This window comes from Arvicanthis niloticus, chromosome 18, assembly GCF_011762505.2.
Source record: "Arvicanthis niloticus isolate mArvNil1 chromosome 18, mArvNil1.pat.X, whole genome shotgun sequence".
Classification (NCBI taxonomy): domain Eukaryota; kingdom Metazoa; phylum Chordata; class Mammalia; order Rodentia; family Muridae; genus Arvicanthis; species Arvicanthis niloticus.
In genome coordinates this window covers 49,373,603-49,445,691 of record NC_047675.1, presented here as the reverse complement: position 1 = coordinate 49,445,691, position 72,089 = coordinate 49,373,603, and the positions used below count along the sequence as shown (strand labels likewise).

Sequence of the window (72,089 nt, the reverse complement as noted above, 5' to 3'; positions counted from 1 at the left end):
TAAATGGCCAAATCATCTGGACAGAAGCAAAGTGTTTTATAAAATACTCTTAAATATTTTAAGAGGAACCCAAGATAGAGTTGAAATGGAACTTTATCTTACTGAAACTGTAGTAGGGGTGGAGAGATGACTCAAGCTGTTGAAAGTGCTTTCTGCTCTTCCCAGGGGACCTCAGTTTGGTTCCCAGCACCCATGTCAGGTGGCTCACAACCGCCTGTAACTCCAGGGAGTCTGATGCCCACATCTGGTCTCCACAGGCATCTCCACTGACATCACACACACACACACACACACACACACACACACACAGAGAGAGAGAGAGAGAGAGAGAGAGAGAGAGAGAGAGAGACTCTCTTTAAATGGTAAGTGATTTCTCTTGAAAGTTGAGAAGACACACAGATCTGTTCAAAAGCCCTGGCCAGTGAAACAAGTCATCTAAAAAAAAATATAGAAATGTTTAGCAGTTACTTAGGGACCAATAAATCACTGTGATTCCCAAATTTGCACCCCTCCTCCCTGCCACACACACATTCCACATTAATCTATACATGATCAACTATGGGAATTAATTCATTGAATTATCAAGGCTTCCAGGTTCTCAGTTAAGGTACAAAAGACAGTGTTGTCCATGCAGCAGAATCCGTGAAACTCTCTTCCGTGACTTGAGTGTGGGGCCCTGGGTCTCCCACATCCCTTTTTCTGGAAAGTGAAGAGACAGCTGTGGATTGTAGCTCTTGTAGAAATGTGCTAGACTAAGAACCAACATTTCCCTCTAGGGCCATTGGATGAAACAGACTGAACTATCTCAGGCTTTGTGAAGTCCGGGTGATGAGAGACGTTTCACCCTTTCTAGAGAATCCAAATCCCAGTCTCAACGGGAGACTGCTATGGACCTGCAGGAACAGGATGTCACTGTGTAGCCCTGGCTGGCCTGGGACTTTCTATATAGAATAGGCTGGCCTCAAACTCACAAAGATCTGCTTGTCTCTGCCTCTGCAGTGATCAGATTAATAGCATTTAATCACCATAGTCAGCCTTTAATGGATAACTTTAGATTTCATACTGATGAAATTATTGTAAAATATGTATTTCTAAAGAACTATATTAAGGGGAATAGAATAAAATAAAAACCCATTGAAGCTACTAATTCTGATAATTATTAAAAGTATAAAAATGTATCTATTTAATGATTCAGTTGTAAAGTAGAATGGGTATTAGTTACTTGCTGGGAAGACTGGCTTTACTGGATTCTGACACAGAGGGAGACATAAAGTCCTTCTTAAAATTTTCCCAATTACAAGCTACAAATTCATTGTTTCTGAGCACAGAGGAAGGCGAGTCTCGGGAGAGCTCACAGAAGGTCTTTGTTTTGGCTGTGACGCTACATATTTGTGCGTGCGTGCGTGCAGCAATGGGGTTAAAGCATGTGCCGCCACACCTGGCTTTTAAATATGGTTCTAGGAACCTGAATTCAGGTCTCCAGGCATAAGGTCACTGACTAAGCCTTCACCTCAATCCACACGTTCAGTTTTAGTGAACGACCCGAACGTCGTTGCCTGTGATATTCTTTGAATGGTACTCGAGGAATCCCCCAGCTGTGGAAATGACCGCTCCTCGTTCCCGGGGTGGGGGTGGAATGGAGGGAGTTGACTATGTCTTCTTTCTTCCTCTCTCTGTCATAGTTCATACCACACTTTGCATACATACTAGTTTTACATGTTACATATCCTCACTAATTTCAATACGAGCAAACCACGTCTTCTTAGCTGAGAAGGAAGAGAGGACAACTGTTATTTTCATAGCAATTACTAAATGACGTTAAAAAGCAATCTTTCCTTTAATCACATTATTTTTATTATTTCGCGTGCGGTGTGTGGAGGTCACAGGACAGCTTTCGGCTGTCAGTTCTCTTCTTCCACAGAGTTCCCAGGATTGAACTCCGATTGTTAGGCTTGCGTGACAGGTTTGCTTGCGTGACAGGATCGAATGCCTAGCGGTTTTATTTGCTGAGCTATCTTGCTGGCCCCCCAAAGCAATTTTATTTAGCTTAAACAGCGGAGAGTAAATCGAACAAAAGATGTGTTATTAAAAAAAAACAAACCTACAAGTAATCTATTAAACATTCCTGAAATACTGAAAAATTGAATGCAGGGAAGAAACGCCTATATATTTATGGGACAGTTACTGCTTCCTCCAAAATGATCTGAACAGATTTAATGAACCACTCACTAATCAATATCCCACTGGGGTTTCTTATGGAATCTGACATGCTGATTCTACAATTTATACAGAAGTGTGAAAGGACAAGAATTGCTAAGAAAAAGGTAGAGATAAATGAGAGTGCCTTCACTAGGAGACAGAAGCAGCTGAGATTAAGACACTGTAGTAATGCAGCAAGAATACACAGATGAGAAATAGATTTTTAAGATATATAATGCTGAGTCTATTGGGTATCCAGAAAATAATAAAACTACAAATAATAAAATTAATAACGTTTAGGTATTTATTTTTATTATTATTTTATTTATGTGCATGTTGTTTGTGTGTCACGTGCACGTGAGTGCCTGCAGAAGCCAGAATATAGGAACCTGGAGCGGGAATCACAGGTCAATGTGGCCTGGCGTGGGTGTTAGGAATGGAACTTACATTCCTCTGTAAGAGCAGTACATGTTCCTAACCATTGAGCCATCTCCCCAGCCTCATTTTTAAAAAAAAAAGTTCTTCAGATGGTGTTCTGAGACTAGCGCTGAACTCCTGGGCTACAAAATCTTCTTGCCTCAGTCTTCTGTGACAGGGCTGGGGGAGCAGGAACTGGGGGCGGGGCCGGGGCGAGGGCTGGGGGCGGGGCTGGGGCGGGGCCAGGACCACAGGTGCACCACCTCTCCTAGAGCACGCTAAAATCTAGGCCTTTCTTACTGACAGAAAGCAGTGTCAGTGGATGGGAGATCAAATGTGAAGATGAAGACGCAGGCTCACAGGACGCACTGCCAGAGAACATCCCGTGTGGCCAGGGGAGCTCAGCAGATGCACATGCTAGGCCGTATTAAAATGTATACTTTCTATTCACCAGAACGCGCCACCGGAAGAATGAAAAGCTGCCTGCCTCAGTAACAAGGACACAAAGATCTCCTATAGATAGACATCAAAAGGACAGACAGCCTTGTGGCAGCCACGTGAGATCTGAACCGGCACTTGGGAAACCGCTAATGAACAACCATTGTGGAAATTCAGATCAGGGTCTCGGTGAGATGTCTCAGCAGCACTGAGCAGGGCTGGGAAGAGGAGTGCGGATCCAGCCAGCAAGGTGCGGGGACTCACCCAGCTACTGCTGCGGTGTCCTAGTGTCAGCCGGACTGGATGGCCAAGAGCCCGACTCATTCATTCCACAGTTCTGGTTCCAGATCTGTCTACTCTTCCTCGTGGTCACAACAAAAGACTTCCTGTTGGGCTGGGGAGATTGCTCAGCAGTTAAGAGCAAGGACTGCTCTTCAGGAGGTCATGAGTTCTAATCCCAGCAGGCACATGGTGGCTTACAATCTTCTGTAGCAAGAGGGGGAAGGGAAGGGCTTTCTATTCTTTTTTTTTTTTTTTTTTTTTTTGTAGTAGCTCAAACCCAGACAATGCTTGACTGTCCCTCTATGGTGGGACAGACAGATGAACTATGCAAAGTTCCCTTAGGGATCCCTTAGTAGTTGTGAACATACTGTAACACACAGACACAGGTGAGCAAAACATACCAGCCACAAGAGCTCATGCTGAGGGGCCTGCTCAGGCCTGTGGAAGTGAGCTGAAAGTGAGCTCTGAGGAAGAAGGAGCCCTGTGCAGGGTGTGGGGAGGGCCCCTGGCACGCACTGGTTTCTGTGAACATCGGTGTGATGACCCGAACGAACAGTGTGCTCACCGTGAAACTGCCCACGGCTACACGCTTGCGGTAGAGAATGTCACACTGTGCTAGCTGTGTGTCGTCACTGAAAAAGGTTCTTATCGTTTAAAAAGAGACCTGGGTCCGTGGACAAAGGCACTTGCTTTGCAAACCTGGCAGCCTGAATACCATCCTTAGACTCCATTTTGGAAGGAGAGAATCTATTTTGAAAGATTGTCTTCTGGGTGTCACATAGCGGCTATCACATGTAACCCCCCACATAGGCACACATCGTATACACGCAATAAAACATGTGAAAATATATTAAAGAAGTAAAGGAAGGTTCAGTTAGCACCACTCGATGTCTGTGGAGGGAAGGGCCGGGGCTCGCCATTCGTTTAACTTCAGACATCTCTGCTTGGACAGAGGGCAGTGCACACAGTTCTTAGCTCATTCACACAACGCGTCTCATGTGATTCTGGATCCGAGGTCCTGAAAGCTCCCGCCTTTCACCTACTCTGCAGTGTTGATGTCGCCCTGGTGCTGTCTTTCCTGCCTCCCACCTGCCCTAAGGTTGCTCTCCCTTGACCTCACAAGCCTGAGTATGTCTTCGGCATCCCTGCATCGCCAGAGAAGAAAGAGAAACAAACACCGTAATCCTTATAAACAGCCTTCAGAGGGCGGGGCCTAGAAATCTAAATATCTAAATCCACAGCCTTTTTAGAATGTAATATACATGCAAACACACACATGCTTACACACACACACACACACACACACACTCATGTACACACATCCCTCTTAGGCAGATTGACTGAAAATATTATGTGTTTTTTAGTATTCACATTTAACAAATTCTTTGTCTTAACCCCTCCCCCTCCCTCCCTTCTCACCACACACATGCAAAACACAATAGCTGTGTGAATGATTGTATTTAAAAGCAATGAATGTCTAGTCCCAGGATGGGCTGGTGATGTTTCTCTCCCTCCTGTGCTCTGTCCTCAGCAGCCATATGAAGGGGCTTATTTCAAGGCTGGGGTCCCCTACTGGCTGGCTGTCCCCTCTCTCCTCTTAGGACAAATTCCTCACCCAGGCTTGGCTCTGGGAAGGACAGTGACAGGAGAGCAGGGTGTACAGAGGCTATCTGGGCTGTTAGGGCTGGCTGTCTGAGGTAGAAGGCTAGAATGGGCCTCTGAGCCCGAAAGTTCCTGCTTATCCCTTCTCTCTTTCCCCTGAACCACTCTGGTCCTAAAACACTAAGCAGCCTGGTCCTGACACTCCAGGCAGCTGTGCTGGATGGCACTGGAGTTGTCTCATCTTTCCTTTCTGTTGGTTCACTGTGGCATTTGAAGGGTTCTACCAGAGACAGAGAGCCAGGGAACCTGAACACCCTGTGGAGATCGGGCAGGCGGAGGTGTGTTTCCCCTCTCCGAGCCCAGCTCATATTTAGAAAACCTGAAAAGGACAGACCCACATTCCTTTTAGGTGAGATAGCAAGTTCCACATGGCGAAAACAGTTTGAGATGAAATGTGTTAGAATGCTTTGGAAATGACGAAGCCTTTAGGAATGTGGGGATGAGGGGAGATAGTGTCCGCTCCAGGTACCGTCCGGGGCGTTTGAAAAATAGTAGACAGAAGCCTCCCCAGGGCCCAGGGAGAGTGAATGCCCCCCTTGCTCCCTTCATTTACTCATCGATAGTGAATGACTGAGCCTGCCCCCTCTGGTCAGGCCTGATCCCTACTCTGGCCTGGGCCTGCCCCAGCTGGACATCATTCCTGGCAGCCACAGCCTAACCATGGACCTCTGCTGTTTACTATCCTGGGTGGGCGGGGGCGCCAAACCATCTCTGTTATCTCCAAACAAGATCCACATGGTGGGGAGAGAACCAATTTCTCCAGGAAGTCCTCTGACTTCTGTATCTATGACTTAACACATACACACTCACACACACAGACACACACACGTGCATGTGCACATGTAAGCACCCACACACACATGCAAGCATACACACACACACACACAAAGTGAAAATGTAAAAAGATGACTTTTGGATGCCTTTGAGTTCTTCGTGTTGCCACTCGAGAGCATTCCTTTGGTCAGCAGTAGTAGAGACAGGAAGTTGGACCCAGACAAAAGCATGGATGGTCTCAGATGACAATGTAGTTGAGCCAGGCACAGAACTGGGAAGTCGTGGGCTGAGTGACCTCCTGGGGACTTCTGGGGATTTTCATCAGTTGAAGGGAAGAATACTCTCTCCCAATATGTGGTAGTCTCCTGTGTCTTCTACACCTTCCAATGTTTGTTGAGCATTTTAAAAACAGGCTTGTCAGGACTGGTGGTAAGGCTCAGTGGATAAAGGTGATTGCCGCCAAGCATAATGACCTGAGTTCAGTCCCCAGATCCCATGTGGCAGTCAGAGAGAATTCATTCTCTGAAGCTGTTCCCTGACCTCCACATGTGCACTAATGCATGCATCTGCCTGTGCGTGCCCACGTGCCCCCGCACACACATGTGTACACATACATGTAAACACACATTCACACACATGTGTGCACACACATGCACACACACATGTGCACTGATGCATGCATCTGCCTGTGCGTGCCCGCGCACCCCCGCACATACACATGTATACACACACATGAAAACACACATTCACACACACATGTGCACTAATGCATGCATCTGTGCATGCACACACATGTAAACACACGTGTGCACACACATGCACACACATGTGCACTGATGCATGCATGTGCCTGCATACACACTCACACACATGTGTACACATATGTACACACACATGTGTGCATACACATGCACACACACTTAATAATAATGATGACAAATAAATTGAAAACTTATAAAAAGTATAGGCTTTCTCTGCAAGTGTGAAATAGAATTGAGGCAACCGCCTCAGCAGGGAATGAGGGGCTGCTCCTGTATTCTCAAATCCGTTTAGTTTTTTTCCTAAAATCCACAGACTGATGTTCTCTTCCCATGGTCTAGGGACCCAGTCAACCTCTATGCCTCCCAGCTTTGTCTTTTATCCACCGCCTCTCTGGGAGCAGCGCGGGTGTTATCTGTGTCATGGGAGTCCAGAAGGTAAGACTCAGTTATGCATGGACAGAAAGTGGGTGAGGCTGCACCAGACAATGGTGATGGTCTGTCACCAATGTCCTCGGGGTTCCCTATCCTCCATAGGCTGGTCCCCTGTGGCCATGGTGAGCTGCTGCAATCCCCATCATCAGAGACGAAGAAAGGAGAATGATAAAAACCCATACACACAGCACAGGAGGACTCTGGGGGGAGATACAGGGAGTGAATAGGTGACAGTGTTCTAGCAACCTGTCCTGTTCCAGAGATGCCAAACGATGCCCAGAGAAAAGCTTTGCAGTGTTCTGTATCCCCAAACTGAGAGAAATGGCCTTTGTTAGTGAACAAACAACACTCAACAATGTTTAACTGTGGCCTCAGGATTATGACAGAGCCGCTGGTCTCCACGGCTCAGTGAAGCAGCTGTAGAAGATCACAGTGCAGTGTACCGCTTACACTGGTGGGGACGCTGCTGTGAGCAAACCTGCCTGCCGGGCACGGCACTCACTCACCGCTATGTTCGGTACCTTTTGTTGACAATCAGAGCCGACAGCTGCCGCTGGTTTACGCAATATTGTTTTTCCCATCATGAGCGCAAACTCCAAGCATATAAAAACAAGCTTACTGGAAAACAGATTGCCAGGTCACACCAGCAGCAGTCCCGGGCCTCTTCCCACGCCTCCTGCTGTATCCAGAGTCCTGGCCAATGAATGATCTACCTGCCTTGTTCAGGTGTGTGAGTCACTCCAGGGTAGTCACATGGTGATGAATAGCTCAGAGACTCTCAGTGTTGTTGAATGACACAAGACTGTAATTGATACCCAGTGTCACAGGACTAGAGTCATAAGTGGGGGAGAGCACGTGACGTCAGGAAGCCAGGAGGACAGGTGATCACCGAGGCCTGCTCTGACACCTGTCATGTGAGGTCACACCCCTTGCTCTCTGTCTGCCCAGTCTCTTCCTCCAGTGCCAAGTGTTGTGTGCTAGAGAGAGAGCCTTGGGAACTGTGTGGAAGCTCCAGGGAGCAGGGAAATGTCACCCATGACAAGGCAGAGACTTTTCCTTTAGAGATTTTTAGGTAACTTCTTTGACCCCCACCCCACCTGACACCACCATAGCCATAAAATCTGTTAAAGTTCTAGATTAAACACATGGAATGTCTCCTTCACAGAAGCCAACAGCAAGGAAATGGAACTTTGGGGAGAGTTGGCCTGGCTGCCGAGACCTCTGGCAGGCTGGGCACACCAGGGACCAGGGCCAGAAGTCAAGATCTGCACTGACCCAAGCAGGGGCACAGAGGTATCTTGCAGCTCAGTGTCACTGCAGCTCTTAAGAAGCTGTGGGCTGATGAGATGGCTCGGCAGTTAAGAGCACTGACTGATCTTCTGGAGGTCATGAGTTCAAATCCCACCAACCACATGGTGGCTCACAACCATCCGTAATGAGATCTGATGCTCTCTTCTGGTGTGTCTGAAGACAGCTACATAATATAATATAATAAATAAATAAATAAAAAAAAGAAGCTGTATCTGTCAGCCGACTCACCCATAAAAATATCACCAAGGCCTGGGGAACACAGGAAACCCAGAAGTGGGTGTGTCCTGAGTCGCTAGGCAGGTGAGACCTGGGGCCTAGGGAACTGGCCACAAACAGCTTTGTGGATCAATGGTGCCTTGGTACAGACTGAATAATGGACAACCCTGTAAAAGAGTGAAAATAACAAACCAAACAAGGCAACACACACACACACACACACACACACACACACACACACACACCATAGAAACAGCCAGCTCTATTATGCCTAGTTAAATATTGGAGTTGACAAAGATGACCGAGCAATGATTCTTGCTGTGTCTGAAGAAATAAGGCAGGCTGGGAAGTAAGGTAGCTTTTGGCACCAGGATCTATAAAAAGAGATTTAACATATTGAAAACAGAGTGACTTAGGATTTCTGCAGGTCTAAAAGTTAAAGTCCCTTTGGACACAGGAGAACTCACTGCAGATACAAGGGCCTGTTGTCAGCCATACAACTTTTAACCCCAAACACCTTTCTAAGACCACTGTGTAAGGCCTCCTTTGAAAGGAGAAAGTCATTCCTGTGCAGGGATCATGGCCCAGAGTCCATAGCTAGAGCATGGCCTGCCATAAGCATGAGTTCCCCTGGGCTCTGTGACACAGACCAGTGATACCACCCGAGTCTGTGCTGCAATGACCTTAACTCAGTATCTGAGCAGGAATCCCAGAACACAAATCATGCAGGGACTCTGGGATGTTGGGTGACTTGTCTCACAGCACTAAGCGACCTCCCTTTGGGGATCTCCGCAGATCAGAATGTCCAGTAGCTCTGAGGTCAGGAGTCTCAGCCTGATGGAATCCCTGCCATTCCCAGCTCATCACGCAATGACTTTAAACACAGAGTTCCCCAGAGCCTTTGAGGTTCGAGGGTCATTCAGAGTGATGTCTTCGGTGATGGAGATCCAATGTCTTCCTCTGACCAGGCACCAAGTATGAATATGGCACACATACACACACATAAATACACACACATGCACACACATATACATACATACACACACGTACACACATACATAAACACATACATACACACATACGTGCACATATACATGCATACACACATACATACACACATACGTGCACATATACATGCATACACACATACATACACACATACACACGTGCATACACACATGCATACATACATACATACACACATGCATGCATAAACATACATATATACACACATACACACATAAATACACACATACATGCATACATACAGACATGCAGGCACTTACACATACACACAAAATAAAAATAAATACATATTTTAAAAATAAATATTTTTAAGAGCTGCACACACTAGCTGCTTCCCACAGTCTTTGAGGAAATTCTAATGTGTGGGGTCCTTCACCCTTAATCTCATTTAACCTATGTAAAGGCAGAGGTTATTATTTGCTTGCATATCATTCACAGGCCTGGTGTCTTGCATCAAGTGGTTCCAGAAAATACCACAGAAATCCATAAAGGAAGAATATTCTGTATTTAAGAGAAGATGCTCACTGGAGCCCTCCTGGACTTATAATTGTGCTTGAAAGACGGCAGACGACACACTGACCCTTCAGCTCTGGGCAGAGTGTGCCGTCCCCACCTCATGCTCTCACAGGGCTGGGTGAGGTGGCCAGGTGAGTCCTGCTGACACAGCGCTTAGCCCTGACTGTGGTCGAGTGAGCGGGCTTCCTCAGCCTGCAGCTACTTTCTCTGTTCTCAGTGCTGCAATGCTGCCTTCCTTTGCCTGGGCAATCCTGTGAGCTTCAGAAATAAAAGGAATAAAGGCTGAGGAAAGAGCTAGAACCTTGTTAGAACAAGGTCACCTTTGTTTTCTTGTGACCAGCCTGAGGCCACTGTCCCACAGGAGATACTGGCTTTGGGAAGCTGGCCAGTAGAATGTCCTCACTTAAGACAGCAAGAACACAAGCATGGAGAAGTGGCTTATTATGGAATTAGCTGTATTCTCACAACGTGTTGATACATCATATACACACACACACACACACACACACACACACATATATATATATATATATACACATATACATATACTACATATACACATACACACATACACATACATATACTACATATACACATACATATACACATACATATACAACATATACATTATACATCAAATACATATACATCGTATACACATATACATACACATACATATACATTCCTAGGATTTAAGATGGGACAAAACTTAGAGACTGGGTTTTCCAAGTTAAATAAGTTAAAATAAAGCTCGTTGATTTGCCCGTCTCACCGTATGATGGGCGCCCTTACAGGACAGAGCAATGCAGACAGTCACATCAGAGGGATAATTCAGTGTCATAGGGAAAGCTGGCATCTTCCCACCAAATTGCTGTCAACCCTTCTGCGTTGCTGCAACAAGAAGCCTGAGGCTTGGTAGTTTATAGAGACAGAATGTGATGCCTGTAGTCTAGGATGCAAAAGCACTGGTAAATCTGTCTGCTGAAGGTCAATCTCTGGCTAACAGATGGCCTCTTCACCTGGGGGGGGGGTAGCAGCTCTCTGGGGTCTTTTATAAAGAGACTAACCCATCTACAAGGCTGCTTTCTGCTGCCCGTCACCCCAGTACCCCACCTCCTAACACTACTGCATGGAAATAGGATTCTGCTGTGAGTTTTGGCAGGACACAAGGATAGGAAAGCACACAAATCCAAGCTGGAAGAGCCATGTCCAGTCCTCTTAGCCTGGAGGCAGGGAGAACTCTCCCAGCCTTTTCCAGGCTCAGTTCTTGGTCCTTAGCTGTGATTGCTTCGGCTTGGGATGCTCCAGGGCCCTCCTGCAGACTGGTCTCAGATTCTCCACACACAGCCCAGGTGTCCCACCCTTGAGAAAAAAAGCCTCAGGAATTAAGAGACCCAGAAGATAGCCACAAACATCTTGAGGAGTCCGTTTCACCTGTTTCTGCATGTGGGGACCCCCTCTTGGGGTCTCCTTCTCAGCCTTAGCCTGGTTCCATCCTGTCCACAGTGATGAACAGTTTAATTTGATGAAAACCACATTCCCTCACTCCCTGGCTGACCACACTGATGAGAGAGGACAGGCTCCAAGTCCAGTCTTGATGGGAAAGTCCTTCAGCATGGAGGCCTCCTGGTGGGTGTCGGGTTGGAGAGGAACACCCTTTGACCACTGCTAGCAGGACTATACCTTGAAGAGCATCGAAGCTTGCACACTGTCAGGTGTCACCAGCCCATGACTTTCATTTCCCCCAGCTGTCACTGATGGTGCTGGTCATCAGGTGAGATTTGTAAGAGTCCTTCCATCTTTTACCCAGAGCCTGGTCCCCATGAACAGCGGGGACCTCCTGTGGAACAAAGTGTGCAGGTTCCAACAGACAGCATGTCCTTTGTAGAGTTTACGATTCACTTAGAGAGATCCTGTGTGAACTACATGCAGGGCAGTGTTGGCCAAGGTCTGGCATGAATGATAGCCCCAGGTAGCTGCCAGGTCCAATCATGGCACTGGCTGTCCTCTCTGCAGTGTGCAGTCTCTTAGATTTAGATTTTTCATGAGAAGATCTTGAGGTACATCCTTAGATGAGCCTAAATGCGTGGCATCCCACCATCATATGACGCTCCTACTGAATCTTTTTGTGTGTGAATTTTTTTTTTCAAGGACAATGACCAGAGAAGAAGAAAGACAAAAGATGCTTTACAAGGGGAGAGATCTTGGATGATGTGACATCTACTTGAAGCCTCACTCGTCTCCTGGTCAGCCCTGGACCCTCCTTGGCAGCATCTGGGCACACAGGGCACCAGATATGTACCGTCTCCTGCTTTCCTGAGTGGTGTTTCCACAGTGAGCAGTGCCCGGCTTTTCAGAGCTCTAGTTTCGCCTCTGTGCTGCCCCACTCCCTTCTCCCCAGGCAGAGGCAGAGAGACAAAGCTACTCCCCAGCACCAGGGCTGTGTTCATTCCCACCGTCCTTATCAGCAGCCGGGAGAAATGGCCTGCTGTTCTGTACCACCCAGTTCACAGATCCATCTGTACAGCTGTCTAAACAAAACTGGGAGGAAAACCCTCATTTGTTTTTAAGAGGACCAGGAGAGTTTAAACTGAGCCAAATGCTGACCTTAGCATTAAAGTTTGGGGCTAAGGTGACAGAGGGCCAGGCAGGCTGACATGCTGTTGCTGAGGTTCACTGAATGTTCTGGGTCTGTTGAGGCAACAGATCTCTCTCTCTCTCTCTCTCTCTCTCTCTCTCTCTCTCTCTCTCTCTCTCTCTTTCTCTCTCCCTTCCTTCCCTTCCATTTTCTCCTAACTTTGCATCCGCAGACCCAGATGTCTCATCTCAAAGCCAGCACTTGCAGAAGGACAGAGGGACAGAGGGACAGGGCTCCTTTTGCTGTTTTGGCTCTTTTGAAACCCCACAATGCCAGGTGGGGAGGGTACCATGCGACCCACCTCCAGAAAATGAGGCTCACCCACACCAGCATAAGAAGCTGGAGAGAGGCTCGCGACCTGTGCTCCACACCCCACAGTCTAGACCTTAGATGTTCGAAGCAAATTCCATTCAAGGGCACTAGGCGAGAATATCAAAACTAGTGCAGGCCCCTCTTTGAGGGTTGTGAGCCAGAGCTGTGTTTAGTTCTTCTCTTAAGGGCACACTTGGGGTTCACATGCAATTTGGCAGCTCCTTACTAACTGCAGCAGGTAGTCCAGTGGTTGGAGCAGTCTGCTCTCTTGGTTACAGATGACAGAGCTCTCTAGAGCTAACACAGTCACAAGGGTTATCCCAGGATAGCGGTGACTCTCAGAATCCCAGAAGAGGCAAAAGCCAGAAACCCTGCAGGAATTCTAATTCCATATCTCCTGACACAGGCTGCTCTGCTGGGACTTATGAAGGAGTAAAAGGGGGATTCATCTTTGAGACAGTGAGTCACCTTTCAAAAGGATGGCTAGCCTTAGTTAGCCACACGGTGCTCTAGTCTGAAGGCCTCACTGACCCTACCGGTTTGGGACCAGCTACCACTCAGATCATGCTCCCATGGTCTCCTTGGACTTTGTTGTCTCCAGATGACCACCCATGCCATGTGCCCAGACCACAGAGCATGGTACAATTCCTTGGCTCCTGAGACCCTCACCTGTCCCCAGCAGGCTTTGTGGCTCCGTTTTCCTCCCACAGGCTCTGGGGACCGCTGGTCCAACTGAGAGTCTTCTCAAACATCAAAAGCTCTGCCAGCCTTCCTGAAGCCGAAACTTGGGTTAAGAGAGTATCTCAGACTTGGGCAGGCGGGACAAGTGGGAAAGCTGAGGCAGACGTGGTGCCTTGCTGACGTGTTCCCACAGGCCTCGTTTGGTGGCTTGTGCTTTCCCACAGCTTCAGCGGGACCAGTCCCCCTTGTGATCACTCCCTTTACTGTCACAGAGGTAGGAAGCCTGTTGGTGTTCTGGCTCTTTATAGTCCCCATCAATGCTAAGGGGAGCCAGGTGGGAAGAGTGGCCTGTGTCACTTGCCTGGGAAGCTGTCCCAAGCCCTTCCTGGAGTCAGTCCTACCCTCCTATGGGTTCAGAGTTGGCCATCACCAGGCAGGATAAGACTCAAGGGGCAGCAGCTCTCTCAGCACATTCGAGTGCAGGTAACAAAGGAACTGGTCCAGTGTAGACTCCAGATTGCTGTTAGAGATGTCATTGCATCTGAGATGGGACCGCAAGATTTGCACTTTAACCCACTTCTCAAAGAAGCTCGACGGATTGTTCTGTCAGCCTCATTTGGGGCAGCAGATTTAGATTCAGTCTGCAGTATTCCAGCAAAGACCAGACCCCAGAGACGAGCAGCATGAAAAACTGTCTGGTTACCTGAAGGAATAATTGTGCCTTACTTCTTATATTCTGATGCCTTGACATCAGGGTCTTCCTGACAGTGGAGGAGGACAGCTCCTGTAATGTGACCAGTCCTAGACACAGTAAAAAACACCTCCTCCTATTCACCTGTATGTGCCAGCTGCTGCCCAGCTGTCCTTGTCAGCCAGCACAGGGACCAGACCAGCAGGAACCGCCCTGTGCCCCAGAGCCCTGAGCGTGTGCTGTTGCTCCTAAGTCTTCCCGGCAAGCTGAGAGAAACTCTGCGCAGGCTTCCCTTACTTTGTGCCTTCCTCAGAGGACAAATGTGTCAGCGTTTTAAACACGTTAGACCTCTAAGTGCTTGGAACAGAGCCTGGTTCCCAGAGAGGATTAGGTCAGTATCTATTATTATTCTCATTTCACTAATGGGGAGACAGAGGCAGAAACAGGATTAAGTCACTTGCCAGGATCCACAGCTCCTATTGAGCTGGATGGACGCCACCTTCTAGCTACAGAGCCTGGCATTTTATTTAACGCAGCAGAGAAAGGCACCACGGTTGTGTTTAATGACATGTATCATTAGGCTTCTCTTGACTTTCCTTGTGTAATACCCACCATAGCAGACACTCGTTAGAAAAACGAAGCAGGTTTTGTTTCAGTCAAGTGGCTTGGATCTAGACCAGAATGCTGCAGCTTCTCCTGTGCCCTGAGCAGTGAAGGGTGGCAAGGCTGGGGGAACGTGGGCAGTGGCCAGCATGACAGGTCCCACGCTGGTGTGCAAAGCCCCACTGAGAGAATGAACACTGACTTCAGCGGGGCGCTAGCTTCATTGTGCTGCACAGGGCCGACTGATCAGCTGGAGCCTGGAGCTTATAACCTCTGGCACAGAGCTCTGTGGTCTACACAGACAGAATGAAGAAGGCCTGGGCTCCCGAGGGACTTGACAGCATCTGGTGACTGATGAGAACCGAGAGGCCCGGAGGAGGGGGTGGGCGATCCCTCAGCGCCTCCCTCCCTTCTCTAAGAGCTGAGTTAATCAGAAATGGAATTTCTCTTTCCGCTAATTCTCCTCATAATTCAAGCTTAGCGGTGGGTTCATTTAAAGATGCAGCGTGCCTGTCACATCTCAGTTTTGAAGACGTCCACTCTCCCCGAAGATGCCATCCGTGTGGGCAGATATGGGAAAGTGTAGATCGCTAATGCCTAGCATCTGGCTCAGAGCAGCCTCTGTGGCAGCAACTCAGCCTCCAGCCTCACATTTGCTCGCTGTCATAGAGACATCCCAAGGACCGACTGGGTCCAGACTCTTGAGAGTCTTAGTCTGGAATCTGGCTATGTTGCAATTGCCCAGCTCAAGCAGAGAGACCTGGAGACCAGTGGTCATTCTGCTTCTCTTCAATAACATGAGAGCTACATACAATACACCGGCAACATGGGCCCCGTAATCGCTTGTCTTGTCTTCGAGACTGTGTTATATATTCTTCCCAAACTACTTGCACTATGTCATAAGAATGCTAAGATATTTTTAAGTATCCATAGATCTGTTAGTTAATGGATTCTAATTTGCTAAGCACAGAGACACAGATAATTCTGAGCCATGGCAGATAAGTTTGCTTCATGGCATGGCCCCAGATGCTCTGAAGGGGATCGATTTTGACTGTGTCTAGATATTTTTGTATATATATTTATTACTCTGTCCATCAGCTTTATTTCCAAACAGGAGTCCCTAAATGAAGAGTTAATCTGTATTAAATTATGTCATCCAGGGACAGTAAGTTGAGCATGCTCTTAAAATGGGTATAAACCAATGTTACTGTTACCCGCTCCCAACAGCAGTACCTGGTACAACTCTCTTCCCAAAAGACACGCACAGTCATACACATAACACACAGACAGACAGGCACACACACACATAGGCACACAGACAGATAAACACACAGACAGATATACATTTACATACAGACATACACATACAGACAGACAGACAGACACACATACACACATGCGCGCATGCACACACCCACGGACACACTCATGTGCTCGTGCACTGTAAACATTCAGGAGATCCAGAAGAGGCTCCTCCCTAAGCATTTAGGTTTTTTTTTGCAAGACCACCTACCAAGTACTGCTGAGACCTGCTGAGACCTGCTGAGACCTGCTGAGACCTGCTGAGACCTGTTGAGACCTGCTGAGACCTCACCCTGCAGCAACGCAAACATCTGACCAGATGTCAGTGTTTTCACCTTCTTCCTTCTCCTCTTTGGTCCTGCACCAAAAGCAGTTTGGGTTGGAGACAGCACAGGTGTGACAGTAACTTGGTGCCTTTTACTGCAAAGCAAGGTTTCAGCTCCTTTCTTCAGAGGATGCCAGTATTGAGGAGGGAGCAGCTGAACCACTGGAGGTCCATCGGAGGGAAGAGTCAGGGCCTTGGTGCCCATAAGCCACCTGGAGCCCAGATACATGATGGACAGAGGCCAGACACTGAAGCAGGCCGTGTGGTTGGCTTGCTTTTACCCACACATACAGTGCAGCTTGCCGTGGGGCTTCTCAAGGCCAAAATAATTCATCAAGAAACATTTACAAGGTGAGTCTTCAGTTGTTTCTGCTAGAAACATGGCCATAGGCTGGTCAGGTGAACTCCTCCGGCTGTCTCCAGCCAACTGTCTGGACCTTCAACCCTGAGGAAAGTAGAGCCCCATTACCCGTGTCTCTCACTTGGACCCTACGATGGCCTCAGCAGCCCCCTCACTTACAGCAGCTTCTCACTGGGCCTGTCACTCTCCCGTCAGAGCTCAGGGCTCTCTCAGGTTTGTTCCACAGCTCCTCTGCCTTTCAGGACTCACATTATTCTTCCTCAGGACCTTTAAATAGATATACTCTTTCCTTCTAGAAGGTTCTCTATCTTCCACACCCTGACCCCACCATTGTTCACTTCTCTGATCTCCCAGGTTTTAACTCCCAGCTTCAATTTGAAAAACTTCCACGGGTAGACCACAACACAAGCTGCCGTTCTCACACGCCTACACTACAAACTGTCCTCCAAAATGGAGGGTGGGGGCGGGGGAGACTCAGACATTGCTAGGTAACAGACTCCCAGAAATAAACAGACAATAATCCTATGTAGAAGAGAAACCTTTGGATCAATGAAAGCTGGACAAAGACTGGCAGCCGTGTGGAGAATCACAGGTCTCAGGTGCCGGTGAGTGCGAGGAGTTACAAAGCCCACCGGTACCCTAGTTTGTGACCCCACTGTTGCTTCCTGCATGACTGAGGAGATGAGGCGTGAAGAGATCACTGGCCTGTTTGTGGACACTTCATATGTAAACATGTAGTTCTGAGACATGGGTAACTAAACTGGGTAGACTGGAGATGTCACGGCAGCCAGGACTTTATGTGTAGTTGGCGTCGGGTTGGTATAAATTCACACAGTGCAGGGTTTTCATTTTAGGGTGTAAAATGTAATCCCCATGGAAACCTCAAAAATAGCTACAGACTATATGCCTATGGAAATGAGAAGAGCTGAAGAGGCTCAGCAGGAAAATACCAGCCTCACACCACTGTAATGTAGAGAAGGAGACACCAAGCCCAGCGGGGCAGAGAGACAGAGAGCAGAATGTCAGAAACCCCTGCATCCTTGTCAGAGGGCTTCAGACGTGAGTGGATCAAATCCTCCGATCAAACACTAGAGACTGGCAAAGTGGACAGGCAAACCAGGGTCCGAGGGCTTGCCGCCTACAAACGACTGAAGGTCTGCGGCCACAGAGAGCGGGAAAGCAAAGGACCAGGAAGGGGTGTTCCGAGCAAGGATGCACAGAATGCGCAGAGGGAGCCCTTCAGGAAGAGTCTTTTGAATCCAAATCTTGTTTGAAAAGGATTATAGGGCAATAAAGACATTTAAGCTAGTGAAAGGTTCAATCCAGAAAGTCGATGTAACAACTCGGGGCCCAGGAACCTAATGGTCAGTGTAATGAGAAAAGTAAAACCCTTCAGATTGAAGGAAGAGTCCTCCCTTCCATGGCAATGCTGCAGAAGCACGAGGAGACTTCTTTTTCTGTCTCTTTTCGTTTTTTTGAGATAGGGTTTTACTGCGTAGTGTTAACTGAAACCCTCACTCTGTAGACCAGGCTGGGCTCCATCCACCTGCTTCTGCCTCTGGAGTGCTGGCATTAAAGGCGTCCGCCACTACAGCCCAGAGACCTTAATATCAAACCCTCCACAAGTTTTGGAACAATTGACTAAGTAGGGAACTTGAATTGTGAAACCACAAATACCTAGCTAGACCTGGCAAAGCGTACCACCCAACAGTAGCATGAACTTGGATTTTGTATATACTTATAAAATCACGGCCCAGGGTTTTCATTTGGGGTGGAAAATGTAAACCCATGGGAGCCTCAAAAACAAACATGCTGGGCGGTGGTGGCGCACGCCTTTAATCCCAGCACTTGGGAGGCAGAGGCAGGCAGATTTCTGAGTTCGAGGTCTGGTCTACAGAGTGAGTTCCAGGACAGCCAGAGCTACACAGAGAAACCCTGTCTCAAAAAACAACCAACCAACCAAACAAACAAACAAACAAACAAAAGACCAAACCAACCTCAGACTACAATGCAGGAGGCTCTGCCCAGCAACACCAACAAGGGTCACAAGTGAAACTCCAAGTAGACTCTCAAAGATCCATATCCTAGCCAAGAGTCTTTTCTGCAATGAAGCTAGAAACAGCAACCAAAGGAAAAACTGGAAAGTTCACACATCTGTGAAAATTAAATCACACACTCACACAGTTAACAGCTCAAAGAGGAAACGTAGTAACACTAGGCGTCATTTGGAAAATGCAAATCAAATGCACAAAGAGCCTTCCGTATCTGGCATCCACCAGGATGGTGATTGTTAAAAGAACAAAGAACAGAGACAGAAACAAAGCAAGTTGCCTAGAGCTATGGTGTGGGGGATCCGAGCCTGGTGTTCCTGAGGGTGGTGTGCAGGAGAGACCTGGGCTCTGGTGGTGGTGATGGTGAGCTTTCACAGGTGGGGCTTGGGAGAAGGTGCTGAGGCATTACTCAGGAAGGGATGAAGCTCTCGGGAGGGTTGCTATGGAAACCTGAGCCTAAGCATCAGGTTGGTATCGATTTGAAGGTTATCGCATGATATTCATCTAGTTTCTCCTAGAAGGAGAAATGGAGAGACCCACCTGAGTGTGACCTTCCTCTGCATAGCTGCAGGGCAAAAGGTACAGCTGGACAAAGGTGGATATTCTGTCACCAGCCTTGGCATTGTGGAGGGTCCTATTGGAGTGTCCTTATAGGACACAGGGAACCTTGTTTGTTTAAATACCACTACACTGCTTGCTGGCTGTTTCATCTTGTACAAACAACTTGACTTTAAAGGGGCTTCTGTTTTCTGTCTCAAATATGAAGCGCATCTCTTTCTAACTTGGTGCTTGTGCTATCTTGCTGGCCTTGGGGTGCTGAAGAGGATATGCCGATGGCAGTCTGCACGTTTCACTGGCTAAGGCCCCAGACAGCCCATCAGACAACTCGGGCTCTAAATTTGTTTTGCACTCAGAATGAAGCTACATATGTCACACAGAGATGCACATGTTCACTGGAGAGCAGACTCTCTGCAGAGCCATAGAAACGAGAAACAGAGAGCGGCGGGTCTTCCGATTGCTTTTAAAATTATGAGTTGAAGGTGTGTGTTGCTGATGCTAGGTGTCTCATACTTTGGACCTTATTTTCTGATTGGTCTCCACCACCTTGAATGGAAATCTCCCACAGCAATCTCGTTAAGGCCTAGGTAAAATATTAAGTCCTAGATGGAATATTAAGGCCTAGGTAGAATGTTTTGAGACCTAGGTAACAGTTACCTGGCTAACTTGCCATTATCGTTCTGCTGGTACTAGAAAACTTCCTAGAGCTATAATTGACTATGTTCTGTGCCCCTGGAAACCAATCACGATAAAAGTCAATAGAACTGTTTTGTATAGTTAACCACATTAAGCTCGGACCTGAGTCAACCACACAACAGAGCCAACCACCCAGCAGTACTTCCTGCATCTGTGTATAAGCTTTTATGATATAAGCTGCCCCTGGGATGGACCCCAACATAAGAGAGACACCTGCCCCAATAAGAAACTATTTAGAATAAGACTTCTACTTTGAGTAATGGTTGAATAAAGTTTAAGTTCTCAAGACCACCCTGGGAACTGACATCGTGGTTGGCGAGCTAAGACATGCATGTTAGACAAGTCCCATCCTGGTAGACAAGTTAGAACATGAATATTAGACAAGGCAATTCCCCTGCCACAGTTGACTACCTCAACCAATGGGAACAAGGTAAGTGTGCAACAAAGGCGTGTTCCTAAGGAAATCCCCACATCCCTAAGTCACAATTGGTAGAAAAACCTGGCACAAATGTTTATGGATTTTGGGCTTAAAAACCCTGAAAGATCTTAACTTGGGGTCACAGTTCAGTTCCCAAATCTCGTCTGTGGTCCTGGTTGACCAGTCCTGGGGTGCATGCTCAGTAAACTATCCCTGTCTGACTGAGATCGGTGTTTGTGTGGTTTGTGAGGCGATTTCTGGACCCCACCTATACTGATCGGCTGGATACACATCCCTGGAGTCAGAAATCTTTTCACAACCATACCAGCTGAGAAGGACCCGGTGAGAAGATGTGTGCCAAGCCCCTGCTTCCTTCCACTCCCTGTGGGGGCACTGATGACTTGGGTTGTACCATGGAAGGTAACCCCCCAACTTGCCTCGCCCACTGAAGGTGACCATTCACCCAGGAGCTGGCACAGTATCTCCAAGGGAAGCAGGCTTCCTTCTGCCTGGAAGGCCATGAGGGAAAGGAGGAGGGGAGTGAGGAAAGGGGTCCTCCTCTCACCAAATATATAGCTAATGGAGCAGCAGAGCTCACAGGATTAGAGAGCCCTGAGCTTGAGCCTGGAGGTGGAGGCCTGCCAGATTCTGGCTACTGGGGGCTAAGGCAGGAGGGTTATAAGTCTAAAGCCTTCCTGGACTACAAAGTGAGTTCAAGGCTTACCTGAATAAGTTACTGAGACCTTACTTCAAAATAAAAAAGTAGAAAAAAAAATTAAAAAGAAGCAGGTGTGCGGCTCGGTGGTGAGTGCTTGTCCTGGGTTCAGTGCTCGGCTCTGCAAGAGAAAAAGACACTAAAAACACTTTTGAAGTTAAGGTATGACACAACTGTGTAATTTTGCACATAACTCAGATGCTGAGAAACGAACAGGGTGTGTTCAGTGTCCTCTGCTTTCATTCTTTCAAACAACCAATGCTGCTCTGAGGAAGAAAAACGGGAATAAGGTGAGCGTGAATTAACTCTCATTCTCAGGTAGAAGCAGTGGTGCACATTTGGATTAACCGTTTTTAGGATTTAAAATTCTTTCTTCCTTTCTTTTTTAATTCTTTTGAGGCAGCGTCTCACTCTGTAGTTTACCCTGACTTTCTGATCTTGCTGCATCTGCCTCCTAAATGCTTTGATTCTAGGCCTGCACCACCACAGCCAGGTAATTTTTCTTTCACTACAGGAAACACGTCCCCATGCGTTTTTGTTGTTGTTAAGATTACTCCTGAAGTGCAGTTATACATGTACACCCCGGCTTTGAGTGTGAACACATATGCACACATACATGCCATAGATGCTTAGAACATGCATCTAAGTTACATGCAATGTCCACTTGAACGTTTGGTTCATGCTTTATTTAAGTTTGTCACAATGTGTACTGTGTTGTCTTGGTCAAATGGTCAAATGCAACAAGAATGCAGTCCTGAAAAGATGACCCTGGTGTCAGTAAGTTTTGTTATTTACATTGGAACCTTACCTCAATCCTATGTAGGATGACACACATCTTCCTTACAGCCTGTGGGGCACAGGAAGCAGAGGCTCAGTGACAGCTCCCCATTGGCATTGCATTCTTCCCCTGCTTGCTGTGTCCAGGCCCACTGAGGAAGCATGATAAACCCCCATGGCTAACCAGACTCACATTTCTCGTATTGTGAAGTGCTCTTTAATGCACAGAGGGAACCCAAGAGGACTGAGTACACAGGAAGCTCTCTGTGCTGTTCCCCGTTGAATCAGGAACTCGTTTTGCCAGCTAAGCGGGGCACATGCTGGATCCTTGACATCTCTGGAAATCTGTGGGCTACCTGAACAGCACAGGGCGCTGCCATCCTTGCAGGCTGTTGACTAGAGAAAACAGATCTGCCAAGAGGATTGAGTGGCCTCAGGACCCAGAGGAACTGAAGCTCAGGCTACCTCCCTATGAAGAAGATGCACTGTGTGAGGTGGCTTCCTGATTCCACTGCCTCACTCCCGTGATCCAAGTGGCCAAGGCCTCCTTGTGTCTTATTAGAGGTCACCTGACCAAATAGTCTAAGGTGTGAGCTGAACCTGAGTAGCCGTGAGACAAGTACAGAATGATGCCTTATTGATAACGGTTTTCAAGAGGAACAGAACCAATAGACTGTATGCATACACTGTAAAAGGGGAGTTGCTAGATTGGTTTACATGGTACGTGCTGGGCAGGGCAACAGTGGCTTTCTTCACGCTAGAGAGCCTGAGAACCTGGTAGCTACTTAGTCCAAGGAGCCGGATGCCTCGGCAGACCTAACCTAGTGCTGAGGGTCTGGGGTCTGGGAAAGTCCCTGGAGAGCCACCGGTGTTGAGTCTGGATTGAAAGCTGAAGAGGATCCAGAGGCAGGAGTGCAGTGTAGACGGCGGTGGATCCAGAGGCAGGAGTGCAGTGTAGACGGCGGTGGATCCAGTAGCTACAGGCATGCTCAGATAACAAGGGAGCTTGCAGGTGTGTTCTCCCTCCAAGATCCTTTCCCCCAGCCTTCCGAAGTGCTTCCTCCATACAGGGAGAGTCTTTCTCTATTTCTAATCACTGTCCCACAAGTCAATCATCTGGAAACAACCACAGACACACACCAGTGAGCTTTACCAGTCCTAGGCATCTCTTAACACAGTCGAGTTGACCGCCGCCAGGACAAACCAGCACAGTCGCTGTCCTGGCTAATGTTCATAGTCAACGTGACAGGATCCAGAATCATCAAGGAGACAAATCTCTGGGCATGTCCTTGGGGGAGTGTCTGGGGCAGTGTCTCTCAACCTTCTTATGCTGAGACCCTTCAATATGGTTTTTTTGTTGTTGTTGTTGCTTCAAAACTGTAATTTTGTTACTGTTAAGAATCGTAATACAAATATCTTTTTCTCCCCAGTGGTCTGGGGGTCGCAACCCACAGGTTGAGAACCATTATTAGAGAGTAAGTTAATGGAGGTGAAGTGAACCATCCTAACTGTGGATGACAACCTTCTGTGGGCTGGGGTCCTGGACTGCATAAAAAGAAGAACATAAATCTCTCTCTCTCTCTCTCTCTCTCTCTCTCTCTCTCTCTCTCTGTCTCTCCTTCTTCACGCTTACACAGTATAACGTTCTGCCTTGTTGCCAATATCCCAGTGTCTATAGTGACCCACAGTAGCCCTCCCTTCCGTGTTCCCATAACCCCAATGGCCATAGTGAACCCCACTAACCCTCCCCTCCTGAGATTGCTTTTGTTGGGTATTTTTGTGGCAACAATGAGAAAAATAACTATCAAGTGTCTTCTATGAAAAGTTTTATTAGAGAGATATTAGTCCCTATGGCAGCAGAGACCAGGAGCTATGCGACAGGAGTGTCCACGGGACAGGAGAGCAGATCCTCTACCTGGCTCACACAGTCAGAATGCTCTGAGCACCCCGACTCCTGTCTCTGCCCCGACTGTCAGTTAAAAGCTTTGGAGTCTTTGTGTTACTGAGAGAAAACCCTTTAAAAAACATCTTTGGATGGCTCCATAGAAAGCCGGTCTCTCCTCCCAGAGGCTCAGACTTGAAGAGAGACTAAGGAGGGACTGAACCTTAGGCAGCGGGAAGAGCCTTATGTGACCAATCCCCCAGTAGTTAGAGAAGCTGCCTTCTTCTCCAGTTGTCTCCAGCCCCTGAGTACTGAGGGCTCTTTCCTTGAAGTCCCGTGGGACAGGGAGGTGCTGTGTGAGAGGCAGTGCTTTGCACCTGCGTGGCTCCAGCTCCTTTGTCTGTGGTGACCGTAAATAAGACAACACCCTTAGCGAGTCTCAGTCTCAGATCAGGGTGTGGTCGGGACTTCTGCTATCACAAGAATGGTTCTCACTCAGGACTGCTCTGCTGGTCCCACTGGTCTCTCCTAAACTTTGCCTCCTCGGAGACCTTAGCTCCTTTGCCCTTCACCAGCTTTAAGCAATCGTGGAGTTGCTTTCTTGCCTGCTTTAATCTGTCAAGCAGAAGAGACCTTTGCACTTGTGTCTTTGAACAAGAAACAAGAGTGGGGCTTCTACCCTGGCGAAGCTGAGCCTGGCTGAGCCGCTGAGCGTGGGAAGGGTTCACAGCGGCCCCATCTTCCTGCCAAAAATGATTTTCTCACCTTTGTATTTTCCCATCAGGATGAAAAGACTTTTTTTTTTTTTTAGAGGAATGAGGTCCCCCCCACACACACACACTTTAAAGTTCATTTGAACACAATGGTCTCTAAAATAGAAAGCAGGAGCCCACAGAAATAACTTTAGGGACAGATGCCATTCCGAGACAAAGGAAGTGACCCAGTTTCTCCCAAGTGTATTTGGCTAAGAGCAAGACACTGTTACGAGCTTGCTACCATTAGCGGCAAGCCTTTGCTGTAAATACCCTATAAACGTTTCTTTTCTATTCACATATACTAAGATGTTGGAGACCAGAGATTTGACTCCGTAATTGACAGCTGTTAGACCTGGTACCTCAGACTCCTTAAGCAGAGGTCAGTCTGCCAAGCAGCCAGCCTGGCTGCCAACAGGGCAGTCCAGTTGCTTTGAACATTGCAGGGATTCTTCATGGAAGCTACATCTGACCATAACTGCTTGTTGCAGATACCTAGCTCCAGTTCCAGATGGCACCACTGCAGACACGACCGTTTTGTAAAACAGCCGTACTGGCCACCATAGCCTCAGTGAGCTCCAGCAGCTTTTACAGGAGGCCTTGAGGAGAGAGTGTGTACCCTGAGGCCCAACAGATGCCATGTGATTGGTACAAACACAATCCCATAAAAGACCACCATGATTGGTGCAAATACCCTTGCCACACCCCTTTCTGACTACCTAAGCCCGCTGTTTGGCTCAATTTTCGGGAAGACACTCACCTGTCAGGAAGACACACACACACACACACACACACGCATGCACACACACACATGCACACACACACACATGCATGCGCGTGTGTTGTAGCATCAGTAGTGATGGAGAGAAATCTCATCATTCTAAGAAGCTTTGAAAGTCTTCCCAAGTGATGTCATCTCAATTTGATAGAACAGAGAAGTCTCAAGACTTGCAGAGTTGAGGGGAGTGGCAGCTGTGGCCAGCTTTGCAAGCCGAAGTCTGATGGACTATGACCTCCTGTCAGTGACTGTCAAATACAAGACACCCTACTCACTGCTGTCTACAGCAGATTCTGTGGTCACCTCTGTGGGTTCACCCAATCAAGAGGCAGTTCCATCTTCTCACTGAACATCAGCTGGTGTTCTCTGGTTCAATTCAGTCCTGACTCTGACCACCTGGAGATGGTTTGAGACCCACAGGTTGTACCCTCACCCTCAGACCACAGCACCTTGCACGCTAGCTGAAAGCTTCTGGCCTTGCCTGAGCTTCTGGTCGGCGGCTGTAAGTAGGGGGGGTTTCCACTCCCTCAACTTGGGTTTGATTGATTTGATAGAGAAGAACTCAGAGATACTCTTGCTTACGTTCATTTCTTTCTGGGGAAAAGGGGGAAGAGAAGAGCGGTGTGAAGAATATTGTTGAAAAGATGCTGAGGTCAAGAGAAAAGAGAAGCAGAATTCCAAGGGAGTCTCCCTCTCTTGTGGAAACTGCCACTGTCCAGCCCTCAGGAGGCACCAGGAACCTGTGTTTCAATGCTAATGGAAGTTCCATTGTGCAGTTGGGATGGGCAACACCCCCCCACCCCCCCGGGCTGGTGACTAATGGGGTAGGGCTGTAATCCAACTTACAGATCCATGATTGGTTCCCTTGGCAACCAGCTTGGCCAAAGCATTGATGGTAGTGTGTGTGTGTGTGTGTGTGTGTGTGTGTGTGTGTGTGTGTGTGTATGGGGGGGTGCTTCATCAAAACAAATGACATGCTTTCCATTCATCACTCAGGAAGTGACTAGGACTCAGAAACCCTGTGCCAGGACCTAAAATGTAGACCATACATAGTTTTTTAAAAAAAAACATTATTATACTTTAGAGTTGCAAAAAGCAACAATGTGTGTGCATGTGTAAGCATGCATGTGCGCACGCACACATGTAGACAAGTGCATGCATGTGTGTACATGCTTGTATGTGCACCCAAGCCTCTACATAAGTAGCTCTGGATTTAGGGGCCTTTGAAGCCTTTCGTGGGGGCTTTGGGTTACGACTGGGCCTGCAGGCTGATGTGTCAGTCACACTTGGTCAGGTGGTTCTCAAGGGCCTTTTGCCCACTCACACAGCTCTGCAGACCTTCCCTCAGCCCCACCCTCTCCCACTCTGCCCAGCGTCCTGGCCCAGCTCCTGTGCTGGAGACTCACTATGCAAGCAGCACATAGCCAGAGGTTTGGACAGGAGATGTGGGCCTTGTTCTGGTTATTCTGTGGCATGTGTCCTGATCAGGTTCCTCCAGCTCTGAGATTCAGCTTCTTCACCTATGCTCTGGAATTGAGGATACCTTATCCCTGACCCTGTGGCTGAAGAGGTGTGAAGTAGAGCACAGGGTAGAACAGACTGAGCCAAGGAACTGGGAGAAAAATGTCACCCGTGGGGCCTGGACACCTCATCTTCCTGCCTGTGCCAGGTCAGGACATTAGAGCAGTGACTGTCACACAGTGGGAGAAAGCCAGGAAGAAACAGAGACCCCAGATCTCCCAAGCCATCTCTTCCTGGGAGTGTCTGTCTCCATAACAGCTGTCACCGTGAGCAGGCTGACAGTCTGAAGGGACAATGAGCAGGCAGGCCTGTGTGGAGGGGGGCAGGAGGCCATGGTTTCCACTCAGTGCAGTCAGAGCTGAGTGACCCCAGGGAAGCACTCAGCCTTGAGGAGAAAAGCAGCAGGTTCTCTCGGCCCAGGGTTCTAGCGCTCTAAGCTACAGGACTCCAAAAGAAACCACAGAGAGTGTTTCTAACTAGAAAGGACTGGACTGGCTTGACCCTGCCCTACCCTCAGATGATAGGAATGCCTTACATCAGGGTCACTGGGCTGTGTTCTCTGGCCAGCAGTGAGTCACCAGTCCCTGAGGTCATTTTGGCTCCAACTCAAAGTAAACAGGGTATTGAGCAGCATATCAGGTGAGAAGTGAAGGTTGGGGCGGGGGACAGGGGAGGGGAGTGTGTGAAAGGAAAGAGAAGGAGCAAAGCCAAGATGCTGAGAGAGCCCAGTCACAGGGCAGGCATCCTCTGCCCACTCCCAGTCAGCAGTGGTGGACTGAGGCCTTGCCCTCACTCTGTGCTGGGGCCAGTGTGCTCAGCAGTTTGCAGAAGGAATGTGACCAGCAAATTCCCCATGACTTCCTTCTCCTTTGCTCCTCTACCAATTATTTCTCTATCTACCCCACCTCAGGGACAAATCCACAGGGAACTAAAACTGCCCCACAAACCTGTATTAAAGTCTTCAGTTGTTAAAGTGTGGGCCTCCTCTGAAAGCACCTGGGTTCTCCTGAGGCTCAGCGGTTCAGGATGGTCCTGTGTGTAAAATCCTACCCCTAACTCTGATTAACAGGCTGAGGTCTGGGTTATGCTGGGCAGGTCTAATTCACCCAATGGATACGGCCCAGCGGCAGGAGCAGTACCCTAGAGTCAACCTTCCAGCCCTCTGATTTCTCGTCTCTGAAACACTCCTGGAGCCTGACTCCCTTGTCACTGTGCATGAGGGACATCTTGCAAGGGGGCCAGGCTGCTGTACCCTCTGTCAGAGCCTGTAGGCCTCCTGCCCTAAAGAGGCCCAGCCATACACCCAGTTCCTGAAGTGTCCTTCCCCAGCATAGGAAGGAAGCCCTTGAAGGTTCACAGGACCCACATACAACAGAAGGGCACAAGAAGCTCCCAGAGCCCCACAGGACAACTGAACAAAAGGCCAAGATTGTCCTGGAAGTAGGCCTGGAACAAGTATTCTGTTGGCTTCTCTCCGATGGGAGGGTTTATGTGAGTCCCTGCATTTTTAACACACACCACAGCAAGCGCTGCTGAAGACCTTTGCAATGTGAACTTCCACTTCCTGCCCCCTGTGTGAGGAGGCCTCAGCCTCCAGAATCTCTTCATTCAGGAAAACAAAACACAGCTCCAGATCAAACTGTGGCACAGTCGTCCCCAGCTGTAGCCTTTCCCTTCCTCCTGCTGCTGCTGCTTGCTCCATCTTGGTCTAGAAATGGGGGCCCCCAGCAGGTGGGAGTGTCTCACTGTTGCTGGGTGGTCCTGACACCCAGCCCAGTCCAAAACAAATGGAAGCAAAAATGACCTGTGACTACCCAATAAAACACCACGTGTGCTCGTTAGCGGCATCACCACGTGGGACCGTGTGCTCCTGTTAATGCCAGGGGCCTCTGAGAAACTGCAACAAGTCTGCCAAGCCTTCGTCAAGCAGACCGAAACCCAAGGATGAGCGTGCACGCCTTGATACAGGCTGTTCTCACTGCCTGGCAGGGCCTTGTGCTCTAGGTCATTCAAATGCACAAGTTGCTCAGCTTATCAGGACCTTTGAGCTGACAGAAACCGAGAGGAGGACAGGGAAACAATGGGCTGGATTACTGCCTCTGGGGAGTCTCCCTTTTCTGGAAGAGACAGACACACTTAGACAAAAGCTGTGCATGGTGCGGGAGGAACAGAATCTTTCTTCCTTCTTTCTTCCCATGTCCCTCACACTCACATCCAGAGTTACAGGTTGGTAGACAATCACTGACTGGACTACAGACCCACAAGCCCAGGTTCTTGGGTGTGGGATATTAGATTGGAGAGCTCAAAGCTCCACAGTGTGTACCAGGTGCAGGCCTCCCGAGAGGAGGCCGGAGCCTCACTGACTAGAGCAGGAATGAAGGTGGGCATCCAGGTTTTGACACATGGAACGCACACCCAATCACGTACCTGTGATTTGCCAAACTTACAGTAGCAGTGACACAGTCCCAGGTTGTCACTGGCATGCGGAATTTGGGCTGGTTCTGAAGGCCAGTCAGGATCTAAGCATTGGCCTATAGGAACAGCCCTGGAGGCTCTTCACATAGGAAGATTAATAGGACCGGAGAGCCTAGAAGTGGAAATACAAAAGTTAGCAAGACTTGGAACTTTATTTAGGGAAGAAAATGACATGAAACTTGCAGAGTTCTATCCTCTGTTCTGTTAAACTGGGCTAAAACATCATAAGTGGACACTGTGCTCTAACGAAGGCAGGGGAGTCGTCCTTCCTGTTAGAAGACAGGCATTGTTGTATCGATTTCAATAAAACTTGGACCACAGAAAGTTCGAAGTAAATGTTACCCAAATTATCCATGTCAGCTCCCTTTCAGTCACTGCAGCAGGTTAAGAATAAAATGAGACAGAGATCAGTATGGCAGGCTGAGGGAAGGGCATGCACACCCATCTAGAGCCTTCTAGAGCCTTCAGAGAAGCCTGGCTCCAAAGGCTGCTCTTGCTCTCCCTGGCTGGTTTCTTGGGGCCTTCCTTCTCCGAGGTATGCCTACCTTTTCACTCTCATCAGAACTCCCCAGATGCATGCCAGGATCAGCACACCCCGAACATGTGTGACCTGAGGTGGCCACTAGACCCCCTCAACATTATCGAGCGGCCTTGTGCCAGCCTTCACACAGGCTTCTTCACGTACTAAGGCCACTGCAGCCTCTCGCTTGTCATAGTCGCTGTGTTCTGAAATTCTTTGGCCAAGGAGTAATATACCCCTCTCCCCAAATGTCTTGTAGGCTCCATGAACATGTATACTGCAAGAAAACTCAACAATATAACAGACTGTCCAGCAACAGAGAGTCTTGTCTTTTCTCATTAGGACTCTGTGAGTGAAGTTGTCAAAAGCACACAAGCTGGGAAAGGGCCAAGACTTGCTGCCTTGTAGGCATCCGTTAAGTTGTTCAGCACCGAGGCCAAGCCAGCAGCTTCTCTGGTGGCTATGCCAGGTGTGGGCCGGGGAGATGTCACCTCAGGGAACACTTCCCTGGAAGCGATAATAGTGTATCTCTTGTAAATCCCACCCCACATATACAGGGCTTTCAGGATCTTGTTCCAGAAAACACAAACCAGGCTCTACCAAAACAGCACCAAGTTTATCCTTGTCGCCTCAGAATTGCAACAGCCATGTCATGTGCAAAGGTCTTGAGCCTTCTTCTGAAGTAGAGGAGGAGGGCAGGTAGGAGGGGTTGTGTCTTCACTTGTTACAGAAGAATAAATCATTCCTTGAGCGACCCCGTATTGCCTCAGCATGATAGGAGTATCCGGACCCATTAGTCAGAAGACGAAGATAGTCAGACACAGTGGTCCAGAGCAGTTTCTCACTTCTTTGGGGCTGTTTCCCCTGCAATGTCTTGCCATATGCACACACATACATGCATACACACCCACTTGTACGAGTACGTGTGCCTTTATATACACTCATGTAAGCACAAGGAAGCGTGCCACAAGCAGCAAGTTCTCTATTTCGAATCTTCTAGTAGTCGGAACACACACACACACACACACACACACACACACAACAACATGCACACCCTTACTACAAAAGCACACACTCTCATGTAGATAAGTGCTCTGTTAGTGTTAAACCCAACCGGGGAAGTAACGGAGACAGAGGTGTGAGCAGAAGCTGCAGCGGCATCTGCAGAAGTAATCTGCCGCTCTGCGTTGAGCTGGCTAATTTCATTGACTGGACTGATAAATGTGTAAGGCATTAGTGGGGATACCTTTGGGCCTGTGGGCTTCCAGAGCAAAGTGACTGAGGAGGGAAGACCTTTCTTCAATGTGGGCAGCAATAGCTTATGGCTAGAGTTTTGAGTGTTGGGAATATTGAACTGCCCAGCTCCATGACTGCTGCTCTTGAGACTCTCAGGCCAACAGCTGAGAAACCGCCTCTGAAGAGCTGAAAGCAGAGCAAACTTGCAGAAACGTCCTTGAATCCTGAGCTAGGGCAAAAAGTTCACAGAGGCTGGATAATCTGAAAACGTAAGTCCACCCGAAGCTGGTAAACCAGCCCAGCCCAGCCGGCGTTTGCCTGCAGGTCCTCTGGTGAAATGTGCAGGGAGCATTCTTTACCATTTTCACTGCTGTGACAAAATGTGAGACAAAAGCACGAAGGGGAAGGGAAGGTTTGTTTTGGCTCACACTTGTGTGATGATGTCATCATGGTGGGGGGCCATGATGGTGGCAGCTGAGCAGCCTGGTCACACGGCATCCCCAGTCAGGAAGAAGAGCGAGACCAGCACTGTTCACCAGCTCAGTTTCTCATTTTATTCTTCAGTTTAGGATCCCAGCGCACGAGAGGAAGCTGCCTATGCTCAGAGTAGCTCGTCGCCACTCAGCTAAACCTCTCCAGAAATTCTGTCACAGACACACACAGGAGTGTGTTCCCTAAGTGATTCCAAATCCCATCAAATGGACAAGATCCACCATCACACACAGTCACATGGCCTGACCCTAGCCTGGTTGAAAAATGACTGTTGCCAGTCAGCCTGTGCCACAAAGAGTAAAGTCTTTCTTTATAATTTTGATATTGTGGGCCTGGAAAGATGTCTCAGTGGTCATGAGCATATGCCACTCTTGCAGAAGACCTGTGTTCGGTTCCCAGAATCCACATGGTGGCTCACAATCATTTGTAACTCCAGTTCCTTGAAAGCCTAGGCCCTTTTCTGGTTCCCATGAGTACCAGGCCCACATATAATATACATACATACATACATACATACATACATACATACATACATGTAGGCACTCACACATACACATAACATGACAATTTTTTAAAGATAATTTTGATATCGGGCTCATTAGAAACTTGACTTTTATTATAAAATGCATTTTGTTTTCAAAGATGGCACTAAAACGGTATTTATCAGGATTTCTGAGGTTTCGGTCCTCCTTAGATTTTTGCACAGAAGTGGACATCTCTCTTGTTTCCTAAAGCTTTAGTTCTGGGGATCTCTCGTGGGTGCTGTTTGCCCCTGCCTTGTTATAAGTGTTTGGTGGTTCTGGCAGGCCCATCTTTCTCCTTCCTCGCTGTATACCCTATTCAAATAAATAAATAAACAAATAAGTGAGATAAAGATAAAATGAAAATAAACAAAACACAAACAAACAAAACAAAACAAAAACAAAAGCAAACACTGTAGCATACAAGGAGGAAACCAGCCATGGGCACCCAGAACCGTGCCTAGTTGTGAGCTCTCCTGGTACAGTGCAAAAACAGTTTGAGCTACTGAGTCTCTGGACAGTGTAGTACAAACTACCCTCAGGGAGTGTTGTAGGAATATGTCCCAGTAGGGGGACAGCTGTGATCCTGCTCTTGCAGATGCACCCAGGGCAACCGGGAGGGAAATACAAACAAGATTAAACCCAAAATGGAGAAGCATTTTCCACAGAGGTGCTTGCAGGTAATGCTATGGTAGTGCTCCCTTCTTTTCCTGCTTTGGGGCAGGTTTCAGCTCTTTCCAGCTGATGTGTGACTTGTGGTATTGCAGCAAGAGAGGAGGACCCAGCCCTCCAGGTACTCCTGAGAGCTCACCAGAGCTGCTTGTGTGTCTGCCTACTGTAGCACTAGATTCAAAAGTAGATCGGAAAAATGTGGTTGAAAGAAAGAAAGAGAGGAGGGCGGAAGGTGGGAGGAAGGAAGGAAAGGGCAGAGGGAGTGAGGGGAGAAGGGAACCGGGGAAGGTAAAGGAGCAAACCTGGCCAAGTAATCAAAACTTGAAAAACGTCTGAGAAACTTTGATGGCGTGAGGAACCTGAGGGGGCCTCTGACTCTGGCCTGAGGACTGCTGAATTCCACGTGCTTGTAATGGAGATGTGACATGATAAGAACCTGAGGATGAACTGTAGGCACAGTAAAGGCATGAGGATAGACCATGGACACAATGAGGACATCAGGATGGACACTGGGCATGGTGAGGACATCAGGATAGACACTGAGCATGGTGAGGACATCAGGATGGACACTGGGTATAGAGAGGACCTCAGGATGGACCCTGGATAAAGTGATATGAGGATAGAAGTGGACATGGTACCGACCTGAAGATGGACACTGGACGTTGTGAGGACCTAAGGATGGACCTGAGGTGGTGAGGCCATGAGGACCAACAGTGGCTACACTCACAGGGTGAACTCAGTAAGGATGAGAGGTAAGAATGCAGAGGCCTGTGCTGTGTATGTTTCATGGTTAACAGTGTGGCCATGTGGTCACTGGTGATTTCTGTTAGAGAGGTCAGAACCATTGCGAGTAGAACACGGTGCCTTTAACTTTCTGTAAATCTGAAACTTTGAAATACTTTTGTATCTACAGAAAAGATCTTAAACACTGGAATAATGGTTTTACTGCCACAGTAAGGTCAGAGTTGTGAGATGAAATGCATCTGACATTAAAGGGCGGAGTGTCAGGCTGCAGCTTTCCCAACCCTCTGGGAGAGGCACTGTGTGGCCGGTGATCAGGCATCCGAGCTACAAGACAGAGCACTGAAGGTGGGGTGGGGGTGGGGGTGCTCCACACCTCTCACCTAATAAAACTTGGGCTGTTAACCACAATCCGGGTGTTCTGAACTAAAAACTCATAAAACCCAGAAACTAAAGCCCAAGGTGAGGATATGACAGAGTTCTCCACAGAGGATAGCTGTCCCAGGGCTGGCCTACCTTCCCAGGAAGTCCTGGAGCCCTTTCTGCTGGTCATGGGCCCTGGATGTCTGGAATCAGAACCATAGATTGGACTAGTTTATCCTCCATTTTCTTTGCCTAATCCCAGAATGGAAGAGGGGCAGCTGACAAATCTCAAACAGAACAAAAATTAAGAATCTCTGGAGTGGCTCGTAGCTCAGAACCCAGAAACTTACTCAAAAGCAGAACTCCACCCAGCCCCAACCCCACTGTGTTTATTCAGGTTTCTATTTGCAAAACCCAGTAGGGCAGGGCCTTTGTGCTCTGAGCTGACAAACTTTGTCATACTTCAAGCAGAACTGGCTTGCCCTCAGTGGACAGACAGTGCCTAGAGCTGCAGGCCTCCCTCCTCGGTACCAGGAGGTAGCAATGTCCCCCACTGCCTTTCCTGGGCCTTCGCTCCAGGGTGGGTCACACAGTTCCTCACGGTTGGTTTTCTTGTAAGGTCCCAGAGCAGGAGCAGTAGATTCTCCAACGACGTCTGGATCTAACTGGGAGGTTTCCTGTGTGTCCAACTCCATGTGAGCTCCATGGTAAGAGGCAGAGCCAGGACGGACAGAAGGACCTGCTATGGTGGGAGGTAGCCCAAGGCAATACGTCTTTATGAATTCTCAGACAGAGAGAGGTGCACAGCCGACCATCCTCTGGCAACTATTAGGGCACAACGGCCAGCTTAGAGGTTCCGAGGCCAAACTGATCGAGACCCATAGCTCAGCCCAGTGGCCCATCCATGGACTTGGGCCTCAGTTCCAAACTACCCTGTTTCCTGTCTTCCTCAGCCTATCCCCCATGTTATCCAGGCTTTTCCTTTCAAACGTCCTCAAGCTCCCTGCGTCTTGTCTTATCCCACCTTCTGAGGCCACAACGTGTATTCTGTGTCTCACAGGGCCTCTTGGGCTGTAAGCACTCTTCTTAAAGCCTCCTGATTCCTCCTCCCATGGCTAGTCTGCATGCCTGGACACCTTGTTTTATGGACTGCCATTCCCTAAAATCAATAGCCCCCACTCTTCGAGCAAAGCCTGGCCTTAGAGTAAATGATCTAATGACAGCTCTCTCCCATTCCAGTCCAGCTTTATGACCGCTTGATTATAGTCGCTGTAGAAAGTTCAAGGAAGTGATGTCTCCAATTCATCCCTCTGTATGTTCTAGTTGGCATCTGCTGTATAGCAAGCTTTAAAAAAAAATCTACAGATGTTTTCCCAGCTCCCATGAAACACGTTTGCTATTTGAAAGGCAACAGTAGCTACCTATACGTCAATGACCTCCTCGTAACTATTTGTGCCGTGACAAATTGAAAAATCGGTGTCCTGTCCTCCCCGCCCCCTGTTACTTTGAGCTTATAGAGATGAGACATGAAGTCAACAGGCAGATTCCCTGTTCAACACGACAGAGTTAACAATAGCCCATTGGGAACTAGGACCTGGGAATGCTTCTGAACCCCCATGCCCTCTGATCCCCTGTGTTTCTCTTGAAGCTTCCAGACTCTGGGTTTGCAAGCTTAAATCCCGTGGTCCTCCGGACTTAGACGTCTGTGTTGGTATCGGCAGGCAACGAACGGCTGCCAGTCTGGTTTGCTTGATTTTCCGTTCTCCCATTCACTCCCTCTAGGAAAACCAGGAAAGACAGGGGCCTGATCACACTTTCCTCCCCAGTGGTGCTCTGCCTGGCTCTGTATTCACTGTTCTGTGAGCAGAGCTGTAAAATCTCAAGGACAGTCCAGAGGACTAGAACTCCCAGGCACAGGCAAGTTCTCGTCCCTGCCTGGGTGTTCCACTGCATGACACCCGTGCTCACAGATTTCTCAGTCTGCAGGGCTCCTCCCTTCTTCACAGCTCTGATTTCTTCTGAGCAGTTGTGTCCTACTGCACAGTTTACTGGTTCCTATGACAACAGGTGATATTCTGCCTGCCTTGTGTCGTCTGTAAACATATTGATGACAACTGACCTTAAGGTGCTGTGGGGTTCGATGAGGAGGGGGTCTGATGCCTGGAGGGCTTTTTGGTTGAAATAAAATCAGACCTACAAGTCACAAACAGACAAATGGGGATGGAGATGTAACTCAGTTGCTAGAATGCTGGCCTAGCATGCATGAAATTCTGGGTTCGATCCTCAGTCCCACATGAAGCAGCTGGGAGGCAGGTTCAGGAGGAACACAAGTACAAGGTCATCCTCAGCTAAGTAGGAGTTCAAGGTCAGCCTGGGCTGCTTAAGACTCTGTTAAAAACAAACAAAAAGACAGGCAGACAGCAGGGCTGGAGACAGCTCAGCTGGTAAACTGCCTGCCACAATCCCTTGTTCCCACATAAGAAGTCTGGTGGGTTTGTACATGCTTATCATGCCAGCACGAGGGAGGCAGACAGGTAGATCCTGGGGACTCACTAGCTAGATCTGGGGATTCACTAGCCAGCTAGCTAAATTAGTAAGCTCCAGCCAATGAGAGGCTGTTTCTAAAAACAAAAAATGGGTATTTCCTTAGGAATAACACAATAAGTTGACCCATGACCTTCCTACTCACACATATCCATCCACCCGTGTACACTTTTTGGAGCAGGGGTGGGATCTGAAACAGGGTTTCTTTGTGTAGCCCTGGCTGTCCTGGAACTCTGTAGACCAGACTGGCCTCGAACTCAGAGATCCTCCTGCCTCTGTCTCCTGAGTTGGAGCATTAAAGACATGTGCCACCACCGCCCAGATCTACATACACATTCTTAAACATCCTCTCCCAAACAGACACACATACACACACAAAAAGGAGGAGGAGGAGATGGAAAGAGAGAGAAAGGAACAAAGAAGAAAGAAATTTAATGTGTCTATGGGTTAAGTAAAAATTTCTTGGTCACACATAGATTTGTTATTTAGAACATTGGTATCAAATGTGAGCTGGCAACTTTGCCTCTGTGTACTGTGCATCCAGCACCACACTACTCTCCTTGCCTGTGTCATCTCATTTTGTCCTTACAGCAAATCCTTTAAATGGGTACGCTCACATCTTCCTTTCACAGATGAGATTTACAAAGCACAGAGTTACCCCGTTTAGTGAGTTCCAGGCAGCATCCCACTCACGCCGCACAGCTAACCCCTCTCTTCCAACACGATTTCCATCTCGTGGGATGTGTGATGGTGGCAGTGGCAGAACGGGCTCCTGGTACAGAGACCTCATGCCTGATGCTGTCTTGTGAACTCGGAGAAACAGTCTTCAGGTTTCAGTACTGAGGACCCGAGGGAAGGCAGTGATCCTGTTCAAAAGCTGGAGATCGAATCTTAAAAATCACCATCCGTGATTAAGAAGGTCACTGAAGGACGGAAGAGTCTAAGGAAGAGCCATGGGGAGCCATGGAGAGCCATGGGGAGCAAACAGCCATCAGCCCCAGGCAGTCACCACTCTGGATTTCAGGCCCTACCTGATGCTGAGGCCAGAGGCTCAGGCGAGCTCTGGAAGCTTTGTGGGCTTTTAGGCTGATGTTTGTTGTGAGGTCTAGAAGCCCTCCTTGGCTTCTCTTGTGGGAGAGGCGAGGCCTCAGCACTCTTTGGTGCCTGACTAAGGCAGTGAGGTCACTGAGCCTTGGCTGTCACCATTCCGTGGCCTTTGACAGAGAGAGTGAGCTTCTGATGGGAATATTTTGGTCTGCGCTCAAAAACTTTAAAAAATTCCTAGCTTCAGTTCCATGTGTGGGGTTTACAAGGCAAGAAAAACCCAAACCAGAATCTGAACAAACTGACTGTCTGGGAGCTTGCCAGCGTGTCCTTTGCTGGGTCTGAGTTATCAGGGCCATCTGCCACCTTCTCCCCACTTTCTCGTCTTCTTGGTCTCCACCTACATGTGACCCCAGAACTTTCACAGTCATTCACAATTGTCAGCGATTCTCCTCACGTGGACACAAACCTGGGAACCTTTTCTTTGGAGTGGAGAAGGAATGAGGATTAGGTCCTTGGAAATCTCCCGGAAGCAGCTCTAAGGCAAAAGGGAACACTTCAGAGCATTGTAGTGCCAGCATCTGTGCCATTACAATGTGGTCAGCATAATGAGTTTTTTCTTTGGCACTTCGTTTTGGGTTTTTTTTTTTTTTTTTTTTATTATTATGGTGCCTACACTGACCTAGAACCACAGTGATCCTTCGGACTCAGCTTCCCAAGTGCTGTGATCAAAGGTATGTGCCACCAGATTTGACTAAGATAATTGTCGGGTGAATATCTTCATTGAACCCACCAGTCTCCCTATTTCTAGCAAAGTGGCTGAACTAAAGAGGATCCCCCCACCCCACCCCGGACATTTCTATTCTCAGGACTGCATTTGCTGGCTAACTGTGATTTCTTTTCTGTCAATTTCCAGAACAGAGATGTTCTTCCCTGAGACACCAAGCAGCCAGTCTGCCTGCTCAGCTGCTTCCCTGGGTCAGCTTCCCTGACACAGGGAGCGGCCACACTGAGGTGGAAACATGACTGTCTTTCTGTCAGCCCCTCTGTGGAACAAGGCGACTCTTCTTGCCCAGCTCAGCTTTGGGACCTCATGTCTGCCAAGATTCTTAAGCACTTATTCACTGTCTTCAACCAAACGTCCACTTAACCTGGGGATGACTGACATGGGTATAGCTCCCGCCCATCTGGGGCGAGCCTCTCCTCCTTCCGAATCTGCTTGCCTCTGGTCAGATAACTTTTCCCCCTCTTTTATTTTTAATGGCAAGTCCTTAGGAGAACCCAAAGTAGGAACGTGATGCCCAGAAGCCAGTGGAGTTTTCTGTACCACCTGACCAAGTTGTCACCCGGCAGAGCAGGCTAGCATTTTCTTGCCAAGCCCGTGAGGTCGTTTGTTAGACTGTTGCCATGAGGTATTCATTAAGGAGTATGAGGAAGACATCTGAAGAGTCCGTTTCTCTGGCTCTTGCACCGTTTCTAGCCCCTTCCTGACCAATCTTCACACTTCCCCCCTGGGGACGCTGACCTTGCTGACCTTGCTGACCTTGTTTTGCTACACAACTTCCAATCTGTGGCTCGTGCTCTCTGCAGCCCACCCCAGACTCAGGACAATGTAGGTGAGGGCTTCTCTGCCAAGAGCCAGCTTGGTCTCTCCTTCCCTGGAGGTCCCTGGGCACTTGTTACCTGTTCTTCCTTCCTCCAGGCTGTGAGCCGTCAGGACCCTGATGGTCTATATTTGGCCCCTCGTATCTATCACAGCCCAGAGTGACACAGGATGAATAGAACCAGTCAAACCAGTCAACACGATTTTTCTCTTCCAACTTCCGACTGGGTCAGTCCTCCCCCTGGGTAATCATCATAAATAATATTTTCCAATCGAAAGCACCTAGATTAGCAGGAAGTTATACAGGCAGCAATGCAGGCCTGGGTGCACGATCTATCTAGAAGGCATCAAACCCTACCACAATAAGCCCTTCGAAACACTACAAACGATTCTCACATATACCCAGCCTAGAACCTGCGGTTGGTATTTTTGGTTGGATTGTACATGTTGATAAGATTTTACCAGCTTATGTGTCATGTTCCCCCAGATTAAATGCCAGGGTGTGTTGGTTCAGGCTTTCCTCAGCCTGGAGCATCTTAATGTAACTTATGTCGGGACAGAGGCTCAACCCAAGGACCCTAATTCTCTCAGCTTTAGTGAGACAGTTGTAAACATTACTGAGTTTAACTTCTTTACTGCTCAGACCTTCCATGAATAACTGGGACAGATTAGAGAAAGGAGTCCTGACAGGGGGGTGACATTTATCCTCTTTTCCAAGAGCAACGTTGTAACCCAGAAGCAAACACAAGCTAACTCCAACAAGATAGAACAGCACATGCAATCCAGCCTCACTCAGAAGACCCAGCCCCTAAAGAACTAGGCTGGAGAGATGGCTCAGCTACTAAGAGTTCAGGTTGTTTTTACAGTTTCAGTTCCCAGCTCTCACAGGGAAACTAACAATATGCTTCCAGTTCCAGGGGATCCGGCAGCCTTTAGTGACCTTTGTGGGTATTGAACACTCGCGGTACGCAGACACATACAGGCAAAAATCATACACATAATAAACAACCCCTCTGTATGAATGGAAGCCTTTCGATGAAGACAGTTGTACCATGGAGGGGCCCCACCCTGTCAAGAGGCTGGAGAACTTGCTGACTGAAGGTACCCCCTGGCCTGGTGAGGACCTTCAGTCATTAGGAAGCGAACTACTGAGAGCTTCATACTGGAAAGGCCTTATTAATAGCTCGATGCTTTTGTCTGAAGATGCTTGGGAAGGCTCAGCCACGTAGAAGGCTGCAGAACACCCACGGTTCTCAGATAAGACTGACTCTGAGCCTGGCCCTTGAGGGTACCGTGTCAGGAAGTGTACATCACGGTATGACAAGCCTGGGGTGAAAAAAAAAAAAAGAAAAGAAAAAGTAACGGAATCGGCGAGTTCTCCGGCAGCAGAATGTTTGTTAACAAAAACAGGGTTAACTGCCACTTTATCTGTGGCAACCCTAAATTCACTGAGCAACACTGAGCACGTGTGAGCATCTGAGCCACGAGTGGGTTAGAATATTCACCAACTGGATCACTGTTAATCCCAGACACTTGACTGCTAAATAAAAAATTCATAGGGAAAAAAAAACCCATGGAACTTTTTGTCCTAAATAAATCAATCATCTGCTGAGCTGTAATGGCATGTGGGCCCGGGGATGAATCTTTCTTACTAACATGGTTTCTTGTTGGTTTTATTCACACACACACACACACACACACACACACACACACACACCTACTTAAGACAGACATGTAGCCCAGGCTTGCTCAAATTCACTATGGAGGCAAGAATGACCTTGATCTCCTGATCTTCTTGCCTTCACCTCAAGCATGCTGGAGCTCACGGGCATGGGTCACCATGTCAGCTTGCCTCACTGTTTTAATGACAACAATAAAAACAGGTGGAAGTAGACACAGGAGGGTCAGGAGGTCAAGGTCATCCTTCAGTGCACATGAGGCCAGCCTGGGCTATATGAGAATTTATCTTTTTTTTCTTTTTCTTAAATGAGCAATAGTAAGCAAGGAAAGTAGCCTAGCAATAGATTAGCACACAGTTTTTTAAAGCTTTCACAATGGAATGTACCGAAAAAATAAAGGAAAATTCACTGCTTTCCCATAAGTAGCATACTGTCTTTAAAGTTCCTCTCAGATAGCAAATTCTGGCAAGCCGACAGTACATGCTTTAATTCTCTGGGCAGCTGCCACCCAAACATCCTTAGTACTTTTCACTGAATAACTGTTAACACTTACTTCTTTGAACCTCCCAAACTCTTGTTTTCATGTGTCTCTTTCTCAGGCTAAGTAATTATTAAAGACCTTCCCAGTCTCCTCTTCCTATTGTGTGTTTTGATCACAGTAAAAATATGTGTAACAAAACACACCCCTGTAGCCATCTTTAAGAAGACGGGTGAGTGGCCCATACCCTGTGTAACTGTCACCATCATCCATCTCCGGTGTTTCTGGTTGGTTGCTTGGTTGGTTGGTAGGTTGATTGATTGATTGATTCATTCATTCATTTTTGAGACAAGGCCTCATGTTCTACCTCAGGTTGGCCTTATCTCAAAGCAATTCTGCCTCAGATTCTTGCATGTTGGACCAGAGGCTCTGAGTTACCACACAGGCTCTTAGAACTTCTGTGTCTTCCCACTTCTGAAGTTCTATCTCCTTTAAACACTGCAGCTCCCAGCAGCGGAGGCCACTTCCGTGTCTGAGACTGAGACTGTATGAACGGAAGGGGAGTCATACGAAATTTATCTTCTTGTGATTGGCTTGTTTCCCATGGGCTGGAACACTTGCCAGAATTCCCTTTCTTTGCAAGGCAGAGTCCAGTGCGTGAGCACGCCACATTGCTTATCTGGTCACCGGCCCTTTGGAAGGCTCTTTGTAAACAGGCTAAGATCACTGTGCAGAGTCTCCCTGGGTCCCTGCTTTGATTTCTTTAGCGTGGATCTCCAGCAGAAGAACAGCTGGCTCCTAGTGCTTCTACTTCCGGTGTCTTGAGGGTCTGCTGGGCTAGCTTCCTAGCAGCTGTAAAGGCCGACTCATCTGCAGAGTACACGATCTCCTCTCTCTCCATCCTCCCCACGTCCTCCCAGTCTTCTTGGAGGACACTTCAGTACAGAGAACCGTCCTTGCCTAACATCAAGTCAGAAGGAGGATTTGGCCCTTCTGATAGCCCAAGGCCTCTAGCTACAACGGAGCCGTTAGGCCATAGGGTTATTCTGGCTATCAAAAGGAAAGGAGACTCCAAAACTGCTGTGCTGATTTGCATATGCTCAGCCCAGGGAGCGGCACTATTAGGAGGTGTGGCCCTGTTGGAGTAGGCGTGACCTTGTTGGAGTGGGTGTGGCCTTGTTAGAGTAGGCGTGTTACTGTGGGTGTGGGCTATAAGACCCTCATCCTAGCTGCCTGGAAGCCAGTATTCTGCTAGCAGCCTTCCGATGAAGATGTAGAACTCTCAGCTCCTCCTGCACCATGCCTGCCTGGATGCTGCCATGCTCCCGCCTTAATGATAATGGACTGAACATCTGAACCTGTAAGCCAGCCCCAATTAAAGTTTGTTTTTATAAGAATTGCCGTGGTCATGGTGCCTGTTCACAGCAGTAAAACCCTAAGGTGCTGTGTGAGCAGTGACTCAGTCTGCCAGCCAACCAAGAGCTACCAGTCTCTGCTGCAGTTCCTGACCCCATGAACCCTTCAGATGGACTGATGGACTATCCTACAGGCTTGGACCTCAGAGAGATATGCACAGCCTTGCTCATGACTCTAGAACCTGGGTTGGATGGCCAGTCTGGTACCCTTCCTGCACCAATCAAGCTGAGGCCCAGCGGCTCCCTGTCGGGCAAGCCAGCACTTCTAGCTTTGTCTGCTCCAGAGGGGAGATGGTCTGCGTCTGCAGTGCCCACACCTGCCATGCACCTTCTACCTCACCTTGCAGTCTTCAGGAACTACCTGGAACTGGTCGGCTTACTGCTTCCTGTCCTCCAAGGCTGAGAGGGTCAAGACTGTCCGGGATAGGCCAGTACTGTTGGAGGCGGCCTTCCTGCCTAATGTGAAGGGGACAACATGCCTTAAGCAGGCCTTAAGCTGGCATCTGTGCTCCAGGGAGTGGGCAGCCACTGACTGGATTTCCTGAGGCTGTGAGATGAGGAGTCCAGGCTCCGCCCCGAACCCCATCCACACCACCTTGGTGGCCCAGCAGGGTGCATCATGGCGCCCTCTTTCTGGAGCACTGACACTCCAAATATGTTCTCCCACAGCTCCTCCTCCTTCGTGCCTGGTGTTGTTGATCGTCGCCAGTGTGGACTCCCATCTCTGTCACCCGTGGGTCTTCCTGTCACGGTCCCTCTGCTCTCCCCGCTTTCAGCCTTTCCATTGCTACCATTATGCTGAGTGACTCCATCATGTGCTTGAGTGACCGTGTACTCACTGCTCGGATCCTCAACCTCCTCACATCCAGTGTCTGCTCCACTTTTACCATATGTACACCCACCTTGGCTGGCAGGGGTGCAGGGTGGTTGGAAACTCAGGGGCAGGGCATAGCTTCAGAGCCTTTCTAAGTGACAGTAACTGCCCAACAGGTAGCCTTAACCCTTTGCCAGTTTACGTAGCCACTGGAGAAAAGCTGGGGTCAGGGGAGGGTCATAGCTGGGCTGGGTGTCATCGAGCCCTGAACTCACCATGGCATGCCTCACCAGCTTTCCCAAGCCAGACTCATCCTTAGGGTGCACTGTACACTCCATGGCATTAGGGATGGGAGATAGGCAGGCATAGAAAACAGTCACCAGAAAGAGACCTAGCCCCACGGATCCCGGAAGCAGAAGTCTGGGTCGAACACAGGCTGCTTACACTTACTATGGACCCACCCAAGTCTCTCATCTCGTCTCTCCCTTTTCTGAGCTCCTTGGAGTGAAGGCCGGATCCACTCATGCCATTTTTAAAGCTCCTGGGTAACATTCCACTGTCTAGGATAACTCCAAACCACACATATCTTCTGTGTCTTCTACAAAGACAAAAGGCCACACCCCTGACAGCTTGGAACCCACAATTTGGTTACCTAAACTCGGTTTCATGCTAATGACTTCTCTCAGGCTGACTGTACCAACCCCCAAACAGTAACTCTGGGCAAGACCGAGGTTCTCCTGTTCTTCCTGCTCCTCCTCACTGGTCACGTCTCAGCATCCAGCCTGACCCCAGCAAAGCCTTTCTGTGCTTGGAGGCTGCATATGTGTCAGCTTTCGAATTCCCCTCGGGCACCACAGGCTTCTTAAGTACATCAGGCAATGTTATCTTCATTTCACACCCACGGGAGTGAGAGGACCTGCCAAAGTCACAGGGTAGGTCCCCTTCATAGGAGCACTCTGGGCCCAAGAGAGCAACATTCCACAGCCTCTCCGATGCCTCCACACACACACACCTGTACATGCAAGTGACAGGGACAGGGGCCTGACTGAATGAAAACCTCATGCGCGTTTGGGCTCTGACATCATTCAGTCTAACTGGCGACACCACGTTTTTGTGTTTAGGTTGACACCATGCATTTGTGTTTGTGGCAAGTTTAGAATTACAGCAGCGGCAGAGGCTGCGTTGATTTAGTTACAGACCCAGAATGGCCCTAAGTCAATCATCAAAAGAAAGAAAACAGCCAGCAAGAAAGAGGCAGTCAGCCAAGGAAATACAAACTACTAAGGGAAGAGGGTCTTGGAGTTCTGAAAACGGATAGCATCAGGAAAGAGCAAAGGCAGAAGGCCTAAGCTCAGAGAGCAAATGATCCTTTTACCGTTTCAGGGAAGGCTGCTCTTTCCAGGAAAACGCTGAAGCATGCCCCAGGGAAGGTGGAAGCCTAACTGGGTCAGCAGCGTTTTAACAGTGCACACTGTCTGGGAGGCTCTGTCCTCTCCTTTACAGCTGAAGTAAAGCAGGGCTGAGTCCTGGGACATCCTTTGCAGCTGGCTTATATTGGGGCAGGCCCATGGCCTGCTGGGATAATAAAGGAAGGAAGTCCAAGCGCCTCGTGGGCTACAAAGCCAGCTACCCCAGGGCAGGAAAACTACCCTCCCTTGGCCTTGATCACCTGGTTGATACACATGGCAGTGGGAGAGCCAGGCAGGCCCCTGCTTCTGCAGGGGTGAGAGTAAAAAGTGAGGGGCTTATAGGCAAGGGAACACAGGGGTACTGCAACCCAGTACCTGGTCAGCCTGAACTTCCAGAGCAAGAGTCAGCTTGGGTAGCCCAGATGTGGGACCTCAGCACCTCCAAATCCTCAACCCTCCCCTCACCTGATCTTGTACTCAGGCAGACCCTGGCTTTGCCTGTGTTTATGTTAGCATGCATATCAGAGGAGGAAGACAAAGGCCAGTGGCTGTACTATCGCTCCCAGGGTGGCAGTGGGCTGACCTGAGAGGAGGAGCCTACGTCATTTGGTTATGAAGGATTTTGCAACAGGCTCAATGGAAGACCTATGGGGGATGGGGGGGGGGAAGTTAGGAGGATCAGGATTTCAAGGCCAGCTTCGGCTACATAGCAAGCTCAGGGCTAGCCTAGACATCATGAGATCTTGACTCAAAAAAAGAACAACAGCAACAAAAAAAAAAATCAGTGAAGGACTTAGTGGTTGCCTAGCCTCTGTTTCTGGAAAGGACCACATGTGGCAGAGCTCTGAGTCTGAGGACGCTTTGTGAAGGGAAGGGCAGTCACAGTAACTGAGGCCTCGGCTCAGTACCTCAGCTATAGAGCCGTGCTATACTCAGCAAACGCTGAGATATTATTGACAGACAGAGGCAGAAGAGGAATGTAGAAGGCGTTGCTGTCTGAGAAACATGTCAACTCCTCCAGAGAGCACGCCCGCCATCACTAACTCCCCTTAGAAGGGTGGAAATCAAACTGTAGTTTTGCTTGCCTGTGTTTCTGCTAACCTGGCAATAATTATTTAGTGGGAGCAGGGAGGCAAACTGCCCATCTTTCTAGAGTGGCCCAGGTCCAAACAATGGATGTGTGCAGCTATACATTACTCTATCAAAGGACTCTACCATGCAGACACGAGGTTTGGGCGTGAGGAGACTCAGATGCAGGGATGCTCGAGTGGGCTGTGGTTTGGAATAGGGTTAAACACACAATAGGTCTTCACTGTTGTCAGATCTGGATTGGCAGATTCAGCAAGCACTGAAACTTATCTATAAGCCTGAAATCAGTATTCATGTACTTTCATGGTCACTTGGAACATGGTGCAGTTAACATTGTCTCCTTGATGTCTGTGCTCCCGGTGAAGGACAGCAGTGGCCGGCCCTCTGGTTCAGCTCTCAAATGCTTGCAGGCTGTACCAGCATCTTTTCTTCTCTGCAGAGCGGCTGTGATGCTTTTTTGTTCATGGTTTGCTGTTGCGCATGCCTCTCCCAAACACAGAACTCCGGGTTCTATAGGACTCTTAAGCATGTCTCTTGTGTTGTCAAGCGGGCTCTCAGCCAAGTGTTACGTGCAGAGTCTGATGTTAAAGGACCAAAAACGTCTATTGAATAAGGTGACTTAAACAGAAGGGAGCACACATCAAGGTCACATATAGATGGGATGTCAAAAAGTGTGGCTGGTTGCTCACAGGAATTTAACCCTGAGTCTCCCCAGAAGTAAATGTGGCATATTTACTAACTGAGTGTTCATGGCAACATTGTAGACCATAACAGTTATGGTTCATGAAAGCTATCTGCACACTGCAGCCAAGACTGTGGCTTGAACCATACAGTGAGTCAGGGCCCACATCGAGGAAGACAAGGGTGTGAAGCAGTAGGTTTGACAAAAACCCTTGCATTCCTTCACACCTTGGCTTGGCTTCATGAGAACCTTTATGGTTGGAAAAGTTTCTGTCTGTCTCCCAGGATATTGCCCAGATCACGTCTCTCAAGGCACTTCCTACAGCCTAACGGCAATATTCCTTACGCCTCTATACCTTACACCTCAGAGCCCCCAATTTAACCCTTCAGACTCAAAAGGACACAGTGGGATGCTCTCAACAGAGTGGGAGAATTGTAAAACGGGCTTTTGTAACGGGCCTGGCATTCACTGATAAGAAGGAAGAGGGTCGGCAATGTCCAGAGGACTTTGGAGCACAAAGGGAGAGGTCAGCTTTTCCTAAACAGGCTGGTGTGCACGGTGCTGGCTCAGCTGAGTCTGGGAAGACGGCAAAGGGGAGGAGTCAGGGCAAGTGAGCACAACTTTGGAACATTAAGAAGAAAAGGCAAGAGAGGGAAGGGAAGAGAAAGAAGAGAAAATAAGACACTTACAAGAAGAGTTTGAATCTGTCTAACAGAGAGGGGCCAGCAGCTTTGTCACAGACCTAAGGGTGCCCGACCCACAGAAAAGCCCTCACTCCAGGATCCTTGCACTGTGATATAATTGATCAGAGTCTGAAAAACATGGCCTACCGACCAAACCACCCACCTTTTGTTTGTGTAGTATAGCTCAGCTAAGAATGTGACACTTTGAGGTTTTGATCCTGAACACACACACACACACACACACAAGCACACGTCAAATTGGCCTAAACAAATCAAAAGTTGCCTTTTGCCGAAGGCTGCCAACCCCACACAAGAGCACGTCACTCAGGATACCCCCTGAGTCTTCAGGAGACCAGAGCAGCCCAGGCTGTGGGCTGGAGCCGTACCTGGGCTATGTGAGGCTGGGGTGCACTCCACTTCCTGGAAGAACACATGCAACTGTGGCTGATCACAGGACTTGGATCTTTCGATTTTATATGAGCAAACTATATTTGGGAAAAAACAAAACACCCACAGTCACAGAAAAATCAAATCTTGGAGATCAGTACCTAACTAAAACATTTCTCCTTCAAAGAAAACTGCAACGCACACAGACACGTTTCTGTAACCCCAGCACCTGGGAAGAGACGAGGCAAGAGGGCTGTTAGGACCAAGTCCAGCAGGAGCTGCAAAACAAAAAGAAAAAAATCATTTAAAAAATTTTTTTAGCCAGGCAGTGGTGGCGCACGCCTTTAATCCCAGCACTTGGGAGGGAGAGGCAGGCGGATTTCTGAGTTCGAGGCTAGCCTGGTCTACAGAGTGAGTTCCAGGACAGCTGGGCTACACAGAGAAACCCTGTCTCGAAGAACAAAACAAACAAACAAACAAAAATTTTTAAAGGTGTATTTTATTTTTAATCACGTGTATGAATGTATGTGTGTGTGTGTGTGTGTGTGTGAGATTGTGCATACTGAGTGCTGTCAGATCGTCCTGAAGTTGGAGTAACAGGCTGTAGTGAGATGCCTAATGTGAATGCTGGAAACAAACTTAGACCCTCTATAAGAGCAGCATGAGAGCAGCCTGTGTCTTTAACTATTGAGCTATCCCTTTTCAGCATCGATAGTTCTTCCTTTCTATTTTTCTTCATTTAAAATATTTACTTCTATGTGTGGATGTCTGGCTTGCATGTTTGTCTGTGTGTACCGTGTGCATGCAGTATTCCTAGAAGCCAGAAGAGAGGGCTGAATCCTCCAGGATTGGAGTTAAAAGACAGTTGTGAGCTGCCCTGTGGATGCTGGGAATCAAAGCCAGTCATCATGGAGAGTATACGGCTTCTGTGGTTCACTTTTAATCACGTAGCTGACAGTGGAGACGCTTTTCAGGTCAAAGGTTGAAGCTGTGTTACTTCTCTCTGGCCTTCACTGGGGTGAGGGGTGAGCCTCACTGGGGTGAGGAGGTAGCCCCTGACCCACTAGAGCCGTGTGGTAACTGTCATCTGTCGATTGGGAATCCTCCAGGCAGACCCCTTCCTTCCCTGTGGATGAGGCATTGCCTGGTGACCATGACTCAGTGTCTCAGCCTCTGCTGTCAGCGATCAGCTGGCTGAGTTCTTCTGCTCGCCTCAGATGGAAATCGTGACTAGAAGAAGAGAAGAAGCTCTTCAGCATTGGAAGTCCCCAGCCTGTGAGTGTCTGAGGCCAAAGGGCAGGACAGGCAGCCCAGATCTTACAGCCCTGGGAGTCAGGACTTTACTATCCCAGGGTTATCTCAGACTTATGGCTCTGAGGTCTTGGGCTAGACACTTTCTGCTCTGGGCTTTAACCAACAGTGGCCCTGGAGCCTGGTTACTACTTGATAATTAATATTACTTGAGGAAGAATTCTGGCCTGTAACATTGGTTGGGCAGACACTGGGAAGATTTGGTGAGTCCAGGCCACATAAACACAGAAAGAACGCTTACAGTGGCCACCCTGCCTCCTACCTTGTGCATAACAACTGGAAGCCAGACCATTCATCTCAGGGATGACTTGTAAGCTGTGTACTAATGGTCTTTTTTTTTTTTCTCTTAGATTTTCAGTACATCTGTTTGAAGACAATCTTAGGGCCATTTTTGCATGCTAGGCAAATGCTCTCTACCTATTTAACTATATCAAACCATTTTCAGTTCCTGTCTTCTACCTCTCCATTCAATGCCCTCTGATAGAGTGTGAAGAGAAAAAAAAAAAAAAAGTCCTCTCCTTCCAATGTAGCTGAGAGTTAAGGCTCCATGTCTGTTGCCTTCCCCATAATCCTAGCAGACACGTGCAAGCTCACTAGCACCACTGACTAGCTCGGCTTCCTTTAGATTATTAAACAACTGCAATCTCCTGTTCTTTCAACCTGTGTGGTTGGGCTTTCTCAGAATCCCGTGAGATATCAAGGACTAGCCAGCCTCGCTGGAATTTTCTGTGTGACTTCTGGTGCCATCTAGACTCAGTTAATTCTTTTACCAGGCCAAGTCTGGCTGCTTAGTGTATGACAGGCTAATCAAATCAAGACACACGGTATTAAGGGTCTGGAGAGATGGTGGCTACTGCCCTTGCCAAGGATCTGAGTTCCATTCCTAGCATCTACATCTGGCAGCTCACAGCTGCCTTTAGGAGACCCAACACCCACCTCTAGCCCCAAAGATACCCAAGCCTTAATTCTTGTTCCCAGTAATAATTCCTTACTGGAAAGAGGAGTTCATATAGGTGGCCGAGCTGAGGATCTTGAAGTAGATTGTCCAGGATCCAGATAGCCCTGAATGTCATCACTAGTGTCATAAAGAAAGATGAAGGGACAGGGCACATGGTGGAAGAAGAGGAGGAGGCGACAAAGCCAAGGAGGAGTTTGGAGTGACATGGTCAGGGGAAGCCAGAGGTCACCAGAGGTGGGAAGGAGTCATCCCCATCTTCTAAGCGTGCACATCTTGATTCCAGTTGCCTAGCTTCAGGGTTTTGAGAAAAAGCAACACTCCTGTTTGAGCACAGGGACTCACGTAATGGCCAGACCCCTGCTCTCCATCCAGTGAAGCCCTGGAGAGCTATTACCTAAGCATGATCCAGAGTCACAGTGCTCTCTCCTGGATGTGCTCTTTATCCTGAGCTCGGCCTTCTGACAGCGCTCAGGGCTTAGAGGCCTTTTCCACCAGGACTCTCCAGTCTAACACGGCTCCTGTCCGCCCGAGCCATGTCTTAGAAGGTGCTACCCTCTGTTCTACCAACTTGATGCATTTGGCTTTCAGCTCCCTGTGGATGCTACAGTGAATTTCATCGCCCAGTTAAGCTCATCTCTACTGTTAAGTGAGAAGTTTCTTCCATACAGGAATAGAACAAAGGTTTCTGACACTCCCTATAACTGGTACCCAGGAAGGTTCTTAAGTACTGTGATGCTTTAATGTCTAAGTAAAATTAATTCTGTGCAGCCATTTCATACAGATGCTCGTTTCTTATCCAGGTATCTCCTAGAAGATTCTTTCTTCTCCCATGGGTCTTTTCTTATCCCCAGTGTCCCCCCCAATCTCCTGCACCTCACTTCTTATGCTTCATTCATCTCTCTGGCATGGTCAGAGTTCAATGCTCAACGTTTCTTTGTCCTGGGCACACTTCACTGAGGACTAGCAGTCCTCCTGTATGCTATTGGGGTTTCCCTCCCCTCCCCCACACGTTCTCCCGTTTTCCCCATGGAAGTATCTGTGGAGATGCCCCATACACTCTTTGAGCCCAAAATGTCAAAAATGATTTTCTTCTCTTCTCTCCTGTCCATTAATCTTCCTATTTATCTGGACAAGCAGAGCCCCTGGGTAGGGCTCGGAAAGCCAAAGTAGGACACAGGGAGGCCAGGGCAGGGTTAGATGGCAGCTAAAAGCCTGGAAAAGGAGGGCATCTGGAGCCATGTCCACAGGGACAGTCTTTGGAAGGCCCCAGCAGAGGTGCAGAGCCAGGCATGAGATACAAATGCACCCCAGAACAGGCTGTAGGCTCTGTGGGCAGGGCTGTGGGACACAGCACAGAAAAACATTCTGGAGAAATGAGCTCCAAGGTCATCTTAGGGGTGCTTAAAGGCTCCCCGTTCAAACACATTTACTCCTGGACTTCCTTTCCTCCTGCCCTGCTGTCCAGCTAGACTCCTCAGACCACTCTTGGTCCCACTTTTCCTTTAACCTGTCGTAGCAGGTAGGATCTACAGAAGGAAGAAGGATGTCTTTGATGTCTTCAGTCACATCCCATAACCTCCAAGGGAGGGCTCTTCCCACATTAAACACACACTGCACTAGCACCAAAACTCCAAAGCTGCTGAAGTTGCCTTTCATTCTAGATCTCATTGCACTGCATCTACAATGGGGCCTGGACTCCCGAGAAGGATGTTCCAGGGTCTTTCCCAACATGACCCTTGTCTCAGGCGCTGCAAGTGGGTGCCTCAAAAACATGACAGCTTCCTATAAACTTGCAAATTGCTGGTACTTGGTTTGGAAACCGGCACACTGTGAAACTACAAGAACTCATCACTTACATAAATAGGCTGGGCATAAGGATGCCCATTAAGTACAGAAAGGGAGGAAGCGTGTTAGCTGGAGAGCTTACAGCTGCTGCTTCCTCAGCCTCTGTGACCAACCACCTACTGAGGCCAGAAGGTCAGCATTATCCTGAGAGTTAATGATCCCTAGAGGAACCCAAGGCTGGACCCTTTGAGTGGTACCAGGGAGAATGAACAACGGTGGTGGGTAACCATGAGGAGAGTCCAGTTCTCACTTCTTAGCATACATATAAGGGACAAGGCCCTGCTCAGCCAACCTTGTCCCTTTCCTCAGAAGAGCCAGACCCCTCTCAAGATCTGTGGAAAATGGACCTCCACTGCCCACGCTGCCTGTGGAAACCAAGATCTGTGGATGTTCAAGTCCCTTAGATAAAATGGTACAGTATTTGCTTGTAACCTATGCAAATCCTTCAACATTTTAAACCACCTCTCTTTGACTAGCAATCCCTGAAACAATGCCATCTGAGCAGATGTTACACTATATTCTTCGGGGAATAATGACAGGGGTAAGGTCTGTATGTACTAAGCAGTGATACATTGTTTCTTCAGGTGTTTTCCATCTACTGTGGGTTGAGTTTGCTGATGTAGAACCAGCGAAGATGCCGGGGGATGCTGGGGGATGTATGTAAAGTACTTGGGATGTTGCCATTGGAACAGCAGGAGAAGCTGCAATTGTGTGGGCTGTTGTTCTCCCTCCGACTCTGAGAACCTGCAGATTTTACAGTTCCCACTTGTTTTCACACCCTGCACCATGAAATGCTCAGCTAGGGGAGAAATCCCACGCCACGCCTCCTCTTCAGTCTGACTCCTCAGCTCAGAGATATCCCTAGAATTCCGACTCTTCTGCCAGTTTTTTTGGGCTAAGTGGCTTCGTGTCCTTATGGTTTATACTGACAACGGTAAAGAGTGATTTACTTTAGGGATAAAATTCTTTTTGCTGGGTCATAGGAACTATTTTCCCCCATATAACCCAGATTAACTCATTGTCTAGGCATCTGCATTTGTTTTATGTTGAGTGCTGTGAAACTATTGATATTTCACAATTTCTGACAGCGAAATGAGGATGTCATGCAACTCAGTCCAGTATCTTCAACAGCTGATAGAGTCCCTGCCTCTGGCCGGTGGGGAGAATCTTTAGTCTGAGGCCACAGGAGTGTGCCTCTGGGGGAAGGAGCTGTCTTTCCTCTAGGGAAATGACTGATATTCTAGTATAGAAGGTTGGAGACAGGAAAAGCAGAACAGTCAAAATTACATGGACAGATACTGAGGTTCTGGGGTTCTGGGATGGTTTTCATGTCTCAAACTGAAGGATTTTATTTCTTGAGGTAGGAGGACAAGATAAGAGGCCAGCCTGTAGGAGGTTGGGTTCAAGGAAGGCTGGACCTTAGAGCACAGAGGAGACCTAAGGAGGCAGGCAACCGCCTAAGCCAGGCCCTACCACAATGAATATGTCACCCTGTTTACGATGGCGCATTTGTGGCCCCCTGTTAGGTGGCACAGAGTTTCCATGGTGACTGGGGTGCTCACTTATCTACAGCTCATCTGGGACCTGACTGTTCTGGAGTGTTTGACATGAACTCTGTGTTCTTGTCACCCACTGAGACCCATTGGGCTTGGCTTTATTGACGGTTCCCAATAACCCTGTTCTGGTAACAGTCACTCTTTTGAGTTCGTGCTTATGCTATCCTATTTAATTTTTAAATGTTATTTATTCTCTGAAGGTTTCCAAGAAAGAGTCCCCTGCCCCTGTCACATAGATACAAACTCTTCCCTTTCCAAAATGTACTTATTTACCTGTAGTCTGTGTATGAGTGTTTTGTTTTGCTTCCATGCATGGATGTGTCTGGCATCTGAGAAAGCCAGAAGAGGGCATCAGATTTCCCCAAACTGGAGTTATAGATGGTTGTGAGGCACCATGTGTGTGCTGGGAACTGAACCCCGGTCTCCTATAAGAGCAGCCAGTACTCTTAATCACCAAGCCATGCCTCCAGTTCCCGAATACCAACTCCTATCTTCCAAGGTTGCTTATTATATTATTTTTTTCTTCAAACTTCTCATCTTGTCTCAGCCTCCTGAGTCTGGCCTTTCTTTTCCAGAGAGGTGTTTGCATGCACGCCTAGCAGCACTGTTGGCTAGTTCAGAGGTGTCAGTGGTTGTCTGGATCCATGTGTTGGGATTGGCACGAGGGGTCTGCCCAGGCTGACTTTTGGGGCCACACTTCTGCATTTAAATAGGATTCTGCAGAAGTCCTGTCACATCTGAGGAAGAGGAGGTCAGTCCCAGCCTCAAAAGAGAACCATAATGCACTCTAGCTAGCCTGTCCTCAGGCATTAGAGAGGTTGAGCCGAAATTCCAAAGCTCCAAATGACAGGAAGTGAGTGGTAATCACCTAAAGTGGCTACTCTCCTCCAAGGCTTAGCCTTCTCTGTCAACTTGACTGATTTAAAAATCACAATGGAAAGACACTTCTTGTTGTATCTGAAGTTTTTCCAGAAAGGTTTAACAAAGGAGAGAAGACTCGTTCTGAATATAGGTGTCAGCATCCCCCAGGTTGGGGTTTCAGACTGAATGAGCAGGACAAAGGAGAAAGTGTAGCAAGCATGAAGCATTCTTCAATTTCTGCTTCAGGGGGAACATAACCAGATGCCTCACACCCCTGTCAGCGTGTGAATATGGGATTGATATTAACTTCAGGATTACGCAGATTTGCGGCCTATGCCCTCTCCAATATGGACTGCACTGTCAAATTCTGAGAAAAAAAAAAAAAAGCTCCCCCATAAGTTGCTTGTCTTGGGTGTTTCGGGGACAACAAGCAAAGTAAGCAATGCACCTTGGTAAACGTGGGTCACGCCCGCATTGTGATCAGGGAAGCAAGCAAGGGCAGGTTTTTGTTCCCTGTAATGGGCGGACTCTCCAAGACTCCTAGACTTGCCCTTAAGACAGCAGGTCCCTCTCTTCAGGCTTATCCTCATGTTTGCCCAGGATGGGGACAGTTTCCAAAGACGGGCTGTCTTCCTGAGCCTTCTCCAGTCCTCCTGTGAACACCCCCAGGTAAGATAAGGTGGCGGTGCAGTTAGAGAGGGCAGAGATGACAGCCACAGGCCCAACGTTCCATGTCTCTGTTCTGATTTGGGATGAGGACATTTGCCTCTCACTCCCTCTGGGCAGCTTCAGCACCAAGAGATCTTTGTCTCCCTCCGGCTTCCTGGATTTTTCTGATACACAATGATGGTATGGTGCACCAAGTACAGGGGATAGGGCACTCTGGATGTGTCTCAGGACACAGGTGACCATGAGTAGAAGCTCTGTATGGTCCTTAGCACCTCCAGGGTACGGCCGCACACTCGCCCGTGCCCAGTGCCAACATTCATCTTGTTGAATAAAAATAATTTATATAAAAATACTGTTTGTATATGCATGTGAGTGTGTGTTTATGTATATGTGTGTGTATTTATGTGTAAGTATTTATATGTTGTGTGTATTAATGTGTATGTGTGTGTTTATGTGTATGTGTGTGTTTATGTGTATATGTGTATTAATGTATATGTGTGTGTTAATGTGTATGTGTGTGTTTATGTGTAAGTGTGTATTTATATGTATGTGTGTATTAATGTGTATGTGTGTGTTTATGTGTAAGTGTGTATTTATATGTATATGTGTATTAATGTGTATGTGTGTATTAATGTGTATGTGTGTGTTTATGTGTAAGTGTGCATTTATATGTATGTGTATATTAATGTGTATGTGTGTATTTATGTGTATTTACATGTTGTGTGTATTAATGTGTATGTGTGTATTTATGTGTATATCTGTGTATTAATATATGTGTGCACGAGTAATTCACTCTGCATTTGTTCACTTAAATTTAGAGCTGAAGATATAAATTATTACTCAAAAAAGTATACAGCTCATCCTGCCAGGTCTGACCCCCTTCTCTCCCATCTGCACTGTATCCCAACTCACCTTCTACCATGCAATGCAGTTGTGCTCATGGTTTATTTAGGAAATTATTATGCAAAGAGAATCACACGGTAGGTATCTTCTTGGCCTGAATTATTGTGTTCCACAATATGTTTAGTGAGAGCAATCCACATTGCTAACATCTGTCATTCAAATCGTTTTTAAATTTTTTTTCCGGGAGTCAGGTCTCACCTCCACCGTGTGAGTTCTGATCAAACTCAGGTTGTCAGGCTCTGTAGCAGGCACCTTTGCCCACTGGTCCTCCGCTTGAATGTTTTAAAACTATAAAGCAGCGATCAGATTAAGCTTCAGCACATAATTCATATGCCTGCTAGAACAATTACTTCTTCCATTTGTCTTACAGCTACCAACAGGGGCAAAGAATGGCTTGCATTTTGAATGTAGTTCTATAACGGTTCTGAAATCTCGCCTTTATGCAAAGCAAATGTCAGGGGAACCGGCTCGTCCATCCAGTGCGTCTGGTTGGATTCCCCAGAGCCCCGATGGCTTTATCTGAAGGCTCAGCTCCCAGAAGTCCCAGGAGCCTCCCAAAAGGAGCCATCCTTGCTTATCCTCCAACAGCCTGACAACAACGACTCGCAGGGCAGCCTCTCTAGAGAAACCAAAGCTGAAGTGAAGGAGTGGGAACTGTCCATTTTAACAGCGGGCTCTAATCTGCGTCTGCTGCAGTCTCCCAGCCACTAAAACTAATGGAAGTTGTATTTAGCTAATTAAATAGCCTGTGGCCAGATCAAATAACAATGAAATTCATTAACGTCTCGTCTAACGAGGAGGAACAGCAAATTGAATTGCATATGCTAATGTTTTCAGAAGCAAAGCAGAATCAAACTGCAGGAGAAATGAGATGTTTGAGATTTGAGTGACGGCGGGCGTGACTTCCTGTCACGTCCCACTCTGTGCTCAGTTGTGCTCAGTCGCAAGGGATCCCACAGACTCTATAAAAACCTTTGCTGGGGAGTGAGGTGCTAGATCAGCCATGGGTGTCTCTCGGTCATTCGTTCACGAGAAAAAGCAGTGTCTTCCCAGAGGAGGCTGCCGGATGACGGTTTGTGGGCATAACTTGGATGCCATGTTTAGTTAACAGGGAGAACCAAGAGAGGATGTCTCCCAGCATCAGTCACTGGTTATCCAGGCCCTCCTTATCTTTGACCAAGTGCCTACATCCTTGTGGTAAAGAACCCGACTGAGTAACTTTTCCTACAAAACCCAAATCCCAGCGGAGGCCACACTGGAGGCCAGGGAAGTGGCAGGATCTGATGACAGACCAGGCTGTCTCCGTGCCACTGGCCACACTGAGTCGGTCACTGTAAATGTCACACACATTGCACAGGGTGGCACTGAGCCTAGCTGCTAATTGTTTGAAGGCAGAAGTGGCCAGAGAGCCACGGGCTGAGGGGAACACGGGCAGCGAACAGCTCAAGAGACGATCAAATGAAAGGAGAGAAACTACTGAACATTCTTGCCCCTGAGCTCTGCAGAGAGCTCAGGAAGAAGTCTACCTCTTTGTCTGGAGCTCAGTGGTCACTCCTGTCTGCTATTCAGCTTGGCTGGTCTTGCTTCATTCCAGGGAGCTCATGGTAGTAGAAACACCACAGACTCTTTCAGATTCTGGCCCCTGACCCCTTGAACACTATGCTAAGTCACCCTCCTAGGAATCAGCCTGTACAGCTCTGCCATGACGCAGCCCCTCCTTTGGTGAAGCTGGGTCCTTATTGAGCACACGGGGCAGCATCATGTCTTCTATTGTGTCTACCAAAAGTCCTGGCTCAAGTCTCAGCCCTACTGTGAGTGCCCCTAAAGACAGGGTCTGCTCTTAGATATACTCAGTTCACTCTCACCCCTCACTTCTATCAAGTGGTCTTTTATATCACACCCCAGATGTTATCTCTTTCCAATGTAGACTTGGCAGGAACACAATTCATAAGAAGAGATTTTTATACTCTAGGATGATCTAAGCACCAGACTGAACTGAGAGCAGTAGTGTGTTAAGAGCACTGACTGTTCTTCCAGAGGTCCCGAGTTCAATTCCCAGCAACCACATGGTGGCTCACAACCATCTATAAAGAGACCTGATGCCCTCTTCTGATAAACTAGATAGATAGATAGATAGATAGATAGATAGATAGATAGATAGACAGATAGATGATAGACAGACAGATGAGAGATGGACAGATGATAGATAGACAGATAGATGATAGACAGACAGATGATAGATGGACAGATGATAGATTGATAGATAGATAGATAGATAGATAGATAGATAGATAGATAGATAGATAGATAGAAAGAAGTACAAATCCTAGACAAGGAGGACCACAAAGGAGCCTAGAGGAAACCCCTGGGCTCTGGTCCAAAGCAGCAAGGTGGGCTGACAAGGACCAGATTCCTGCACCCTACCCCCTCAGCGTGTAGTAGGTGTGTGCCTGGAGCTAGGGGTGGCGCTGGGCAGTGAGAAGGGAGCCCAGCTGCTCCCTCACTTTGGCTGCCTCTAACTTTACTTGTTGAACTTTCTCTGTGCTTGGTCCCTCCGGCTGCACTGTTTACCTGTGAAACGCAGGCCTGATTTTGTTGTCGTGCTGCAGTAAGACTGAGCGGAAGAGCCTCCTGTGGACAGGAAGCTCTGAGTCCATGGGCTCCTTCTGTGAGTGGAAATACTGTGACCTTTTTCCTTCTTGATTTAAATAAAATTCTTACGTTTAAAAACTCTTCAGAAAAGCAGCAAAGAGAGCACACAGCCTCTGGAACTCCCCCACCCCCACTACCCTCTATGTTAATATTTTACAACATCAGGCCACGTGTCCAAAGTCAACCACAGCTTGGGTATGTCACTGCTGAAGGAGTCCTCAGAGCTTCAGCCCTCACTAGCTCCCTGATGTCATTCTTACATTTCGGGGTCCCCGTTACATTTGCTTCCTAGGGTCACAGTCTGTGACCGTTTCTCAGATTTGCCTAGTTTGTGGGGGTGATCTGAACAGTTTTGAGGGGTCCTGGGGAGATGTTTTAAAGATGTGCTTCAGCGGGGGTTTTCCTGTTTTTTGGGGGGACACACTAGGACACAGACTTGGGGAAGACCACTGAGTCAAGTACCCTCTCCTGTACTGCTTGCTCCCAACTGACTCAAGGAGGGAATCAGCCTTGGTTAGTTAGTGGCCAGAAGGAGCTTTCAGGTGTCTCCCTGCCCGCCAGTCCCGCTGATAGATATAGAGAGAATATCTTGTGTATTTTACGGATGTATCACCTGTCAATTTAAAAAAAAAAAATCTATGGCCTATAGGAAAGGGTAGAATCGAAGATGGGACATCTGGGAGGCAGAAAGAACTCTGGGATAGAACCAGGTGCTGAAAATTCGTCCTGGAAGATGTGACAAGTCGGACCATGGAACCTGAGCACAGGTAACCAGCCACGTGGCCGAATGTAGGTTAAAGTAAGTGAATTATTTTAAGTTACCGTCTAGTTGGAGAAGAACCTAGATATATGGCATAGGGATTCGTAAGTATATTTTGAGTCCGAGTCTTATTTCTGGGAGCACGGGGCTGGGAAGAAGAAACTGACCTAACTTTAAGAGGTAGCTCCTGCTCCCACGCAGAGGGAAGAGCTGAAGCCAAGGGGTGGCATTCTCCTTCATTTGCTTCAGTGGAATCCTTTCACAGGAGTGCTGCGGTCCCTGGGCTCTGTGGGCGGGGCTGAGATCTGTGGACAGAGTTGGGCCTTGGGTGGGGCGGGGCCCTGTGGGCGGGGCTTTAATATAGAGCTCCGCAATCTGCGTGATGGATTCTCTGACACAACATAGCCCGGAGACTGGGGCCAGAAGACGCCAGCCCCTGCCAGACTCCTCTAGTTATCAAAACCCACTGTGTCTCTTTTGTCATAGTTCAAATCTCATCCCTTGTGGTGGTATGCTTCTATCTTGGGGATTCTAACCCTTGGTGACTCTAAAACTAGATATTCTATGAATTGATGCTCCGAATAGGGTCAGCCATTCCTGAACTCTGCCCAGAGTGACAAAGAATCCTCACCTGAGGCCAAGCATGGTAGCAAATATCTATCATGCCAGCACTCAGGGGCCGAGGGAGGAGGGTTGTTTTGAAGCCAGTCCAGGCCTTTAAAAGAGACCCTGTTTCAAAAAGAAAAGAAAGGGAAAAAAAAAATAAAAGCTCACCTGTACATTCTCAAGGCTCCAGCTCAGACATCTGTCTGGCCCACTGTGAGGAATCCTGGTGCAAACCTTCCATTGTCTCTTCCTCTTTAGCTTATGTGCCCGGCTCTCCCCCACTCAGCTGTGGCTACCCACAGCCTGCGCTGGGTCTACACCTGGTGTTTTCCAGGTCTCCATGGCTAGTCCTTCCTTGTCACCCAGGGGTCCTCCTAGCACCGTCAGTGATGTGTTTATACAAAGATAAAGAGATATAGAATATGTTCTATGGGGGTGTCATGAGGTGTGGGGGAAGGGGATGTCTCAGAGGGCCCATGCTGAGGCATCTCTTCCCCCTGAGGGACCAGCCACTCGATGGTATAGTGTAGAATAGAGTTTATTCAGGGTGTGGGGAGGGGAGTTAAGAGGGTAGTAGAGGCAGAGAAAGAGAGAGAGTAGAGAAGTAGAGGCTGGCCTTGAGCACGTGGAGGGGGGAGAGAGAAGCAAGAGGCTCGTGTGTGTGTGTGTGTGTGTGTGTGTGTGTGTGTGTGTGTGTGAGAGAGAGAGAGAGAGAGAGAGAGAGAGAGAGAGAGAGAGAGAGAGAGAGAAGCAAGCAGCCCCTTTTATAGTAGGCCAGGGCTACTTGGCTAGTGCCAGGTAACTGTGGGGGTGGAGTTTGGACAGAATGCTAACAGTCGGGATGGATCTGCTTTTTGTATGCCTAGTTCCCTGAATAAGTGAGACCCACTCCATTCTGTATCCCTTTTCTTCCTCAAGTGGTGAATTTGGGCAGTCCTGCCTGACTCAGCTCAAATCTTTTCTTGTTCTTGTTCCTTCTCTAGTCCTGCCAAAATAATCATTCCCCCTTCCTTCTCCAGTGTCTTGCTCAAGAACTGTCTCTTACTCTCTGCTGTAATCTTTGGGGGTTTGCCATTGCAGATGCTATAGGCGGGACTGCGTGGAGACAGAAATCTACCTCACAGTCCTGGGAGGACAGGTTGCTTTTCTTGCTTTGTCCTCACACGGCTGTCCCTCTGTGTGTGTGACTGTGTCCTGATTTCCTCCTACAAAGGCACCGGTGGGATTGGATTTGGGCCTGACCTAATGACCTAATTTTAACTTTACTACTTAAAATTTCCAAATACGATCACATTCTGAGACGCTAGGGGTTAAGATTCTAACGTAAGACTTTGAGGGACATAATTTACTTTGTAACATCTTCTATCCTTCCTCTCCCTTGCTATAAAAACAGAAGTTGAGCCCTGTATTAATATTATTATAAAGAACAGTGAGGATGTGTTCTTTGTCCTTGGGTAACACCTAGTAGACGGAAGAGGACAGGTGAGTACCACTAGATTTTTTGAGGTACCTCAGGGTGCCTGCTGCCAGTCCTGTATGTTTCACACTGTGCTGGAAGCCACACCCAGCTTCCTGTCCCAGGGAGAAGTGGACTTCTCTAGTCATCTGAATTTATAATGACTAGAACTGTGCCTCCCCAGATATGATGAGTATGCCTGTAGTCCTAGCACTCAGAAGACTGAGGCAGGAGGATTGCCACAAATTTGAAGCCTGCCCTAGCTACATAGCAACTCCTTTAGATCAAAGGTGAAGGAGAAAGAGAGAGGAGAAACAAAAAAGAAAAATAGAACCTTACGTGGCTGGAATAAACAACGAGCAAATACTGCTTAAACCCAAATAAATGGATACTGTATTTTTTATTCTTGTAAGTTTTTTTCTCTGGCTAATGGATTTTGCTATTAGACTTAACTGGCAAAGGTCGGCAGATACATTTTGTTTTGCTTTTAAATCCATAAAAATATAAATGTATGCCTCAAAAGAGGCAGTGGCCCTGCATATTGGGGAGGAGTAACTTCTGTGATTTCTTCTATTTAGAAGTTTCACACTTTCCCATTGCAATGTGTAATACATCTAAAATTGTAACTGCGACAATGAGTTAATATGTTACATTTGACATGAGCCAAAAATAAATATGAGCCTCATGCTCTGAAAATGATGAGCAAATTAGTTAAAAATCTCACAAAGACTTGCAACAATGTTTTGTATATATGTATATGTATATATTATACACACACACACACACACACACACACACACACACACACACATATATATATATATATATATATATATATGAAATCTGATGTAACCAAGACTGGACTCACCACATAGGCTGGCTTTTCTCTCTTCTGAACCTTCTGCCTCCATTCCTCAAACACCTGGGTTAGGATGTGCTGCCTTTCTTAACTTTGAAACAAGTTTGAGGAAACAAAAGGTGCTAAATCAGAAGAGACCACCTTGGGGTGGACAGATGCCTACCTAGGTGGTTAAGGACAGAGACTAAGGGACTGTCATGGTTTGAATATGCTTGGCTCAGGGAGTGGTACTATTTGGAGGTGTGACCTTGTTGAAATAGGTGTGTCACTGTGGGTGTGGGCTTTAAGACCCTCATCCTAGCTGCCTAGAAGTCAGTATTCTTCTAGCTGCCTTCAGATGAAGATGTAGAACTCTCAGCTCCTCCTGCACCATGTCTGCCTAGATGCTGCCATGTTCCCACCTTGATGATACTGGACTGAACCTCTGAACCTGTAAACCAGCCCCAATTAAATGTCTTTTATAAGAGTTGTCTTGGCCATGGTGTCTGTTCACAGCAGTAAAACTTTAACTAAGACAGGGACCCTTGCTCAGATGTGAGCACCATGTTGAGCAGCTGCCCACATGGAAGTCCAGCTCCAGGCAATCTGACGCCCCGTCTTCCAAACTCTGTGGGTGCCTGAACTCACATGCACATACACACAAACACAGATGTACACATAACTTAAAAAAATACAAATATCTCTTTAAAAAGAAGTGTCCAGTTTAGTTATTGCACAATTACATCTTACCAGCCCCCCGCAGTGCCCCGCAGTGCCCCACAGTGCCCCACAGTGCCCCACAGTGCCCCTAAGCCACCCACAACTGTGAGACCCTGTCTTTAAAAAAAATCAAAAACATAAAACAAAACTAAAATCTGTTTTAGCCTTATGATAGCTCAGATTGGATGTAAAAAGTTTCATCTTATTTAAATTGAGACAGAGTGTGTGTGTGTGTGCGTGCGTACGTGTGTATGTGTGTGTGTGTACATGTGTGATCTTAGATTTCTTGGAACTGCAGTTGCAGCCAGTTCTGAGCTTCTGAACTCGAAATTTCTGAGCTTCTGAAGAACAGTGGGTATTGCTTACCTTGAGGCAATCTCTCCAGCCCCTGGTTTTTATTTTTGTCTTTGTTTTTTTTTTTTTGTTTTTTTGTGGGTTTTTTTAAACAAGGTTTCACTGTACAGGACAGAAGGCCTAGAGAGGAAATTTTCTTTTTAAGAAGCAAAATATTACCAAAACCCAGACTCTAGCTCCACAATGCTGAACGGCATTGAACTAAATGAACTGGGCCTGAGGGTCTCTCAGGCACTGGGGCCAGATACCATGTCTCTAATTCTTCCAGATAAGAGTTTCCTCACAGAGACCCAGGAAGCTCACAAACTTCACAGAAAAGTTGCAAGACTCAATTAAAAAACCCTCCCAGAGGAGGAGGGACAGCATTAGAGGAGCTGTGTGAAAGCGGTTGTGACCTCTGGAGCCCGCAGTCAGTGCTCCTAAACCGCTCCAGCCACAGTCAGCCTCTCTTACCTAGTCTGGTTTTGTTTTCATGATGGTGAGCCTCTGTTTCTGGACCTCATGCTGTTAGTTTGGATAAACCAACCTGCCTCCATCTTGGGCTTGAAAGCTATCTTACAGTAGAGACAAGCTAGCCTCATTCCTGTTCATGATTAAATCTCTGTTTCTTAAAGATCAGGCTATGTCAGCTACACATGGTTCTGTACTATCTGTTCCAGGAAACAGCAAGCAAGCCTTTGGTACAAAGGTTATTACGGCCACCTGTTGTCATGACCACCTTGCCACCGGGTCTTTGTCATGCTTCTGTAGCCCAGCCTATTTGCCTGCCAAATCTTCCATTTTGAAAACCCCTATTCCTGAACTATAAACACCCTGAGCAGTGATGGTGCATGCACAACTTTAATCCCAGCACTCAGGAAGGAGAAGAAGGTAGATCTCTGTGAGTTCGAGTCCAGCCTGGTCTACAAAGGGAGTTCCAGAACAGTCAGGGCTAACTACGTAGAGAAACCTTGTCTCAATAAACAAACAAACAAATAATAACAGCAAAGAAAAAAAATCCTTATCTTGCCTATCCAAGTCCAAGGCTGATCTTGTGAACTTCACCTTTAGGGAGAGACGGCTCATGTAGGAATAATAATAATAATAATAATAATAATAATAATAAATTTATTTGGCCATGATTTCAGTCGGTGGTCTCTCTCCTTGAATCTGTGGGATTAACATTTTCCCTCACTCAGAGCAGTCCTGCTCACAGTGGCCTCCTTTGTGTTTAGAGTCACAGGGACAAATTTAGTCCCAAGTATCTGTGAATGAGTCCAGCTGCCAACAGCCTTAATGTTCACACCTACAGATGCTGGTGTCTAAACACAAGGAATGGTTTAGGAATAGTGCACCATGTAACTTGGCAGTGCATACATTTTGCCTGGCTGTCTCAGTGTCTGGCTCTTAGCATCTTCGTTTGTACATAAGCAGTTATTCTGGATGGGTCTGGTCAGCTCTATGAGAATGCGGTGTGCCAATGTCGGCTGGTTTTTTTCTTTGGGGGATGGCAACATGTGTAGGTCATTCTGTTTCTACTTTCTCCAAATAAATCTCTTTGCTCCTGTGTCTGTCTTTGGTTCTGCTTTGGTTCTGGTTTATTTTTTCATCATACTTTACAGACAGCCTACAAACAGTAACCAGAGGGTGGTGGATGTGTGTGTGTGTGTGTGTGTGTGTGTGTGTGTGTGTGCAGCAATATTAGTGTCAGTCAGCTGCCCGGTAGGGAAGAAATTCCCTGCCTCAGGGGCCTTCAGTCACTAAGTGGCAGCTATCTGCAAATGCAGAACAGGATTAAGGAGCAAAGTGGGCCTCTGGAGTGCTCTAGGGAGCAGCAGGAAACAGGGTTCTTATCAGCCCCAGGCCTACCAGGGAGGTAGAGCTTATAGCTGGTTTACTCTAGCAAATCTTTGCCAACCAGATCACACCATCAGAGGGAGGAGCTGCCAAGAAACCCAGTTCCCACCCTGAACGAAGCTCCTCCCAGCTTCCCAGGTCCAGGACGAGCCAGCGGGGAAGCAGAAAAAAGTTCCAAATAATTCACAGAGAAGGGGCCAGCCCTAAAGGCCCCACCTCTACATGGGAAACAAAGAAAGCAACTCAGGGCTGTATGAGGCAGCAACAAAACAGGTTCCCAGGAGGGCTGTACAATCACCATGCCAGGCTCACAACACATCTGCACAGGGCATGGCATTCCCTTATTCCATAACTGCTCAGAAGCTAAGAGCCTCTGCAAGAGTGACAGGAGATGCTACTGTTCTCCAAGCACAGAGCAGTATTCTCCTTCTGTCAGTCAGTGAGCACTAACGGGGTGCAATCGTCTAGGCTCCCTGTGCTGCACAGAATGGTCTTCAGAGAGGGTTTCTGTTATCAGCAACCCCAGTGCAGAGCCTTCTCAGACACCAAGACCGCAGGCTTGGCACAGAAGAGCCAGTTAAGTCTCCGTCCTTTTGTGGTTCCCAGGGCAGATACCCTTACATCGTGAGCCATGTTTCTTCAGCCATAAACAAGGATAATGATAGCGCCCCTTGGGCTGCTTTCTGTTGTTGAAATTATTTAGTCCCAGTCCAGGATTAAATACCCTGCCTTGACCACTTAGTTCCTGGATAAAAGATACATACAACTTTTATATTCACAATGTGCCTTAAACAGCACAAGAGCTGGGCAGCTATCTACCCTCTATGCTGTTAGAATCTACTTTTCTATTGATAACCCCGAGTTATCACTTGCTATGTTTCATCTGGGATGTTCTTAACCCCAATTGGCCAGCCCTTAGAGCCATGTTTTCATGACTCACCATGTGCCTTCTGCATCTTCCTCCTCTTCCTCCTCTTCTTCCTCTCCTCCTCCTCCTCCTCCTCCTCCTCCTCCTCCTCCTCCTCCTCCTCCTCCTCCTCCTCCTCCTCCTCCTCTTCTTCTTCTTCTTCTTCTTCTTCTTCTTCTTCTTCTTCTTCTTCCTCCTCTTCCTCTTCCTCTTTCTCCTCTTCCTCTTCCTCTTCCTCTTTCTCCTCTCTCTCTCTCTCTCTCTCTCTCTCTCTCTCTCTCTCTCTCTCTCTCCTCCTCCTCCTCCTTCTCCTCCTCCCCATCCTCTGCACCCAAGCCCAGGGAAGCCTAAACCCACCTATGTCTCTTCTGCTCAGCTATTGTCTCTCAGCATCTTTATTTATCAATCAGAAATAACTTGGGACAAGGTCATACAGTGTGACTTGGTTCTATTCCTCTCCTCTCTGGTATACATGGATTCTCTCCTCTCTGGGACAACCAGGTCTTGGGGGCCCAATATTCACATTAGAATACATGCAGTATCAGGCCAACCCACTACAGCTTTGCAGTGCCCAGCCGGCTACTCAGTAGGTTCAGCTGCAGGCAGTCTTTGACACCTATTGGTTCTAGCAAACCTCTGGCTTCATCTGTCAGTTTTCTGCAGTTGGCCCCATGGCCGGGTCCCTAGACTCCTCCTTCCGGTCTAAGACAGAAAAAGGCTTGATTTCCCAGCTGCGTAGTTCATCCAATAAGAAGAAGGATTTTGCAAGATGTGAGTCCGTAGTTGGGGACACTACATTCTGCTATCTCCTTCCTTCACAGTTTTCAGCCTCCACCCTCAGAATGCAGCCTCCACCCTCAGAATGCAGCCTCTACCCTCAGAATGCCAAACTTCAACGGCTCCAGGGGCAGATGCAGCAAGCACTTCAGACGCTACAAGCTTCACCTTGGCTTCCTTAGGTTGGAGGGTAGTAGGGACTCTCTATCTGTCTTCTGCTGAAGGACAGGGCCCAGTGACGTCTCCTCTGGATGGCAATGCTTGCCTACTTGACATTGACAGAAAGACCCCAAGGCTGAGCTGGTAGACCTGTGAGCTGGGCACATTAAGACCTGGACTAACAGATGACAAGTTGAGCCCTGTAGATTGAGGCCTGGACTCTGCTCTTCAGCTTGGCCTTTATAACCAGCCAGGTAGGTTACTGATGAAAATACAGATCTGAGAAATAAAACGTATAAATCTACTACATCAGTAGAATGCAGACTGAATTCAGTCAGACAACACGTGCTGTGCACTCTATGTCCTGACCATTGATAGCACCCCCAATCTAAGAGCACCCCTAGAATCCCCATCAGGCCCAGGTCTAGTCTCTCATGGTCCCCCACACTCGAAGCAACCATGAGCTCTGCTAAACACAACGGCCACTGGGGAGGGAACTTGGACCGGAACTCCATATTGGACAGAATGTGGCCATTGACCCGCAGTTGAACTTGGCAAAGATTTGCTGGTTCCCATCACTGGGCAGGAAGAACCAGAGGAAGACGGGGGGGGGGGGGGGGATTCAAACTTTAATGGTCACCTCTGTTCTCCAAGTGTCTATCAAATTTCCACCTTGGAAGTTTGGAAAGAGAACATCTGTGCTGTAGATCATCTATAAGCCCAGGCGGGCCGTTTGCCTTGTGAAGATAGAACAAGAGCGCCCACCTGGCTCTCGTGTGATGAGAAATACTGGAGGCGGGTCAGCAGGAAAGAATTCCAAAGATGCTGTGCAGAGTCTCCCCAGACTCTGAGCGGCTCCAAACGTCCCCTTGCTTTCTGCAACCCCAGTGCGATAACACTGAGGGATGGCGCGAGGCCTGAGACTCAGCTAGAAGTGGAGGCCAGTGCTGAGACAACAGATTGACAGATTGGTTGACATGAGCACCCATCGTCTGGGGAAAGCTGGCCTGGCCCCTGCAGGAGAGTAGCCTGTGAATCTCGATCACTGTGACTTGCAGAGCTTTCGGTGCTGTGAATGGCTTGATGTTTAACCTCTGCTCCCAGGATTCGAAGTGAGTTTCTGTTCTGCACCGACTTAAATGACTGCATGACTTAGGTGAAATTCTATTACAGCTGCTATCCAGCCGTTGGTGGGACCTGTATAAAAAATAACTCAAGTATCAGAAATAAAAACAAATTTGAATTTGTCTTGAGAATCAAATAATTACAGAAAACATAGTTGAGCACACAAAAAAACTGACACAGGATGGTTGCTATTATCACCATGAAGAGTCTGGTCCTCAGGCCTGCCCCGCCTCCTGCTAAGAGGAAGCAGCACCAGGTGGCAATAGTACACTCTCCCCAGCATCCCAGCCAGACTGTGGTCAGGCAAATGTGATGCCTGGCTGCTTCTGCCCAGTGTGACACTCTTCTGAATGGCTGCTGGAACCACAGGCCTCCCTGAGGTTTGGCGGAGAACATCCAGTGCACATTCATTCCCTGAGGCTGTCCCACTAGCTCAATCCCTCTTGTCTACCTCCCCAGACACCACCAGCCTTTTAGTACATAAACCTTGGATACGTCTCTCCCATTGCATTTCTTCCTAGGGAGTAACATGGTGTGGTCCTCAGTTTATAGCAGCCTGAAGCGCGTCCACACAGCACAAAACCCAATACATTTGGGAAAACAGTAGAGAGTGATTAGGTTTGCTGCTCAACAAGAAAAGAGAGAGCCAGGAAGACAGAAGGACAAATGGACAGACAGCCCCACCCCCCCTCCACACACACACACACACAGACACACACACACACACACACACCCGGAGTAGGGAGGAGAGACGGTGTACTGACTGGTTTTGTGTGTCAACTTGACACAAGCTGGAGTTATCACAGAGAAAGGAGCCTCCCTTGAGGAAATGCTTCCATGAGATCCAGCATTTTCTCAATTAGTGATCAAGGGGGGTGGGCAGCCCAGCTCATTTTGGGTGGAGCCATCCCTGGGCTGGTAGTCCTAGGTTCTATAAGAAAGCAAGCTGAGGCCGGGCAGTGGTGGCACACATCTTTAATCCCAGCACTTGGGAGGCAGAGGCAGGCAGATTTCTGAGTTCGAGGCCAGCCTGGTCTACAGAGTAAGTTCCAGGACAGCCAGGGCTACACAGAGAAACCCTGTCTTGAAAAAAACAAACAAACAAACAAAAACCAAAACAACAAAACAAGAAAAAAAAAAAAGGAGGAATTCAAGCTTTTTCTCTACATCTGAACCCAAACCAATGTGTAATTAAATAATTTCATGGTAAAACTCGCACGTTTTAGTCTCAATGTTGATGGTCACACACTATGTCCTGTATCTAGGTGACTGCACTCATTCTCCCTGCTGCTGTGACTGTCTCTCTCCTCCCTGGTACCCTGCTTACTTGGCTCTCCAGTCCTGAGCATCCCAGGTCTCCTGGCTCTCATGTCTCTCCTCAGAGTCTCTAAGAGATAGGTTTAGCCAAGGTTACTTCACAATTTGACAGATCTATGGAGACATCTCTGCTGCTCAGTTGATTGCTAGGAGGGAGCTGAGCACCTGCTGGCAGCCCCACCTGCCACAAAACATCCCCCTTCCCTTGGTCTGTCTCCCTGTGACCAGTGGTAGCTGACCTGCTGTTTCAGGCAGTAACCATGGTAATCTTGGAAAACTTCTTCAGGAATATTTGTCCAGCTCTAACAGACCAACCTCAACCATATTCTAATAGGTCACAATACATGCAGGGTAGGGTAGGGAGCATGGCCTCACAGCTGCCAGCAAAACCAGCTCCATCTTGCCCTGGGCACTTTGTCATGGTTGGTCTCCCCTGATGGTCCCCAGGGGAAGCTAGATCTCCAGATGGAGCCTTGTGCAAGCTGCCTGTTTGAGGCACAAAAAGTCTACAAAGAAGCAGCCGGGGCTGAGAAAGCAGAGTCCAGTAAAATGTCAGGTGTTCGTCACTGTTTGGGCCACATGACTGGCACCCATCAGGTGTAAGCAGTGTCCTTCGGGGTCTCAGCTGTATGTGGAGAAGTTCCAGAACATTCTTCATAGGAGGAGGGTCAAAAGGAGCTGCCCGTGGCAGTCAACTTCATGAAGACAGAAAGGGAATTGCCAGCACAGGAGATAAAACTCCGAAGTTAAGAACACTTGCTGCTCTTGCAGAGAACCTGGGTTCAGTCCCCAGCACTCACAGAGTGGCCCACACCATCTGTAACTCTGGCTCGTATGCCCTCCTCTGGACTCCACAGACACCAGGCATACATGTGGATGCATGTATATACATGGAAGCAAAAAACATCCATACATATAAAGTAAAATAAAGTAAAACTAAATAAATCTAAAAAGAAAGAAAAGGGAATAGCCACGAGCTGAACTATCCTCTCCAAGAATCAAGGCCCAAATGCAGCCACTGGACAGAGCCCTGGCTCCTTGTGTCCCAGGGCTGCTGCCCACAGCCCTAGAGGGTCTCTAAGGCAACCCAGTCCTGATTCTTCGCTGCTTTTGCTGCCTGCACAAGGTACTAAGCCTAATGCATACACTCCTTATATTAGCGAAGTTTCTTAGAACCGAAGACCGTGCCTGGGTGGGGAAAGTTACAATGTAGCTGGCCTGATAACAAACAAAATAACAAAATAACTGAGGCTGGTCACTTAAAAGAAAGAGAGGTTCCTTCAGCTAACAGCTGGGGGTGTAGGAGGGGGGAGCCTGGTAACTTGTGAAAGAAAGAGGTTCATTTTAAAACTAACAGCACCAGGGGTCCAGACATTGTTAGCCTCTGCTTGGCTTGAAGGAGGGCATCCTGCCTACTTTACTGAACGATGATCTGGCATTACAGCAGCAGCTTGTGCAAAAGGGATATTGCATAGCAAGGCAGGAAGCCAGAGGGGTGCAAGCAGGGGCCAGGCTTGTTCTTTATGTCAACCTACAACCAATCTCCTTCTCCCTTTCTCTGTCTGTCCTCTCTCTCTCTCTCTCTCTCTCTCTCTCTCTCTCTCTCTCTCTCTCTCTCTCTCTCTCTCTCTCTCCACAGTACTATCCCTACTGCTTTTCAGTTTTACTTTGTGACTGCTGAGTAGTGGGGTACAATTTCCCCTCAAGCATAATTTGTGGGAAAAACCCTCAAGACTGAGAAGCCAGCACCAGGTGCTGCCCAAGTACTTCTGAACAAGCATCCTGTGGACCCTCTGTGGAGTTATGTAGCAGGGAGGTCTGTGGGGTGTGGGGTGGAGGCAAAAGAGAGGCTCCCAAATGCCAACCTCTGAAACTAGATCCTGTGGCATACAGGTCTCATGGCCAAAGGGGACACGAGGCATATGGAATAGAAGCTGCCGTCAGCTGACCATTGGATGATAAGCACCCAGAACTACCTCCAGTGGACCCAGGACCTTGATGAGAAGAGTCCTGAGTGGCAAAGAATGTAATAGAAATGTTAGTGTTGTGTGGTTCCACATAAAAATGGTATGGATGGTGGGGTGGTTTCAATAGGTTTGGCCCCCACAGACTCAAGTGTTTGAATGCTTGGGGCATAGGGAGTGGCACTGTTGGGAGGCATGGCCTTGTTGGAGTGGGTGTGGCCTTGTTAGAGGAAGTATGTTACTATAGGGGCGGCCTTTGAGGTTTCAGATGTTCAAGCTATGCCCAGTGTGACTCACACTCTCCAGCTGCCTGTGGATCAAGATGTAGAACTCTCAGCTCCTTCCCTGGCTGCCATGCTTCTCACCATGATGATAATGGACTCAAACCATAAGCCAGCCCCAATTAAATGTTTTCCTTTATAGGAGATGCTGTGGTCACTGTGTCTCTTCACAGCAATAAAACCCTAACTAAGACAGCTGGCCATCACTGGCTTCAAAGGTACAGGAAAGCATAAACCATGAGCCACGGGATACAGGTGACTCCCGAAGCTACAGAAAGAAGCAGGTTCCCTA

General features: G+C 48.0%; 1 long non-coding RNA gene across 1 annotated transcript; it reads right to left on the bottom strand.

Moving 5' to 3' along the window:
* Window positions 1–37,072: 37,072 nt before the first annotated feature.
* Window positions 37,073–42,516, bottom strand: LOC143435011 (uncharacterized). The gene is made up of 2 exons (XR_013104972.1): window positions 41,711–42,516; window positions 37,073–38,241 (listed from the first exon to the last, which is right to left on the bottom strand). It is a non-coding gene; the product is annotated as an uncharacterized LOC143435011 (long non-coding RNA).
* Window positions 42,517–72,089: the final 29,573 nt, after the last annotated feature.